General features: G+C 38.6%; 5 protein-coding genes across 10 annotated transcripts in view; 2 read left to right on the plus strand and 3 right to left on the minus strand.

Annotated features, from left to right (window-relative positions):
* The window catches only part of LOC105044389 (telomere repeat-binding protein 5), a 6,651-nt gene extending 3,508 nt beyond the window's left edge, over positions 1-3,143 (plus strand). For all 3 annotated transcript variants that reach the window (XM_073257130.1, XM_073257128.1, XM_073257129.1), the window contains 4 exons: positions 828-1,072; positions 1,534-1,839; positions 1,927-1,990; positions 2,424-3,143. In XM_073257130.1, the coding sequence (XP_073113231.1) occupies positions 828-1,072; positions 1,534-1,839; positions 1,927-1,990; positions 2,424-2,594 (786 nt within the window). In that variant the 3' untranslated portion in view covers positions 2,595-3,143. The remainder of the gene's footprint in view (positions 1-827; positions 1,073-1,533; positions 1,840-1,926; positions 1,991-2,423) is intronic.
* Positions 3,144-25,266: 22,123 nt separating this feature from the next.
* Positions 25,267-35,123, minus strand: LOC105044391 (uncharacterized). Of its 3 annotated transcripts, none has more exons than XM_073257132.1 (8): positions 34,871-35,123; positions 34,390-34,452; positions 34,221-34,307; positions 33,847-34,084; positions 30,625-30,698; positions 30,421-30,519; positions 26,432-26,497; positions 25,267-25,419 (listed from the first exon to the last, which is right to left on the minus strand). In XM_073257132.1, the coding sequence occupies exons 1-7, from the start codon at positions 35,069-35,071 to the stop codon at positions 26,435-26,437; spliced, it is 825 nt and encodes a 274-aa protein (XP_073113233.1). In that variant the 5' UTR covers positions 35,072-35,123; the 3' UTR covers positions 25,267-25,419; positions 26,432-26,434. The 3 variants fall into 3 exon arrangements, with proteins under 3 accessions (XP_073113233.1, XP_073113232.1, XP_010920572.1); XM_073257131.1 differs by lacking the exon at positions 25,267-25,419 and adding an exon at positions 25,501-25,824 and having other exon boundaries at positions 34,871-35,122; XM_010922270.3 differs by lacking the exons at positions 25,267-25,419; positions 26,432-26,497 and adding exons at positions 28,501-29,921; positions 29,995-30,074 and having other exon boundaries at positions 34,871-35,119.
* Positions 35,124-37,947: 2,824 nt separating this feature from the next.
* On the plus strand, positions 37,948-44,102 carry LOC105044393 (protein IWS1 homolog 1). 2 transcript variants are annotated; one of them, XM_010922272.4, is made up of 11 exons: positions 37,948-38,100; positions 38,206-38,713; positions 41,138-41,257; positions 41,613-41,833; positions 42,048-42,177; positions 42,355-42,417; positions 42,507-42,584; positions 42,771-42,862; positions 43,012-43,077; positions 43,182-43,335; positions 43,654-44,102. In XM_010922272.4, the coding sequence occupies exons 1-11, from the start codon at positions 38,081-38,083 to the stop codon at positions 43,750-43,752; spliced, it is 1,551 nt and encodes a 516-aa protein (XP_010920574.1). In that variant the 5' UTR covers positions 37,948-38,080; the 3' UTR covers positions 43,753-44,102. The 2 variants fall into 2 exon arrangements, with proteins under 2 accessions (XP_010920574.1, XP_010920575.1); XM_010922273.4 differs by lacking the exon at positions 42,355-42,417 and having other exon boundaries at positions 43,654-43,841.
* A 992-nt stretch (positions 44,103-45,094) lies between these two features.
* On the minus strand, positions 45,095-46,946 carry LOC105044546 (xyloglucan galactosyltransferase MUR3-like). Its single transcript, XM_010922479.3, has one exon. The coding sequence runs from the start codon at positions 46,643-46,645 to the stop codon at positions 45,167-45,169; it is 1,479 nt and encodes a 492-aa protein (XP_010920781.2). The 5' UTR covers positions 46,646-46,946; the 3' UTR covers positions 45,095-45,166.
* A 5,821-nt stretch (positions 46,947-52,767) lies between these two features.
* On the minus strand, positions 52,768-54,081 carry LOC105044547 (xyloglucan galactosyltransferase KATAMARI1 homolog). Its single transcript, XM_010922480.3, has one exon. It carries the CDS (start codon positions 53,983-53,985, stop codon positions 52,768-52,770), a length of 1,218 nt encoding a protein of 405 aa, XP_010920782.2. The 5' UTR covers positions 53,986-54,081.
* Between the last annotated feature and the right edge of the window lie 9,644 nt (positions 54,082-63,725).

Below are 63,725 nucleotides of genomic sequence, written 5' to 3' on the forward strand. Positions count from 1 at the left end.
CATTATTTTATCCGTTCCATTTAGTACCAGACTAAAGCCTTGGGACCTCATATTTTATATTTTTATTGTATCTAGTCAGTTTGTATTAATGCAATAGAAAGTGATAATTCGGTAATCTTATGATTGTGCCCAATATGTAATTGAAGGTCTTCAATTTAATTATCAGAACATTAAAGAAACAGAGTTTTTACTTTGTAGTACATAGTATTATTTGTAGGGACTGAAGACCGATACGTTGTGTTAGCTTTTCAATGCGACTGCTACGTGTAGCTTTGCCATATACTGGAGCAATAACCATTGGCACCGCCAACATGTGCTCATGGATAAGAAAATTTCGATATTTGAACTCGAACGATGTCCAATTTGGATGAGTTCCTCTAAAATTGGTATATGGATCTTGTTATATTTGGAATGAAATTCTCTGCGGTATTTAAAAGATATCGTATAATGTTGTTTATATATTGAGATGTTTATTAAAAAAAAAATTTATATGATGTTTATCTAAATTATTTAAATATTTTTAAATTTTATTTATTTTTTTTAGTATTTTATTATGTACGTGCGGCGTCTCCTCTTTTGATCATATTTTGATGGATTATGTATGTACGATCACTTATCTTTTGATGAATTACGCACCTGCGATTATTTATTTTTTAATTATTTTTTAATAGATATTTTTGAAATATGTACAGCACTCTACGATTTTTTTTTGGATACCGCAGAAGGTCCGTTTTCGTTATATTTACTAAATCAGATAGGCAGATATTTATTGCTCGACAGACGTGCTCTCTGAATCTATAGGGTTTACAGCTGTATTTTCTTTTCAGCGGACGGTTCTGGACGCTGTGACTGCTTTTCTTGGAGGTGGACTGCGTGTTGGTGTTCTTCTCCAAGGAAAGAAGGTTAGAGATGACAGCAAAACCCTGCGCCAGGCTAATATTGCTCGTGCTGAAAAGCTGGACAATTTGGGCTTCACATTGGAGCCAAATCCCAGACCAGCGACAGCACCCCTGACCAGCCCTGACGATCCCCATCTTCTTCACCCTGATGATGCTCCGGAACCTTTAGCAAGGTAAACAGATGAAACTTAACCACTGCTACTTAATATATAGTTTGATTGAAGTTACTTTGGATTTATCTTTTGCACCAGTATTAGCAACTCATTGTATAGATCATGAAAGTGCTTCAAGTATCCTCTGCATTTGCGAATGGGCTGTTGCCATATATTACCGGTTGGGTCTCCTTCCTCCTCTCAAGGAAAAAAATATGAGGGGTATCTGCATTTCTTGGAAAGGAGGAAATGTTGTATTATGTTTGGAAATCCTGGTTGTACCAATTGACTGCTATGCTTAAATTCAACCATGTTATGAATCAATCAATTCAATTGCGTCAGAAGTATGTTGCTTTGATCTTAGTAAGCTAATAAGGTTGTTTCATTCAGGCAACTGAAGTGCGTTACTCCATGTAATATCTATTTGAGGTTAGTTACCTGGTTATTTATCGAATGTCTGATACCATTTCCATTTTTCGTAGGATCGCACCTGAAAAACCTGCACCATATCAAGGGGCATCTGATGCCACCCCACAGCCTGTACTAACCTCTGCAGCAAACGGCCCTGAGAGTGATCGCGATTCTGTTCACTCACCCGCCGATGCGCCTTCTCTGGACAGAACCCGAGCTTTAGTTCCAGTGCCGCAAATGAATGTCGAGGCCTTGCCTGTGGTTCCGCTTCGCAAGTCGAGGCGCTCTGAGATGGTCCAACGCCGCATCAGGAGACCCTTCTCAGTCGCTGAGGTGGAAGCACTTGTCCAGGCCGTCGAAAAGCTCGGGACCGGAAGGTCCGTGCTCATCACTTCTCTTCCAACTAACCCGATAGTACACCATTGCCGGCCGTCCATTTTCTTACTCCATATCTCTTTTTCCAGATGGCGGGATGTCAAGCTTCGGGCCTTCGACGACGCAAAGCACCGGACTTACGTTGATCTTAAGGTATTGTCCGTTAAATCTCGTTGGTGTTTGTGTTTGGTAGAGTCCCGTCTTTTTCAAATTTTAAATTATGCCATATGGAAGCGTAGCCATCTTTGTCCAATTCCGGGAAAGCCTCCTCATCTTGATATGGTTGGTACTGTCCATACGCCATTGGTTTGTTTGCTTTTACTCGTTCAAGGTCAGAGGTTTATCCTTATCGGGACACTTACCCGTGTGCGACTTGTGGACCCTCTCAGCCTGGATCTTTTCAAGCTTTATTTAGAATTATTATTTTGTTAAACATCTTTTATTCCGATGGCCCGTTGTTTCTTCTTCTATAGTTGGAGGAAGCTTCTCGTCTCTTTGGTTATGCTCTACAATATTGCATAGGCTATTCAAAGAAGTTACCGTACTTGACCATGTGCTAAACGCGGTGAGATGTTTGTGGACGCAGGACAAGTGGAAGACGCTGGTGCACACCGCCAGGATTTCCCCTCAGCAGAGGAGGGGGGAGCCGGTCCCCCAGGAATTGTTGGACCGGGTTCTGTCAGCCCACGCGTATTGGTCTCAGCAGCAAGCCAAGCTCCAGGTCAAACCGCCGGCACAAACTTGCCTGCTATTCTAATTTGCATCCTACTACCCTTCTCAGAAGCTAGGGCGACATCTGATCCATGTGTAAAGACAAACCTCTCACCCACCCACCCAGCCGAAAAAAAGAAAAAAAAAAAAGACACAAAAGGTACAAAAAGTTTACAGATCTGTGTAATATTTACTCACCATTATTTTTTTAAGCCAGGGTTCCGCTCTTATGAATTATCAAAGGAAGGGACTTTCTTTGGCGGTTGTACATGATCGGTGATCCGGGAAAAAACAATGGAATAACCCAGCTGTGGCCCCTAACGGCACTCGCGTCTCTATGGACGCATTCCCATTCTGATTAAACCAAAAAAAAAAAAAATCTTCACCCACTCAATTTAGTTCATTGTTTTTTGGAGGCTGTTATTTGAAAAAGGTAAAGATAGCAAGGATTCATGAATTCTTTTCGGATGTTATAGGGTCTCATGGTTGTCAATCTTTTTAACGATGTAATTTTTTAATAAATATTGTACTTTTTGGAACACATTGTTCAATGTAGAGAAATGATCAATAGATCTATGTTATCCTTAAATATTAATTATATCTATTTAAGTGATTTAGCCTTTAGGCGACGAACATGTTACAAACGAAAATCATTCAAGGTTAACACTGCACAGTTAGTTCTAGTCGATTTTACACTTGCTCTTTACAAATGATCTTATGTTGGTTGGTTGGATCACTACTCGAAATGTGATTGGATTAGGAAGGATCCGGAAGTTCTGCAAAGCTTTCGATCAGAAGGTGAATCTCTCTAAATTTGTTGTGATCTTCAACTTCAAGACGTCAGTCTGAATTTGGCATGTGATCAGAGAGAGCCTGGATTGGAAAGCAAAGTGAGATCTTATGGTGCGTAGGTGTTTCCATTTTTGACCGTAGGAGTGCAAACTGTGGAGGAGTGAAGACGGTGATCTAAGAGCAATTTGAGGGATACCAGGCTTGTGCCTTTTATATGATGGGAACGATCATTTTGACAAGATTTATTCTTAGTTTCATACCAATTTATCTCCTTTCAAATTCGATTTTGCCCAAAATTATGGTGGGCAGATTGGAGCAGCTCTTTCGTAGCTTCTTATAGGACTTGAGATTGGGAGGTGGGGGTGGTATGTATTTGCTGGCATGCAAGGTGGTGTGTCAACCGCTGAGGGATGAGGGATTTGGTATTGACATGCAGTTAGATTTCTTCTAGACCTAGGAAGCACATAAAGTATGGTGATGAGGGTTAGATATGGAACTTGAATCATAGGTGAGAAGATTCGGATTGGTTGGGTGTGCATCCTTCGTTTGGAGGGAGACCTATGCGCATGCTCCGAAGGTCATTGCTTGGATGCGATGGCTGACAAGGGGTGGTCAATTTGTACAGCTCCTATGAGATTAGTGGATCAACGATCTTCCATTTAGCCGATGGCCGACATTCATTAGTCATGAGGTGATAGACACTATAATGGTGTGTGATCTCTTCGGCACTGATAACAGCGGATGGGATTCGATAGTGGTGGCTCATTTTTTTGGGAGATTGCTGGAAGAGAGGATATTGATCCTTTCAGTTCTGATCCATGATCATTTGAATGTCAGCGTTTAGAGACATTCTTAGTTTTCCATAGCAGTGACAACAAATCTCTATCGATTATATCGAAGATAGATTTGGAGGTTGGGGGTGCACCTGCAGGTGAGCTTCTTTTTTTGGAAGGTGGCTTGAGATCAGCTTTCGACAAGATTCATTTTGAAAGACTAAGGTGTGGAGATCCAATAGGTCTACCCATGCTGTGGATTGGAAGAAGAGACGGTGGAGCACATGTTATTTTTATGCCCGAGATCCAGACAAGATTGGTATCTCGTCAGACTGTACCAACATTTCATCCAAACTACTACTGTTCAGACGTTCTTGGAGTACCTTTGAAGGAGTGCAAAAGGAGCTATCCCTAATGTGGCAGTTTCCTATGCTACATACACAGTCTATTACATTTAGCTTGTCGGAAATGGCCTAATATTTGAGTCCAACAGAAGCTCAACAAAGTTTATCCTGAAGAGAGATCGCATTCTAGTTGCAGAGATGACTGACATGATCTCTTCTGAAGGAAAAATGAATAATTCAAAGCATGTATTTTTAAAATTTTATAGCGGAATGATAAAAGATTAAACATTTTAACCTTCTAAACATGCCTTAGATCATATCTAAACTACCATTAAGGATCTATGATATGAAAAATTTATACATAAAATCTGAAATAAAATAAAAAACTGCATCGATCACATCGATGTCCTGAATTTGATCTAACATTTAGATTATGTCGGTAAAGTTCAAAACTCATCACCTTTTCGCAGGTTGATGATCTCCACTGCTGGTAAGCATGGTATGAAGCTCTCGCTGATACCGAGTAGCTGCACAAACATCCGACCTCTACGGATGGTCCACACAAAGCCCTCGGATCGATCAGCCCTCCACGGGAGTGCTAGCTCGCATAGTCGGCTTCTGATGGCAGATCTGACTTGATCTCCTTCTTCGATCATCTCGGACATTTTCGATGTCGAAGATGGATCAGAGAAGGATGCTGGATGGTGGAGAAAAATCAGATGAAGACTCTCTTTTCTTTGATTTTTTCCTCACTCAAAAATCTAGAACAGTTCTAGATCTCTCACCCAAGAGGAGAACGGTCTCTTCTCTTATTCACGCCAAGAAGGAAACCCACCCAATCCTCATGTTCCAAAAAGGTATTTTCAACCCTCTTTTTCTTTGGTATCTCACGGTGAGAAGCTCTCTTTTTTTTTTATAGTTGTCGCATAAATCAGATAAAACAGGATAAAAGCTGGAGTTTGTTGTAATTCAAATACTTTTGAATTTCAATTCGACTCCAATTTTTTTTCATCCTTATCTAACTTAAAGAGGGACTTACCGGAGAAATTTGGACACGAAAATCAATTGGAAAGACTTCTTTTTCTCGTACACAATAGATCCCTTCAAAAGCAACCAATGTGTGGAAGGATATGGATAAGGTTTTAAGTTGAAATTCAAACTAATTTAGATTCAAATCAAAACCAATCAATTTCTATCCTTAATGGGTGATAAAAAAAAATTATTTTCTAATTTTCTCACGTACAAACTAATTTTGTGTGGTGAGAAAAAGCGTGAGACAATTTAGGTGGCGTAAGGGATAGAGTCCTATTCATTTGGGACTTTAGGGTTTAACCAATTGGATTTCTTTCAAACCCAATCCAATTAGACCCAAATAAAGTATGATGAACCTAATCTAATTAAGCTCCTATAATTTCAATTAAAATTGATCAAATCAATAAATTAATTGAGCTACAAACTCGATCAAATCAGGATCATTTCTCCCTTACCGATTAGGTCATCTCATCACCCAATCAGACTTGACTTGATTGAATCAAATTCAATCAGACTTGATCCAGACTTTAATGCTCAATCAAATTGAGCTAATTAGTGATCTAATCACTAATTAATCCTCCATTAATAATAGAGTCCAAATCTAGTGGGACTCTTCTCTAGAGCCCCCATCTAGTGGGACTCTTCACCAGAGTCTCCGTTGACTGAGACTCTTCAGATTAGCCATGTGATCGGAGAGGACTTCTAATGTGTGTGACCCCATAAATTCGAACCTATGCCGGTAGCACAGAAACTGATTCCTATACCAATTGAAGTAACCATCTAGCAATGGTACCCGACGTTCGGATGGACCGAATGTATGCAAAGCAACACTCAAGAACCTATTTGAATATAGTTACCTTATAATTCATCCCTTTGATCCAAATGCTTAAGGTGACCTAGGGTTTAACTGCCAACCCTGATATGGTCATCCATATTGTATTTCAATTTTCAAAATCCATCACATGGATTACCCCGACCAAGATTTTATTGAATTGAAATACACTGATACATTAACTCCTACTTATTTGGAGGGATCAATTTCATCTTGACTCACACACCGACTTCACAAGTACTTGACTATATCCAGAAACCTTTCATCGTTGAATTAGAAATTTCGGTAGTCCGGCACCAAAGCATAGTGAGTTGTTTGGAAGTGACCGTGGTGATCTCAGATCGAAAGGACACTTGTACTTATATCTATTCGGAGTGACTCTTGACAGCAGAGTACTCCAGAGTTGGTCACGTTCAGTGAAATATACTCCTATATTTCACCAGCATGCCATACCAACGTCTCCACACTCTTTGGTTAAGAGGACAATCAACCTATAGGCACACAACGACCTACACTTGATATGTCTATCGTCCTAATAATAGCATATCATTTGATCGCAAATTCATTTAAGGACTAAACGATATATCCTCCTATATCGAATCAAATAGTCCTAAGAACTTCATCACATAATAAGAGTTCAAAATGAGATATACATAGTGATGAAAAAAATTAAATAATATTTATGAATTCAACAATTCATATACAATTACAATGATAGGTACAACCGTCAACTGACTGACGATTGATTTTGGGATAATTTCCAATAATTCTCATTTGGACTAAAGTCAATCGGAGCAGTATCGTATATCATCTTTGATTTGTAGTCTTCGAACTCCTTGACGTCGAGGACTTTAGTAAATGGGTCAGTTAGATTTTCCTTTCCGTCGATTTTCTAAAGCTCGACGTCACTTCAATCTACGATCTCTCGGACTAGATGGTAACGGCACAGAATACGCTTGGTTCGCTGATGTGACTTCGATTCCTTCGCTTGAGCAATGGCACCAGTACTGTCACAGTACAACAAGACGAGGCTGTCAAAAGAGGATGCCACTCCAAGCTTGTTGATGAATTTTCGTAGCCACACAGCTTCCTTCGCAGCATCGGATGCCGTGATATATTCCACCTCACAAGTAGAGTCGGTCACAGTGTACTGCTTGAAACTTTACCAGTAGATTGCTTCACCATTCAGGATATAAATATATCCTGATATGCTCTTGCTGTCATTATAATCTGACTGAAAACTGAAGTCTGTAAATCTTATAAGTTTTAAATCAAATTCTCCATAGATAAGCCACTGATCCTTAGTATTTCTCAAATACTTAAGGATGACCTTTATGACCTTCCAGTGATTCTTATCTGGATCGGACTGGTATCTGCTCACTACTCCTAATAAGTATGCCACGTCCAATCGCGTACATGTCATGACATACATAATAGATCCCACTGCAGAAGTATATGAAATTTTACTCATACGCTCTCTCTTGAGGAGTTGTCGAACAATAACTCTTCAAGAGAGAAATTTCTTGGCCTATCGGAAGATAGCCTTTCTTAAAATTCTCCATACTGAACTTTTTCAGCACAGTATCAATGTATGTCGACTGAGATAATCCAAGCAACCTTTTAGATCTATCTCTATAGATCTTCATCCCAAGGATGAAGGATGCTTCTCCCAAGTCTTTCATAAAGAACTGTGATGACAACCAAATTTTTATTTTCTGTAATGCAGGGATATCATTTCCAATTAAGAGAATGTCATCGACATACAAAATAAGAAATACTATCACAAAGTTATTAACTTATTTGTATATGCAGGGTTCCTCTCCATTCTTAATGAAGCCATACGTTCTGATTATTTTATCAAAACGCATGTTCCAACTTCAAGATGCCTGCTTAAGTCCATAGATGGATCTTTCAAGTTTGCACACCTTAGACTCATCTGTGGATATGAAACATTCAAATTGTATCATATACACCTCTTCTTCTAGCTCTCCATTTAAAAAGACTGTTTTCATATCCATTTACCAGATTTCATAATCCAGATGTACTGCTATCGCAAGCATAATCCGAATAGACTTGAGCATTGCTACAGGAGAAAACGTCTCGTCATAGTCAATACCATAATACTGATGATAATCCTTGACAACTAGATGGGCTTTATAGGTCTCCACCTTTCTGTCTGTCCCCCTCTTCTTTTTGAAGATCCACTAACACCCTATGGGTTTATCCCTTCAGATGGGTCAACCAATGTCTATACATTGTTAATTTTCGTAGACTCCATTTCGAATTTCATGATTTCCAACCATTTATCGAAGTCAGACCTCTACATCGCATCCATATAGGTGATCGGATCCTCATTGTTCTCATCGAGTTCAACTGGATCCCCGTCTCGGATTAAGAAACCATAGTATCTATCCAGTTGATGCGGTACTCTACCGATCTCCTTAACGATGTTTCTACAATAAGTTTCAAATTTGATCTAATCAAGTCCAATTCTATGGATTTACTAGATTGTGTCGGTACTTTTACCGATCGAACTTCATCAAGTTCAATCTTTGAAGCATTAGTTCCTTCATCAAGAAACTCTTTTTCTACAAAGACAGCCCTATTGCTAATGAACACTTTCTGTTCGTCAACAAGATAAAAGTAATATCTCTTGATCTCTTTTGGGTAGCCTATAAATAGATATCTGTCAGACCTAGGTCCAAACTTGTCGATTTTCAAATATTTGATATAAACCGGACATCCCCAAACCCTCAGGTGAGAGAGTGCTGGCTTACGCTCTGTCCACATCTCATATGGTATTTTACTTACAGACTTACTTGAAATTTTATTTAAAATATAACAAGCTGACTCGAGTGCGTATCCCCAAAAAAAAATCGACAGACTTGCAAAGCCCATCATGGACCGAACCATATCTAACAGGGTTCGATTCCTTCTTTTCGATACGCCATTATATTGTGGTATTCTAGGAGGGATCCATTGTGAGAGAATCTCATTTTTTTCTAAGTATGTCAGAAACTCACTGGAGAGGTATTCTCTACTTCATTATGGAATCGTTTAAATATTTCAAACGATTCTGACTTATATGTCATTAAGTAGACATGCCCATACCTCGATAGGTCGTCTGTAAATGTAATGAAATAATAATATCCATCTCTGGCATTAGTGTTCATCGGTCTACATACATCAGTATGTATCAGACTTAGAACTTTACTGGCTCGCTCGCCTTTTTCAGTAAAAGATGATTTGATCATTTTTTCAAGAAGACAGGACTCACAGGTTGGGAGTGATTCACAATCACTGACTTCGAGGATTTCTTCTTGTGTCAACCTATTTATTTTGTTCTTGTTAACATGATTTAACCTACAATGCCAAAGGTAGATATCGAAGACATCACTAATTCTAGGATGTTTGTTGGACATGTACATTACACTAATAGGTTGTGATAATATATAAATATCATTGTTCAGTTGTCCATTCATCGTATTAACACCATTCATAATGATATTAAAATCATTTTTTTATTGAAATTTCATAACCATACATGACCAAAAGACCTACAGAAATAATATTCAATAAAAAGGAAGGACAAAAGTGACATTCACTTAGAATAATTATATTAGACTTGAATACAAGCTTAATAGTCCCTAATGCTAGAATTGAAACTGATCTTCCATCTCCAACATTAAAGAACCTTTCACCTTCTTCAAATCTCTTACTGACCTGCAGACCCTGCAACGAATTACAAATATTAAAAGAGCTTCCGGTATCTAATACCCAGATAGTAGAATCACAAATTGAGAAATTATAAGGTGTTATCATATAATTACCTTGTCCAGCAACAACTTGCTTCTTTCTCGATCTGTTCAGATTCAGGGAGGCAATGTATTGAGGATAATTTCTTTTTCAGTGCCCCTGCTTCTTGCAGTAGAAGCATCCCGTCTGACTCTGATCGAACTTGAGTTTCTTGATCTGACTGGGCTTGGGTGCCCCAGCACTTTGTACCCTTTTCTTGTTCTTCTTGTTCTTCTTTCATTTCTTAAAGGATCGACGTCCCGAAGAAGATCCTCCCACAACATTCACCAACTCCTTTTGGAGCTGGTGATCCTTCTCAAAGTTTTGCAGTAACTCCAGCAAACCATGGTAGTTAATTGCAGGCTTTATCATTCGAAAATGAGTAAGGAAAGGGAGGTAGGACTTGGGCAGAAAGTTCATAATAGCATCCTTCTCCAACTGCTCATGCAAAGGAAAGTCAAGCTTGCTTAGGTGCTCAATCATCTCGATTATGTACAATACATGATCAGTGACTGATGTTCCTTCCCTCATTCGAGCGTTGAAGATGGCACAACTAGTCTTGTGCCTCTCAACATCGTCGGGTGTGCCAAAAGACTTGTTCAACATTTGCAACATGTCTTGTGGCCGAGCATTCTCGAAACGACAGCTAAACTTATCATTCATCACCGCCAGCATAATACAACGAACCGTAGTTTAATCATTGAGCCATTTCTGATAAGTATCTCTGATCGAGCTACATGCATTTGGAGCTGGCTCCTCGGGTGCCGGATCAATTAACACATACAAAATTCATTCGTACTCCAAGATAATTTTGAGCTTTCGATACTAGCTATTAAAATTTGGACCCATCAATTTATCACTATCTAATAGTGATCGAAATGACAAAATGGTGGCTATAACTGCAAAAGAAAAATCAGAACCTAATTAGTATATGAATTAATTACCTAAAGATATAAATTTTAGTCTAAAAGTTCTCCCACTATTTTATTCGAATTGATAGCCTCTACCTTCAATTCGAAAAATTATACTAATTTCTTAGTGGGTACTAGAATCCACATGGACTGTATATGGACCCGAGTGTGGCTCGACCAATCTTTGTGTACCCATGGATAGATTCTTAATCAATTGTTTCACCAAACAATTTCTAGTATTCAATTTTGCTCCAGACACCTCTTCAGCAGGTGTGTGGCGCCTCCACTGAAAGTTCTGGTTAGGTCCAACCATTAACATGTCAGAATTTAGTGTATCTAACAAATGAGTGATCAAACTCGAATGTGGCTCGACCAACCTGACCATCATCAGAAAGACACAACTAAAACAACATATTATGAATGATAATTCCGACAGCCAGATGAGCACCAAGCGTGTGGCGCTTTCAATGATCATCTAAACCATTGAACTCATTATCACCCAACTTAATGGGAGGCTATGATCTAGTTATCGCAATAACTATTTCATTTTTAGAGACCTAATAATTTTAAAAGATTTAATTAGTTGAATTGATAGATAAAAAAAGACTTGACCAGTTAATCTTAATCATCCCATTGACTTCACCAAGTCAGATTAAAGAAGTTTAAGTAAAAGTTGATCCAACCAACCAGTCATAAATCATCTCACTGATTTCACCAAGTCATGAAGAGGACTCAAGACAAGTCGAACTAGGGGTACCTAAATCAGTCACACTGATTTCCTAATTAGCATAGGTCAACTCCAATCATTAAGTGATCTAATCAAAATATGATTCATCATGTTGGCCAGATAAGTGAGATCGATGGGAGGGATATGCCTTTAACTCGATATAGACTCAATCTATGCGAGTAGCTCCCAATTAATGACCACCAATCAAAGCTCCTATACTTTCCTTAAACACTAACTGATTAGTCATTTTCAATTTGATCAACTTATAGACTTGAATTCGACTACGGAGCTACGATCATAGTCCATATTGGTCTAATCAAAGATATGATTTGACCAACTATAACTATTGAAATTGATCAAGAGAAAAAATTGACCCAATCAGAATTAACTTTTAATTAGATTTGATCAATTACTTACATGGTCCATTATCAATGATTTCTAACCCTAGATCTAACCCAGTTAAATGGACTTAACTCGAGCTAACCCATTAACCCATAAGTTATGAAATTAATGTCTTAGATTTTTTATTCTCAAATCTAGATCGCTTAATTCTCAATTAAGTTTTAAACTGATATGGGTTCGGATTCGGTGTTTGAAAATAGTTTTCAATTTTATAAAATATTTTTACAATCAATCATCTAATGATCAAAACTTTAATTTCAAATCTAATATATATTATTTCAGATCTAAAATAAAAATTTTAAAATTTCTTTCATTGTTCATCATCATGAAAAAGATCGTGCAGCACCCCTATACGTCATAAGAGATCCCATCGAATGAGTAAATAGGATAGTGAAATCCTTATTTCTCCTATGACTGGACGGCTATGAAGATCTATCCAATCATATTACTATACTACTCAGATTTAAAATTAACTATTTAGATCTAATCTAAATAATTAAAATTAGATTATATGTAAAAAAATTTATCTCATAAGAAATCTGGTTCTGATACATCTGAAGGAAAAATGGATAGTTCAAAGCATGTATTTTTAGAATTTTACAGCAGAATAATAAAAGATTAAATATTTTAATCTCCTAAACATACCTTAGATCAGATCTAAACTATCATTAAGAATCTATGATATGAAAAATTTACATATAAAATCTGAAATAAAATAGAAAATTGCATCGATCACATCGATGTCCTGAATTTGATCTAACCTTTAGATTATGTCAGTAGAATTTAGAACTCATCATCTTTTCGCGGATTGATGATCTCCGTTGCTGGTAAGCATGATATGAAGCTCTCACTGATGCCGAGCAGCCGCACAAGCGTCCGACCTCTACGGATGGTCCACACGAAGTCCTTCGGACCAATCAACCCTCCGCAAGAGTGCTAGCTCGTGCAGTCGACTTCTGATGACAGATCTGACTTGATCTCCTTCAATCACCTCAAACTTTTTCGATGTTGAAGATAGATCAGAAAAAGATATTGGATGGTGGAGAAAAATTAGATGAAGACTCTCTTCTCTTTGATTTTTTTCTCACCTAAAAATCTAGAACAGTTCTAGGTCTCTCACCCAAAAGGAGAACGGTCTCCTCTTTTGTTCACGCCAAGGAGGAAGGAAACCTACCCAATCCTCACGTCCCAAAAAGATATTTTCGACCCTCTTTCTCTTTGGTATCTCACGGTGAAAAGCTTTTCTTTTTTTTTTTATAGTTGTCGCACAAACCAGATAAAATAGAATAAGGACTGGAGTTTGTTGCAATTCAAACTCTTTTGAATTTCAATTCGACTCGAACTTTTTCTCACCCTTATCTAACTTAAAGAGGCACTTACTAGAGAAAATTGGACACGAAAATCAATTGAAAAGATTTTTTTTTTCTCATACACAATAGATCCCTTCAAAAGCAGCCAATGTGTGGAAGGATATGGATAAAATTTTAAGTTGAAATTCAAACTAATTTAAATTCAAATCAAAACCAACCAATTTCTATCCTTAATGGACGACAAAAAAAGAATTATTTTCTGATTTTCTCACGTATAAACTAATTTTTTACGGTGAGAAAAGACGTGAGACAATTTAGGTGGCGTAAGGGATAGAGTCTTATTCATTTGGGACTCTATGGTTTAACCAATTAGATTTCTTTCAAACTCAATCCAATTAAATCCAAATAAAACATGATGAACCTAATCTAATTAGGCTCCTATAATCTCAATTAAATTTGATCAAATCAATAAATTAATTGAACTATAGACCCGATCAAATCAGGATCATTTCTCTCTTATCGATTAGGTCATCTCATAACCTAATCAAATTTGACTTGATTGAATCAAATTCAATCAGACTTGATCCAAACTTTAATGCTCAATCAGATTGAGCTAATTGATAATCTAATTACTAATTAATCCTCCATTAATGATAGAGTTCAAGTCTAGTAGGACTCTTTTCTAGAGCCCCCATCCAATGGGACTCTTCAGCAAAGTCTCTGTCCAATGAGACTCTTCACTAGAGTCTCCGTTGACTGGAAGCCATGTGATCGAAGAGGAACTTCTAATGTGTGTGACCCCATAGGTTCAAATCTAAATCGGTAGCACAGGAACTGATTCCTTTACCAATCAGAGTCACCATTTAGCAATGGTACCCGACGTTCAGATAGGTCGAATGTATGCAAAGCCACACTCAAGAATCTATTTGAATATAGTTATCGTATAATTCATCTCTTTGACCCAAATGCTTAAAGTGACATAAGGTTTAACTGCTAACCCTGATATGGTCATCTACATTGTATTTTAATTTTCAAAATCTATCACATGGATTACCCCGATCGAGATTTTACTGAATTGAAACACACTGATACATTAACTCCTATTTATTCGAAGGAATCAATTTCATCTTGACTCATACACCGACTTCACAAGTACTTGACTATGTCCAGAAATCTTTCATCACTGAATTAGAAATTCAGATAATCCGGCATTAAAGCATAGTGAGTTGCTTGCAAGTCACCATGATGATCTCAGGTTAGAGGAACACTTATACCTATATCCCTTCGGAGTGACTCTTGACAGCAGAGTACTTCGAAATTGGTCACGTTCAGTGAAATATACTCCTATATTTCACCTGTATGTCATACCAGCGTCTCCACGCTCCTTGGTTAAGAAGACAACCAACCTATATGACACACAATAACCTATACTTGATATGTCTATCGTCCTAGTAATAGCATATTATTTGATCGCAAACTCATTTAAGGACTAAATGATATATCCTCCTACATCGAATCAAATAATTCTAAAGATTTCATCACACAACAGGAGTTCAAAATGAGATATACACAGTGATGAAAAAATCAAATAATATTTATTAATTCAACAATTCATATATAATTACAATGATAAGCACAACCGTCAACAGACTGACGATTGACTTTGAGACACAATTCCCAACACTCCAAGCCCTCGAAGATCTAGGACTCCCATTCTGCTCGTGTAGTGATCTAACAGGTGTTTATCGCTTGAGAGCCCCCTCCTTCGACATATCTAAAGGTCAATTTTGATGGCAACACCAGGACAAACGGGGCGAGATGAGCTTTGTGATCCATAGACCTGACTCTAGGTTGATAGTTGCTGAGGGAAGCCATCTCTTCATACCTACGGTACCTGAGGTGAAACTCCATGTTACTGGGGTTGAGATTTTGCATGACAGGCGAATCTTAAGGGTTGATCATCTCATTATCAAAGGTGAATCGACTACGATGATGATTTGAATTCAAAACTGCATCTATAGAGATCACGCTCACCACCTTTTGAAGGATATATCTATGCTGTGGCCAGACATGTCTTCCAGGTAGCAAATACAGCAGTCGACTGAGTATTAATCTATGTTGTAAAGCATTAAAGAGAGTCTTTATGGATTGGAGAGACAATCTCGGATCTTTTTAGAAATATTTTGCTTTCTAATTTTTAAATTATATTTATATAAAAATTATTTGAATGCATAGTTTTTTAAACAAAAAAAACACTGCATAATCAGTCGCTTCACGTGCATGGAGTGGATCCAAACGATGCAACAAACAAGCAGATGTGATGACGCATTTCATCTCATGACATCAATTACGTGCCATAACCCTTACGCACCTTGATTGGACCAATCTTTGAGAAAAGAAACTGGATTGGACGTGCTTGAAGAGAAGCCATGTCAGTTAACCAAATTGTGATTTAGGAATCATGTTAAGGATATTTGCTTGTTGTTGCGGCCTGTCTCCGATGGGGTAGTCGGCCTAGAGCCGAGTAGATGCACCTGGTTACTATGCTGTAGGAAATCGAGAAGGGCACTCATCCACCAGAGAGAGGACATAGCAGAAATGATCAAGGGTGAGAGCGAGAGCTGGAGGCATACGCTGGCAATGATCTCCGCATGACATCGGGATGGCTGGATCTTGATAGAATGCTGAACCGTTGGGAAAAATGAGACTTGCAAGGCAAGTCCCGTTGGAGATGACTCCAGCGAGGATCCTCCGACATTCAAGTGAAGGATGGAATTCAATAGAAAGAGAAGCAGAATCTCAGTGTAGAATCAGTGTTGCATACCTAGATGGATCCCCGCTTACCTCTATTTATAAAGAAAGCAAAGTGGATGATGGGAGGACATGTGATCATGCCAATCATCTCCTGTTAGCCGCACGATGCTCCGTGGGCATCCTTAAATGGCTCTGACGGTGGTGTGCCTTCTGTTCGACACACACGTGACCGTGACGGTAGATGCTACCACGTATAGGGCATAATAAAAGACCCCATGGGTGCAATTAATGAATTCATAGCATCACATCATAACGTACAGCCAATCGATCAGGATATGGCGTCTAAGTGACGTTACTGGCATGGCCTATCAGGATGGCGTGGCAGCCATGTTTGGTGCTCAGCTAGTCGGTCGAGACCCTTGCCATGGGAGTCGGTAGAGTGGGCCTGTCGAGGAGTGGCATCCTATCATCAATTTGCGTAATCAGCTAAGCATCGAGTAAATAGTCAGCCATATGCTATTTGTCATTCATCATACACGGCATGTCAAACCTAGTCGGCTTGGGGCTGACTCGATTATGTCCGCTGCCCTTAGTCAGCTAGATGCTGTCGATAAAAATCGATGGAGAACAGATTGAACGACGCTCGCTGATCTAAATCGGATTGAGTCATAATAGCTTAGTCAGTACAGCTCCCTTAGTCTATTGAGAGATGGAGAAGCAAGTCAGTTGGTTGGGCGATGAGGATTTACCCCAACAACTACCCCCCAACTCTCAAGTCCGATTGTGTAGTTTTAATTGGGCAAAGAGAGTTAGATGTCGTACGGATCCGAGTCGCATTTTCTGTTGAATCCAAGCTGCTTTTCTTGTTGGCTTGTCATTTAATGACATTCCAAAAGATGCGTCCGATCGTTTTGTTGCTTCGTGAAATGAACGACCGTTTTATCACTTCCTAATACGTGTGGCGATGCTGTCACATCGCAGATCATGCGGCAATAAATGCCACGATGCTCGAGATGATTCTCCTTAATCATGGCAGAGGATCAGACGGTCGAGTAATTATGAGTTAGCATACTCAAGCCTTCCACATGTCGATTGTCAGTTGATTCGGTTCGTGATCATGCGGATCCGACTGACGTGGCGCGATCTCAGTGGTGGTGCGTCAAAAAGTCAAAAAAGTAGTCAATCGAGATTGCAGCCACGTGTTGAAATCTTCATGCAAGGCGTGGCTTTTTGCACCGATCATGGCATCGAGGAGGTCTATAAATAGAGGTCCCCCTGCCTTCAAGCCATCTTCTGATTCCAGAGCTCTTGGCTCTTCCTCCGGTCCCCTGATCCCTTGCCGTCCGGCAGCGAATCTGGGGTTTCTAGAGGTTAGGTTCTATCTCAGTCGGCCTTCATCGTCATCGATCCTTCATTCTTGTCGGATTTCTCATCATTATCCCCTCCTTGCAAGGTTTCTCCTTCACCCTTTCACTCTTTCCTTGGATTTCTGTTTTGCTTCTCTTCAACGACTGCTTCGGATAAAGAGTCCGAAGGCAAGAATGTGGTGGGGGACTACAGTTCTCAGACCCCGTCTGCTCGGAGGAAGACCAAGGATACTTCTAGGAATGATCTCGAAGATATTTCTTCTTGACAGGATTGTCTCGATCTTGAAAAATCAGATAATCAATCGGCTACTGAGAACCTTCGTGGGCCTCTCGTTGAGAGGTCCGAGTTGTCAGAGGCAGCCATCCACCGACTAAGGGATTATTATCATATCCCTGATCGGTATCGGATGATGGGGTCCGATAAAGAAAGTAGGATCGTCCGTCCTTCAAACGGGTATATTGCCGTCTATGAGGAGTTCCTTTGCTCGGGACTCTGATTTCTTCTTCATCTTTTCTTCCTAATGCCTTGGACTTATACGACATAATTCCTGTCCAGCTCACCCCCAATTTCTTTAAGATTTTATCTTCTTTTCTCATCCTTTGTCATTTTCTTCGATTCGAGCCCTGAATCTCTCTTTTTCGAACTCTTTTTATGTTGAAGAAAAATCGTCAAGAACGAGGATGGTGATTTTTCTGTCTCCAACCTAAACGTAAGACTTTCTTCTTCCATTCATGGATGGAACAATAAATTCTTCTATATAGCGGCCGACCACCTATGGGGCTTCGACTGGTGTTGGACCGCTCCCAGTCTGTCTCCGAACAGAAATGATGTGGTTTTGGCCAAAGATCGGGAGCAGTACGACAAACTGTTCGATATCCTGGTCCCTGTGCAGTGGGAGCTCCTGAAGGAATAGATATTGTACAATGCCAGGATAAGCCCAACCAGCCACCAGGTAATTTTCTTTAAAAATTCTTATGGTTTTCTTTCTTTCCAGACTTGCTTCGTTAACTAATCTGCCTTTATTGTTGCTTTGCAGGCATGAGAATTACGTCAGAATCCTTCCGATAAGCCATCAAAAGGAAGAAGAAGATGGCGTCCAGGCCTAGGAGTCTTTCTCAGCCACCAAAGAAGTCGAGAGAAGCATCTCCTCCTCGAGTGCTGAGTACAGAGCCTCCGTCACTGCCCCGGCCACCACTGGAGCGATCTTTATCACCATCTTCTGCAGTCAATGTCACGGTCGCCATCCCGAGACCCACAGCCGCCCTTGCAGATGATGAGGTCATCATCATCGAGGCTCCGCCAAGGCCAGCCGCTGTCGTTCAAGCCTCGCTGACCCAAGCCGGAGCTAGTGGAGATTGGGCTCCTAGTCTGGTGGGAGCCGATAAGGGTAAAGCCTCTGCCGATGAGGGCAAGGCCCCTATCGATGAGGGGAAGGCTCTCGCCTTCACAACTGACTACGGTCCGGGCACTTCTTTCAGAGAGGCCACCATCATCCTAGGGTTGCACATCAAGGCAACCAATCAAACGCTCTAGGATCGCTGGCTTGTCGAGGAGCTGGTGAAGATGGTGATGCTGTCCGCAGACTGAAAAATCAGGAAAGCCCGTCAAGTCATGGAGATTCTATCGGGCTCTTACACATCATTGCTATCAGTAAGTCTCTGTTTTACCTTTCTCTGATATATTCTCTGAATAGTGCTAGGTCGACTAAACGACTTAACCGATTTTTCCTTTTCGCAAATGATGCATGACGTGATAGTTTTGTATGAGGCATTGACTGACATCGCACGACTCAATATCCGCTTGAAGACAAGGCCCAAACTACACACGCTCGGGCTGAGGTTGCTGAAAAACTTCTCTGCACTGTCGAGAAGTGGGAGAGAAAAAGTTGAGAGAAGATCGCCCTACTGGAGGCCGAGTTGACATCATCGACGATCTAGCAGGAGAAAGACAAGGAGGAGCTCGGGAAGTTGAAGGCCGACTCTTAGAAAAAGAGAGAGAAATTTGAGAAACTGAAGATCAACTATCAAAAGAAAATGGAGTCGACAGAGAGCGCCCTCAATAAGAAAAAAGGTAGGCGGCAGGAAACCAAAGGGGCCACCAAGGAGTTGAAGTAAAGCTTATTGACGGTGGAGACTCAGACCCAAGAGGTAGACTCTCAGGCACTGATCGAGTTCTGCAAGTCGAAGAAGTATGAGAAGGAACTCGCCAACGCTGGCGTAGACACGTATCAGCTTGAATTTGAGGACTGTAAGAAGGCCATCGGCCGACTACAGTCTAAGCTGGACCTGAGCGAGATTCAGGCCGACAAGGAATCGAACAGTGATGAAAAGGTGGACACGAAAGAAGATCGTCCTCCAACCCCTTAGGTTCTCTACTTTTTGCCCTTATATTTTCCTTCATTTTGTAATGAATTCATTTTTTGTAATGAACTCCATTTTGGAATGGAATGATCTTTCTCGGATCCGACCTCTTCTCATGTTTACTTGTGTGCCTTCTTTTCCTTGCCCAATTTTCTTTCTGTATAAATGACTAAGTAATGTAGTCGACGAAACCAAGCAAAGCAATAGGGGGTGGCAAACTAAGTAAACTATAACCGAACGAATGGATCTTAAAAATTTTTCAAGTCATGCAGTCGGCTTCGCAGATAAACTTAGTCGGATTTGTAGATCACCCATCGTCGAGTCAGAACTTAGTCGATTTTGGATCAATTGATCCTTGGTCAATCGATAACGAGCCGACTAACCATCTTAATTCATTTTGGGCCTATTGGTCTTTGGTCAATTGGTGACAAGCCAACTAACCATAATGTTTTTGCTTGGATCTTATGTGCAAACCACAGCTTATACTCCTGTAGCCTTTGGGCCGTAACAGGCACGCTTGCGGTTGCCGGATCTTTTCGACTTCGTTAATCGATTGCAAATCGAATAACACTTCGTCAGGTATTAGCCGGTGAGGAAAGCTATTGTTTCGTAGATTTTCAAGTATTTAAGTTGCTTGATACAGAATTGTAGGAAAGAGAACCTTTCATTGATAAGGCATTCTCATTGATAGTACATCCATAGGTTTTCGGCATTTCGAGAAATTTTTGCGCTGTCCAAGTTTTCAATTTTATAGGCTCTCGACAGCAAAACTGCCGAAATCTTGTAGAGGTCTTCCCAATTCGAGGACAGCTTTTTTTGTTCGGATGGTCTGGAGACTTCAGCTCTTCTAAGAACCAGATCTTTCACTCTGAAAATCTTGAACCTCACTTAAGAGTTGTAATACCGAGCTATCCTTTGCTGATAGGAGGCCATCCTTAGTTGAGCCCTTCTCCAAGTTTTCTCGAGCAAGTCCAAATCAGTTTGTCGTTTGTCCGAATTAGTTGATTCATTGTAATCTCCATCTGAGTCGATGGTAGGTCAATTTCAACTGGGATCACGTCTTCCGTCCCAAATACCAGCTTGAAAGAAGTTTCTCCGATCGAGATCTGAGGAGTTCTTCGGTAGAACCATAAGATACTGTAGAGCTCGTCGGCCTAACACCCTTTGGCATGATCGATTCTTATTTTCAAGCCTTGTAAGATTGTCCTATTGGTTACCTCCGCCTCTCCATTGGACTGTAGATGTCCGACCGAAGTGAATTTGCAGATGATATGATATCTCACACAAAATTTTTCGAATTTGGTATTATCGAATTATCGATCGTTGTTGATGATGATTACTCGGGATAAACTAAATCGGCAGATGATGAATTTTCATAGGAAGTCAGTGGTCTTTCACTCCGTTATCTGTTCTAATGGTTCCGCCTCCACACATTTGGTGAAATAGTCGATGACGACGATAATAAACCTTCTCTATCCACTGACAGACAGTAACGGACCGAATTTATCGACTCTCCATTGATCGAATGACCATGACACCGAAATGATCGTGAGATAACTTGATGGGAGCCTCTAGACATTGGCAAACCCTTGACATTGGTCGTACTTCTGCACTAAGTCGACGGCATCCTTTTACATGGTTGGCCAATAATATCCTTTTCGGAGGATCTTGTATGATAATGACCTACCCCCAAGTGGTTGTTGTAAATGCCTTCGTGTGCCTCCTGAAGAGCATAGTCGGCTTCGAAAGGTCGGAGACACTTGAGCAGGGATAAGGATGCAGACCTTCTGTAGATTTGATCGTCAATGATCAGGTACCGAATCGCCAATCTCTTTAGTCGGCGTGCCTCAGCAGAATCAGTCAATAGAGTTCCGTCAGTTAAGTAGTTGATGAATAGGTCAATCCAGCTTGGTTCGTGGCCGACTTGATGAACTTCTTCCTTTGAGTCGACACTCGAACTCTCGAGATGCTCGATGAAGGCCCTTCCTAATTCTCCGCAGTCTAAGGTGGCGAGCTGAGATAGAAAATCAGTTTGGGCATTCTTCGAATAAAGGATGCGGGAAATCTCAAAATAGTCGAAATGTGTTTGTAGAGACTTGAGCTTTTGTAGATACCTGGATAAAATAAGATTCCGGACTGTATATTCTCCTCGAAATTGTCCGACGACCAATTGCGAGTCGGTGAACATCCTTAGGCATTTTACATCGAGATCCTTGATCACGTGCTGCTCACATTTATTAAATGCATCCATCCTAACCAAACCATACCTCCACATTACCAAGATCCCTCCCGACAGGCTCCTGGACTCCACTACATAGGTGCTCCACGCTATCGGGATCCATAATTTAGCTCGAGCAAGATCTATCAAAGAGAGCTGGGTCTCAAGCAGGACACACATCCAAACTATACTGTTGGATCAATCTCCTGAAGATCGATCGAAAAGAGGATTTTCTCACCCTTCAAGTGTCCTAGATCAAAATTCGCATCAAACATCTAATTGGGAAGAGAGTCCACACCAGGACCCCCCTCAATTTGAACACTTACCTCTGACCTAGCCATCACTAAGTCCATCGCAGACAAGCTCTCTCCCTCCTCTTGGATGGCCTACCGCAGTTGGACAACAACCTCCTCATGGACTTGGACGAGGCCTCCCTCCGCAGCATCCATATGCACTGGAACGTCTACCTTGAAAAGCATCAGGTTGTGCTCCAATAGAGGCCCTAGCCCCTGATCCGAATGCCCTTCCTCAGTAGGAACCTTAGGGTCAGACGCCCTCTCCTCTGGCTGGACCAAGGCCCTCTCCTCCTTCCCTCAGGTAGTGGCCAAGAAAACGAATATCCTAAGGCCTCCAATGCCAACTACCGCCTCCAAACAAGCCTCTGAGATGACCAATACCTTTCCTTTAGCCTTGCTTGACTTGATGGGGCCTTTCCTGGACTTGCTGGACCCGAACTCTACCCAATGGGCTTCATAGGAGCTCGCCTGCATCAAATTCTGGGGGTCGGGCTTGATTGAGCTAGGGCAGGCCCATGCACCCCCATTGGGCCCCAACTAGCCCTCACCCACAACACTACCCAGCGCCAGCGGTCTAAAGCGATTCGCTGGCCCAACCACACATGGGCTAAGGCCTAATTGGGCAACAGCATCATTCTCAACCCCCCCCCCCCCCGACCATTGGATCAGACTTGGAGTGCACAAGCGATTGCCACCATACAATCTTAAAGGGCTTGATCCAACCTCACCCCGAGTTTGCCTGCCTCGAGTCTATCTGAGTCACCTTCGGATCAGACGTAGCTGGCCGGATTGACTCGATCTTCTTCTTCCTCAAGTCATCCCTCTAACCCAGGCTGCCATCGGCGAGTCGCCACCATTTACAGTCCCAATCATAGACCGACCGATGCTACACCCAGTTCCTCCCCTTTGATCGGTGCACCCAACTCCAAGCATGAGCCCACTAAATCAGCACCTCCATCGATCGGGTACACCTCCATCGACCTATGCAACCATCCATAATAGAGGCAGAGGCCGTTAAGGCTTTCATACACAAAACATTACCAAAAAGGCCCCTCCACGCCCATGATCAAGGCTCCCGATCTCAATGGTTGAGAGAAGTCAACCTTAACGTAGACCCATGTGAACCCTATCCTCCTCTCGACCGTCCAGTCATCCACTAAGGAGAACTCACCAGCCAGGCCTAAGAGTCTCCACAACGCCATCTCGCCCCAAAATTCCATCAAAAGCTCCAACAATCGAACCCACACGAAGGCTGTGCTGATCGCCTCCTCCAATGGGAAGAAATCAGGATGTCAGGGCTCCAGTGCCACCACCTGCTCGGCCACCACCCATGGTCAGCAAAGGACTCGATCTCTCTCCACAACCTCCTTGAACTTGAAGAAGAAGAATCCCCTTTGGAGCCATGCCCCACTACCTCATCCTTCACCCCAACGTGCAGCCAGAACTCCCTCGTGACCGCCTCCACCACCACCTTCCACCCAAAGCACCTAGCCACCATAACCGAAGCCGCCTAGCTTATTGCTTCCTCCCTCATCTCTTTTGAAAATCGAACCACTTCAGGGAACCATTTGATGAGATCCATCACCTCCTTTAATGATGGCTCTGGTGAGATCCACATTAAGTGAATATCTATCATCCTTCTCCAACTCGAGTCCGACTTTGCTCCGATTTTAGATGCCCTCGGATGGTTCACAGGGATATAGGCCATTCACCTCCAGCAACCATGCATGCAACAATCAGCTAGATCACCGGCGATCAAGGGAAAATGGCCACAGCAGAAATCTCAAAGCATAATGGAAAGTTCAGAAACGGTCTCTATTCAAATGTTCATCCTTTTTTGAGCCAAAAGCACCCCAAGGATGTCACCAAAGACACTACCAAAACCACAGCCCGAAACTTATAAAAACAACAATAGAAATCTAGAATCGAGCACTCATATCAACATTCCATCATCCCAAGGTCTCCTAAATTCAAAAATTCTGCAGCCCATCCACCCAATAAGTGATAGTCCCACAACAAAATGCTGCAGCAACAATCACCTCATAATCATACATTAAGGGCAGAAAAAGGTTAGGGGAAGAAATTACGATACTCTACACTATTACAAATCAGAAACTACTAGTTCATCCGATATTGCATCACAAGGGCTTAAATTGGCTTTAAGAGACCACATATGAGAATTAATATAGCAAGTTTTATTACTTAAAAACATGCAAATCCATCTGGAAACTGCAGCAAGGACGTGTTTGCTTGATATCTAAAAACATGGAAGAGTTACCTACCAAACCTCCAACTCAGTTTGAGATCCCAGATAGTTCACACTTTAACTCAAAAATTAAGGATCATTTTGGAAGATGATAAGATTATATCTCATCTTTCTTAAAAGTTCAAGAGAACCACTAATGATGCTCCATAACAACTTTAATAACCGACTGGGAAAAAGGACGAGCCAACTGACGACTACCAACTTGTACCACCAGGTTTCAAGTGCTACCATGGCTGGAAGCCAGAAAAATATTGTGTCTATGTCAGCACAATGGTGCACACCATACCAATTGTACCATATCATATTGACCATACCACACAGAATTGGTAACATATCAATTCAGTTCCTGAAACCAATTTTGCAAATGTTGAAACTAAGCTTTGCTATACTTGTATAGCGAAAAGAAACTATATCTAAATGTTATGCACTCACTTGTCTTCAATTAGGAATCTTAAAGCTAAGGTTTGTTGCACAATTATGAGCATTACCTCGGTAGCTTACCCATACAATATGGATTTGTATGGTATGCCCTCACATCGACACATGGTATGCTGCTGAAGGTGAGATATTGTGTGTCAGTACAGTGTCATATAGGTCCCCAATATTGTAACAGTATCTCACCGATATGGTACAGCACGCCTAGCACCAAGCAGTGTGACTCATTATAGCAAACCATACCTAGAACAGCAAGCTGAGCAAACACCTATTGAAAATAAATTAAAAGGAAAAAAGACAAAGATCCCCAAAAATACAAATAAAGAAAATGATAATCTAAAAATAATGAACCAACAATATGAATATTAGGGTGCATTGTAGACATGTATATCAATTTATGTTGATCTCCCTACAGATCATGCTAATTCAAACATACCAACGATATATGCATCATTTATTCTCCATATCATTGCATATATTTGAACAGAATCAAACTCATGTTAGAAACAAAGGCTATTTTTGCCCTCTTTTCCTCCAGATGGTATGGAAAGGAGAGCAAGTCTGGACCGATGCACAAGCATGCCATTGATGTCTGAACTAGAAAGGATAAATAACAGTAGAGTCTGTTGTCTTGATCTTCAAAGACTTTCGCTACAGAATGCTGCATTTTCGAGAAAAGAGGGTAAAGACTATAAACTAAAAGATGAATAAAGATAACAGAAAATGACTGAGATAAAATAGACATGCTGATCATTGATTGACAAAGGGCCTGTTCTCATAATTACTGTTTGGCATTTAGTACAGCCTACATTTTAACCAATAGACAGCTATCTGTCACCGGTATTGACACCCATATTTTCAGCTACTAGTCTCATCCACTTTCTTATGACAGTTGCCACAATCAATTATAACCATTTCTCTCCACTTTCTACGTTTTAATCTTTCAATAACCACCTCACATTCTGCTCCGAGTCTTTATGTCCTTGATGAGGACATGATGTAAGTAGTCCTATCTAAACTTAACTCCAGTTAGTGGCCTCTTTGCTCATCCTATTAAATCTGCCTTGAATGCTTGGCTTACTTTTCATTACCGATGTTAGAGCCTCTCATTATTACGTGGTTCCTTTGGGCTTCCACTACAAGTCAGGAATTGGTGTAAACACTATGTTGCTAGAAACCAACATATATCACCTGACATAAAATTGCACACTTACAAAACTCAAAGAACGCTATTTGCAAAACAAATGATATTTAACTAACACATCTACCTGTTAGTGATTCTCCCAGATCAGCCTCCAATTCTTGGACATTATCTGTGAGCTTGCCAAGTTTTTCTGTATAAAAAATGGAAAATTCAAATGGAAACAAGAATTATGAAAAACATAATTGTACAATTACAACAGAATGACTCATCAAATAGTCATGTAAAACAAAGTTCCAAAAACAAGCCAAGTTAATTCATTATTTGTACTTACATAGGAAGAAAAAGATCTGTCCTTTCACTTATGTTGCCATTTGTTTAGTGTCTTATATTTTTTAACTAGTTAGAAGCACAAAACATGTTTGTGCAAGCGTACTCGGTGGATTATGTGTAATTAACTTCTTGCCAAAGCCTGAAGGCAAAAATAAAAATTGAATTGTGGGGTTCATATTGACGAATCATCCCCAAAGCCATCTAACATCAGAAAAAGAAAAGACGAAGATCTCAATTGATTCCCTAAGATACTAGCCTCAATGATATCGAGTCAACCAGCATAATTCCCAATTTCCCATGCAATGATATTGAACCATATCACATCTATTATCTTCACAGGACACATAAAATGCTCATGAATGATTCCTTGGTCTCTCTCCAAATAACTGGCAAATAAGGATAAGTTCCATATTTTAATAAGCAAACCTTTCAAATGATGTCAGTCCTCGGCCCTCTAAATTGAAAAAACCAAGGCACTAACGACCACATTAACCAATCCCAATGTTCCCAAGGAAAAATCACAATGATAGAGGACATGATAACAGGCCACAAAAGACATCATTGCACCGCCTTGCTGCTTGCACATTTATACTTTGACCTTTGCCAATCAGGCCTATGTCAACAACTGTCACAATATCGCCTGCACACAAGAGTAGATTCTATGAGGAACATCAGCACATTAGCAATCTAAACTCAAATTTGGCGGCCTAAGGGAGCCTAAGAGGGCAAAGTGTATGCAGTGAACAGGGAATTCCCTTTCTACATCAAAGCCCTGTTATTCCCCTTCCCCTTGACTCATAATAGACCCTTATGGGAGACAAAGGAGAAAAGGCAATAACCAATTTCATAATCAAGGCCTCTGGAAACTTTTGACAATGACACATATCATACCAAATATTTTGCAAAAAAACATGCCCATAAAACTAATCCAGAATTTCATTTCTCAGGCTTGATAACCATGTCAAAATCTGAATGAATCTTGAATTGCCCAAGTAAAACTAGGATACCTAAAATCTTCAACTTCAACACAACTCTACTTTTCAACTTACCTTACATCTCAGAATCAGTAAGCGATCATCATCACCTTAAACATATTTCATTTCATTGAACATAACTTGGTGGTATCACAAAATTTTAAACATGCTTGCATCTAAACCCAAAAGGACAGACTCAAAGTAGACTTCAAAGCTACTTCTCTGAGAACGAAAAATTCATCTACTGGACTATCCCAATTCCCAGATCCGATTATCATGACCACCAAGTGCTCTTTTCACAACGAAATTATAATCCCAAGAAAACAGCTAATGCGAGGCCAATAGAAATGATGGAAACTAGGGAGTATAGTCAGAGCATAATAAAATCCCCATGTTAAAAGAATGCTTTCTGAGTGCTCCTAGGTATCTAGACAACCATGGCCTAGCAGCATGACAACATCAAACAATGTAGACCCGTCCAGAACTCTCTCACCAAAGGAGAAAAGTTGCATAATAGCACCAATGGCATGAAGTATTCCTTCCTCATTATATCCCCGATCACTAATATTGCATACCTCACTCCATGTCAACACGAAGCTTCCCTAATCAAACTGAACCGAGAAAAGACATACATAAACGGACAGAAAAGGGGAAGAAGAGATCAAGCTAGTAGACAGTTCAATAATGGCTCAAGCAATCCTAAAAATAATTTAAAAATGCTTGTCTTGCTAACAAATCTGCAAAAAATGCAAAATAAAGAATAAAATCATGGGTGGTGAAGACCTCTTGATTACCAATATGGATAAAGGACCGACGGCGATAGAAACCCTAGAAATTTTCAAGAAACACCAAAGAACTGGATAAGAGAGAGGAGGGAAAGAGAACTAACCTCGATTTGCTAGGGTTTCGTGGGTCATGGATCGCATCGAGAGCAGGGGCTGGCGGAACGAGCGTGCCGAGAGGCTAGCTCTCCCCCAATGGATCCGGATATAATGTTCGCAGGCCAGCCGCAGCTTCTCCATTCAGCCGTGTATCAGCTCCTCCGCCCTCCTTTGCATCGCTCCGCCGCTTTTTGGGAGAGGGTTTCTCTCTAGCCGGAGAAGAGAAAAAGGAAAGCGTTTTTCGCTCTCCTTTTGAATTTGAGATTACCTACCCTCCAAAATCCTGGTCCAGGCCAAAACCCCGGTTTGCAGTCTATCGGACAGTTTAGAAATTTTCTGCCGACTTCACATGTGTTCGTGCGGAGATGCACATTATTCTTTAATATTTTTCTGATCTCTAGTTGAGACGTTTCAGCCGTCAACGCAGCGGACTTCATACATGTTAGCGAACTTCATACATGTTCCATAAGGATGGCAGTTTATTCCATCCCACCGGATACTGATCCAATCCAATTGTAATGGGGCGGGCTTTACTTCGTTTGTAGCAAATCCGAGACTTCATACACGTTAGTGAACTTCATACATGTTCCTTAAGTATGGTAGTTTATTCCATCCCACAGGATACTGATCCAATCCAATTCTAATGGGACGGGTTTTACTTCGTTTGAAGCAAATCCGAGATGAGTATGGACGATGGTAAAATTCACTATAAACTTGAGCCGAATATACACAGTAGATCCTGGGATAGGTTCAGTACAGGGCATTGTAATTTTTTAGCACCAATTTCCAGGCTGTGAAAGATTGCAAGCACGTTTGGAGTTGCAAGAGTAAAATCCAATAGCAAATATTTTAATATTATTGTTTGACCTTGTACAATCATGATAGAAACCAGGTTGACATGAATTGCACTTTCAAGATTAATCATACAACAATCTAGTGATACAAAAAGAATTTAACTTCCCCACGGAACAGTTCAAAATAAAAATTAGGAGTTCATGCTTCGAACACGGAGACGGTCAGCGAAGCTTAAACTTTATTGAACCCAAGAAACGGACCAGTATAATCATCAATCGCAGGCCTTACCAGCATCTTCCAGTAGTTATCCAACGAAAAGCAACCTTAATGAGTGCCTGAATTCCATGCACCACACACACACACACAAAAAGAAAAAGGAACAAAAACAAAAAACAAACGAAAAACACAAGAACAACTTCAACTTTATGTAGGTATTAAAGTTCTTTGGAAGAGTCTAAAACATTCCCTTCATAAAATGAGAGCTCGAGTCAGTATTGGAATTCTAACAAACATCTTTCCCACGAGACCTAATAGGCCCTCTTCAGTCTTCACGGACTGCAGCTTCATGAGAAATCGAAGCAGGAATCTGTGATGTATTTTCATGAAGCTTGCCAAGTCAAAGTAAAGAATGGATCTGTACATAGTTAAATATAAAGTTACATCCCAAGAACATTCCAGACGACAGCAATATTACAATCTATGCTCGCCTTCGATCTTTAGCAAAGGTCTGTGGGACCAGGTAAACACGACCATAAACCCAACGCCTGTCAGGTCTTGAGATGGATTGCTGTACGAAAAGGGCAAAACTAATGAAAAATTTGCCATGATAATCTCCCAATGGTTCTTGGAGGAGCAAAAAAGGAAAACGATCATAACCTATAATCCTTCAACATTTCTTTTCTTCCTTTCTTTGTTTTCATTTTCCCTTTTTCTTAGCGGTTTTTTGTTTGTGTGTGTCTGTGCGGGTGCACAGGCAACGTGCAGAGAGTATAGTTTGATCACAATTGAAACTAGCATTCAGGATAATAATACCTTCTGGATAACCACAACTTTGTGTGACAATATAATAGTGAAAACAAGTGTATATGCTTACGTTGCATGCGTTCTTACAGGCAAATAAAGGAAAAAATTACCTCCACCTTGGTGCGAAACTCCAAATCTGACTCACATACATGACATTCTGCACAGTGTGGTTGTTGTTTGGATTTTCCTGCCCTTACAAATGCAAAGACCTGCAAGATAATAATTTCTGATTATTTCCTAGCATGAATTTTCAGATCAATTATTAAATTTCAAATAACTATAAACTGCAGGGTCCATAGCCAACAGTAATCAACCTCCTCGCCGCAGTTTGGACATGAGCCTTTTAGTGCAACTAAGTCATTTCTCCATAGGCCTTGCAGAGCTTGGACTGAAATCAAAACTGATGTTAGCTAGTGGTACTTTAAATGCAAAAAATAGATGCAAATTAGAGTTATGAACAGTATATAAACAGACTTTATGAACTCTAAGCAAGTATACTGGCACATTGAAACACATTGACAGAGAAGAATGCATGCATATAGAACGACAAATTTATCAGAAAACAAGCCTAGCCAAGACCAATCCTCTAAATAGCTAGGGAGGTGTTCTTTCAAACACAACCAGATACCTTTATCATATCATACTGTACATCCAAGCTAGAAATCATGAGAATTATTTCGGGTTCCCATTACCTAGCAAATTGACTGTTTCTTAATTACAAGACTAGTATCATTGTGTGTGAAATGCAGATGAAATTGAATCAATAGAGGTGGTGACTGCTTTGTTGAAGTTTTCACTCTTGATGATCATTTAAAATAAATCCAGTCACTTGAAGTCATGTACCTGTTAATCAAACCAAGGAAAAAAAAAAATCATCTTCATTTTCATTATAAAGTGGCACGATTTGTTTAGAACTGAGTGAAAATATAGACATTTTCACGAATTTTCCATCATCAGCTTTTAAATGTCTATGGTAATTGAGTATTGATAGATCTAGGAAGGTAGGAATAAAGTATGCATGCATGTTCAAGTATCACAAAGTGAGGCATTTTAAGGGAGCAAAAAGGAAAGGGTGGCCTAGCACACGAGGTTCCCACCACTGTGGGGTCTAAGAAGAGAATGCATACAGTGCAGAGAGGCTGTTTTCATGTTTCGAACATGTGATCTCAATTTATCATTGCACCAAAGCTCAACCCTCCAAAGGAGCAAAAGAGAAACATATAATTTGAAAGACAATCTTGTTGATAGAGATGGTTCTGAAGACAACCAAAAAGAGACTATCTTGTGGGTTCTACCATATTCCAAAGAGGCAAGCTTATTAATGTGGACCGATCCACATATTGGCAAGAGATGCTTATGCACTATGCACCGACTGTAGGCATACCCCTTAAACCAACTAGACTCCAGGATTATAACTAAATCTCCAACTGAATTTTGATAGCAAACCACGAGCTAAAACTGATGACCTTGACATCATGTTGGTCAGAAGTGTAATCCTTGGCTGAATCTAACACTATTAGTGACAAGAGCTAAAGCTGAAACTAATAGAAGAACTTTTGGATTATGCTAGAACTCGTGGATAACTTCTACAGGATTTGGGGGTGGTGAGTTTCTTGTAACATGAAAGATTTTCATAAAATATTAGAATGATATGTTAGATAATGACTTAGAGCTTTAACAAGCAGGAATCTTGGTCATATATAAAGATACACAAAATGAAGCAGTAAATTGTTGGTGGGTGGGTAGGTGGGCGATGTTGGCACTTGTGGACATAGTAGGGCTACATTAATTGAGTGAGTGTCACTAGTGAAAGTAAAGGTGGGTCAGTTATCCAAAAATTCATAAGAGGAACCGGTGCAACAAATGTATTCTGTGAAAAGCTTTCACCACCATCATAGAGCAGCTTAAGTTACTTCATCATAGAATTTTTAAACATTTTTTAACCTGCTGTTTAGTTATTTAAGAGCAAGAATTCATATAATTTGCAATCATAGCAAGGGCCCTATTGTTGATTGTTGACAGATTTGGGGAATTAACATCATCATAAAATACCTCAGAAATATGTCAAAATGACCATGACAAACCTATGCCCAAACAATCTACCATATCACAATAGACCTCATATGTTTCCCAGGAATTCTATAGCCCTTTGGAACAAGATATTTATAGTAGGCATTATTTTTTTCCATGCTAATTTGGTAGTCATAGTAAGTTACTCAAAAACAATAATTGGTTGAAATGGAAGTAATTTAGACCCAAATTAATCATTCATCATCTGTACTTGCTGCTCCATACTTGGAAGCAGACTTCTCTTCAGCTTATCAAAAGGGAGTGTTCAGAAATAACATGTCAGCCTCCTTTTCAGGGATAGCCATAATCATTCATTCATCAGATGGTGCAACATCCTCTTAAGTAATTCGTGTTACCTCATAAATCAAATTCAAAGTTTTATTTTTTCTTTTTTCAATTTATGTTGATTTATTTGTTGTAAGAATTAGAATGCTTGGCCCCCTTTCAGGGAGAAATGTTCATTTCAGCTATTTAAGTCAAATGCTCTCATCAACTTTCTAATCTAATTGAGGTGAAGATCATAATCCAGATTTGTCTGGGGCTACCATAATTCTTAGAATAGGTGAGATATTCTCTGCTCTCCCTGGATTTAGGTCAGCCTTAGAAAGATATACTTTCATGAAGAACTTCTATACTCTGCTGAATTAATAGAGAAGCTGCTTAAAAAACTCTTATCTAGGCATATCTGCAGGTACAAAAAGTAAAGCATGGCACGGCCTACAGTTCTTAACATTCCCTAAGCCTGTCTAAAACACTCATATCCATAACCTTAACATCAAGAGTTGTCCCAACTATTTTGGTCTGCCAAAACCCATGAAATCACCAACACTGTGTGGCCCATGCGTTTTTAGTCAATTCCAAAGCATTCCTGCTTTTAAAAACTTCACAAAATTCCATGGAACTCCACAATTGCAGTGTGTTACTTAAGTTAGCAAAAAGTAGAGGCACTTCGCATGTCTAGAGGTTTTGACAAAATGATGCTTTAATCCAACTGATGACACTTTAACTTTCAACAATTTTGAGTTAAATATTATTAAGTAGCATTCACACAAAAAATAACAACAAATAGTTTGCCACCTGCCTATGAAGATTGCAGTAATCAATTACACATAACACTTCATACACCAACTTTGAACCATCCCAAAATTTTATGCTGAACTTTCTCAAGTTGAAGCTGATACCTCACTAGACCTGATTGGAATACAATCCATCATAATAGCGTCTGGATATTATATGCAATGCGCTGATGCATATGTTTCAAACTTCTCATTATAAAATAATGAATTCCCCATTCTTTGAAGAAAAAGGGGCATAAACAGGTTAACAGACATAGGCACCTACAAATTAGGCATATGCTAGTGTATATCAGAATTGCAGTAATTTGCCATTCAAAAGAATGCAATACTATTTATACACGATAGGGGACTGATTTTCGAATTTAGATTACCAGGCAGGATAAATCTTACCAGAAGCAGATGCAACGGGATAACCAATCAAATAACCCAGTCCCATGAAAAGAATGGCATTTAACATTGTTAGCGATTCGAATGATGATCTTCCATTGTATAGGAAATCTGTGGGGTCGGAAGCATCTTTTAGAGCCAGACTGATGGTATAGATGGTAGGCACAAGGAAGGCAGATGCCCCAAACACGAGTAGAAGGATCCATACACTTGCTAAGGCAAAAACCTGTGAAGGGTCTTCCTGCCCTACACCCAAGTCATATCAAAAACTCAATCAAGTAAAATGTCAGTGACTGGAAACAGTTCACATGCAGCCTAATCAGTATCCTCAAAAATCAAAAAAAATCAATTGAATATGTGCTCTAAAAGAAAGTTACCTCAGCATCTGCATATGTAGATTGTCGTCTGAGGCTGCACCGGGGATACTTCACAACAGATTTTGATCCATACAGCCGTAGCTTCAACTATTACAATAACATCCCATGATCACAGAATGAAATGCCAGTATAAATGGTACAATAGAGAACAGAAGTTGCTTGAACTTACCTCGACTTTATCAAACATGTCATCGATGATCAAGGGGTTACCACTGTAGTAGGAATCCCGAGCCTGAAAGGATTTTAAAAAACAGAGAGAGAGAGAGAATAAATATTAATAACAATGATCGACAGCAACTATGGTATTCTACTAGTTGGATATCCTTCGATTTGGATGGCAAATTTCTGGAGTGAATCGAGTAATAAATCAACATCCTTCTCCACTTATTCCTATTGTTCCAACCCTGGTCACCAGTTAGAAGTTAGACCTAAAACTAAATCATAAATCGAAATAAAGGGGGCATTCAGCTCCTTTTTCTTGATCAAAACCAAAAAAAAATTAAAAAACATGTAATACGTACCAACATATGTGAATACAATAATTCCCCGTAAAGATCAAGTCTAATAAAATTCTACCATGCAAACAGAACTGCAAATAATAGCCAGAAGAATTATATGAATTTAAATTTGCGTGGCTGGGGATATTTTACCTGCTGATAGAGGGCTTCGAGCATCTCCTTGCTGGCGGTCTCGATGGGGCCCACGAAGAGGCAGGACGGCCCCTCCGCGGCGAGGGTAGCCCCCGGAGCGGACGCCCTCCGATCGCTGAGAGCTCGGTGTTGCTGGAGCCTGTCCCGCGAGGAGAAAAACGGAGAGGGGCGGACATGAAGCACCGCGGCCGACGAGGGCATGGGGTGGTCGTGTCGAGTGGCCGGTTTAACTGGAGCCACACATGGAACTTGGGGGTTTTATAATGGCTTTGGTATCAGCCGTGTCCGGCGCCGATGACTTATGTGCGCAAACGAATCCATGGATGACGCGTGGCCATCCGTGCCCCTTAAATGAGAAATTATATCGTGCGAGGCGGGTATCTTCATACGGCACGTCTGATATATCGCGTGTAAGTTCGCCCCACGTCATGTCACGTTCCCTCTCGATGCTAGGTCCTAATTGCATGCCCATGAACCATGAAAATTATTCAAACAAATAAAAGGTAAAAGAAAATAATGTTTGACAACCCAAAAAAATAAAAAAAAGAAACAAAGAAGAAAAACTTATAATCAGGGCTTTTGTGCTTCCAACAACTTGTCATCCACTAGTATGCAATGGATCTCGTGGGATAAGGCTGATATTTTAATAGTTGTTATGCACGTACGAGATACTCTGCTATCCATTTTGCACCACCACCTATTTCATCGCTTGCTCATGACATCATGCGTTTTGTCCTCCGGTGCGACAGGTTACTTGTATGATATGCATGTGGCTGAAGATTCGCTCCATGCCACAGGTTACTTGCATGACATGCATGTGGCTGAAGATTTATTTTAAAACAAGTCGACCATTCTCATCAGAAAAAAATAAAATAAAATAAAAGAAGTGGACGATGTTTGATGGTGTGATGAAATTTTTAAACCAGACCTTGTAGGATATTTGAGGAGCATTTAGACGAGCACAAAACAAGATAACACAGTCAAAAAACAAACGTTGAGAAATGCACTGGAGCGGAGAAGTAGAACACGAACCAAACAAACTCATCAATCATTTTGGATTACATGCAAGATAACAAGACATGCATATCATCAAAGTAAATATTGAAACAATACTTATATGCACATACACTTGGGAACACAAATACATGCACATGTAAACTCTTGTCAGGTGCTAGTTCTGATAACACTTTTCGTAGAAGCAATGCAATTTTCCATAAATCTCACCCCATTTCTCACATATTTTGCAGTACTACATCCTTAAATTACTTGAAAATAAAATGCAAATTAAGGTTTTATTGGTACTCCAATTATCAGTACTACATATTTTGCACCATTTTATTTGCATATTAGTTTCCATACATGCAACTAAGTATAAACTTTTCCTTCGTCCAGCTAGTCATGGTCAAAGTGCTCATTCCCGTTCATTCAATCTTTTAATCTTTCCAAAACTTGGAGCCAATGTTGTATTATTATTATCTAATAATGCTTATTAATAGTGAATCAATAGGTGATAAGTAGAGCTTTTCTGAAGAATTAAAGGATGGATGGTGGGAATGACCAAATGAGTAATAGAGACAAATTTCAAGCTCACACCTTCATATATGGATGTATAAAAGATCTCAAATCAGATGAGAAGAAGTCCAGGGCGTGTAAAGCCACTATACAATTTTGGTAATCCTTAAAGGCATAGAAAATAGTTGAGGTAATCTTGCTGCAAAACTTCAATTGAAATTAGCTAAAAACCAAGCTAGAGATTGGCATGGAGATCAATTGGAGGCGAATTTTCACCATCTGCAATCAAAAATCTACTTATCGGAATTTATCCGATGGAGGATCCATACTTAAGTTAGTTGAAACTTTGGAAATAATTGAAAAAGAAGAAATTTGAATTTTAGAAAAAAAGTTATTTGAGGTTTCTTTCTCCTCTTTTTATATAGAGAAAAATCCATCATTATCAGGGTTTTCTAGACTCAGTTATGATGCCCAATAATAAGCTTGCAACGTGAGCACCTTTTAAGCAAATATTGTGAATACTTATTTTCTTTGCGGTGTAATTGCTATGGGCCATAAATATGTCTTTTGTAGCGACAATCTTAATCCATGTTTGAGCAGACGGTGAATGCATTTTGGAAAAAGATAGTTGAATGTTTCTAAATGTGTCTATCACCAGTAAGCTCTCGAGGTGACTGCTCAGTTGATATCCAAGATCGGAAAGTGAGTTGCCTTTGCAACAGGTAGGTAAATAGAAGGATTTATATTTGAGAAATGTAATGTAAGAAATTAGCAAGAACTCATGGTAGAAAGAGGGGTCTAATATGAAATCAAGATGGTGTTTGATACGTTACATAGATAATATTGCTATAGTAATGTGATTGCAGAGGAAATATGATTACCTGATAAAATTACAGAAAATCTTATATTGCAATGTTTGATATGTAAAGTAATATTATTGTAAAATTATAGAAAATCCTACATTGTGGTGTTTAGTATATAATTTAGATTACATGAAATATGAGCTAATTTTTTCAAAGTACCTCCATCTTTTCTTATTAATTATTGTTTATTTTCTAAAGGGACATTAATTTTGAGACCAATCATTTATCGTGACATTATTCATTATGTTTTCTTTTCTATTTTCATCAATTAAGACTATCCATAATTTATTTTGATTTATTTTGATGGAAAAATTTTGATCCTAAAATTATTTTATGGTAAGATTGCAGGATTGTAAAATTATATGTAATCACATAGCCACCTCCCTCTAGACAATCAGATTATTATTTTTTTGAGATAATATTATATTAAATATAACATAATATTATCTATAAAAATAATAAAATAAATAATATAATTTAATTATTTATTATAAAATTATATATAATTCTATCCGAATTATATGCTATTAAACGTTGAAAAAAATCTTATCAACTTATACCGAAAATGTCCCCTCATGGAGAATCCAAAGGTATGCAAAGTCGGCAAACTGTCGACTTTATACAGTTGTAGTCGGCACACGAAAAGAAACGAAGGCAATCCGAGTCTCCTACCCGGCACTTTCCTGCCTCTCCGCTCCAAACCAAGCCAATATATCCCCAAACCCGTCCACTATTACTCCGTCAGTAGGAGTCTCTCTCTCCATCGCTTGAGAGTTCTTCGTCTAGCGTCTTACCTCGGTCAGTATAACCGTCGTCTTCTTCCCGTCCCGCGGCCATGGGTTACGAAAACGATCCGTGAGCTCTTCGATCAATCCCTATCCCCCTTCTTTCTTTCTTTCTTTCTCTCTATTCGCACTTCTTCTCCTCGATTCCAAATTTAGGGTTCTTCCTTCTTTTTAGGTACATGGACGAAGACGGCGAGCCTCTGATGGACCCCGACATGCCTTCCGATCGGGAACCCTCGCCGGAGCCCGGATATCCGGTCGACGACTACGAGGAGGAAGACTGGCGGCGGGAGCGGTCGCCGACGCCGGTGCTGGACTCCGCGGTGGACGAGGACAAGGTCGGCAAGCCTAGGAAGAGGCTGGTGAAGAAGGGCGCCAAGGAGAGCTCCCAGGATCACAGCGGGAGCCCGCTGGCAGCGATCCCCGGGGAAGTTTTGGATGATTGGGAGGAGGAGGAGGACGAGGCGTCTTCCTCTAAGAAGAGGAAGGCCTCTTATCTGCTGAAGATGGGAAAGGAGGGGAGTGGGAAGAAGGAGAAGAGGAAGTCGTTGTCGTCAAAGATGGAACGATCGGCAGGTAAAGTGTCCAAGGCGGGATCGAGAGGCTATGGAGGGCCTAGGGATCAAGGCGGTGATCCGGAGATTAAAGAACTATGGGACACCATTGCCGGGGGAGATTCTGAGGTTTGAACGAACCTCTCTTGTTGTCAATTTCTATCTGCGCCATCCTCTTTCACTTGATTTGCTTGATTATAGAATTATGTGGTGGAAATCGGCTTATATTTTGAAGGTATTATGTGGTAGAAATCGACTAATTTTTGAAAGTCGAATTTCCGTCCCCATTCGTTTTCTGTCTGAGTTGTATGATTATCCGGAATTCATCTTATTTTAAGTTCTCCTGCTGATCAAATTTAAGTGCATCAAATTTTTTGTTAAAGAAAATTGTAGTAAAAGGAGGGGACTGAACTGCATCTGTGGAAATAATGTGCCCACCTGTATCAACGTTCTCATCAGAGCAATCTGTTTGCTCTGAAGCGTTAATTCTGAAGAAGCAGAGAATCACAAGCTACTCCCAATTCTGCTGCCATGAGGAATAGGAAGCATGGGAGGAGCATATTGACAGGTAACTTTGGTTAATGCTATCCAACCATCTTCCATACAGTTCAGAGCTGAGGATGGACAATATTGGGTACGTTAAGTTGCTGAAAATTAACTCATCGACCTTTGTTTGAAGGGTGGAAGTGCAGATTCTTTCCTTTGACCTTTGTCGATGGTGGAGTGCTGACCTATTGTTAGATTGGCATGCTTTTTGCTGAGTTTATATGATTTGTGTTGGGGTTGGGGGGTTTTTTTTGTATTGGAGGGGGTTCTTCAACAGTGGCCTGACATAGGCATGCAAGGTAGAGAATAGGGAGTGTGAAATAAAAAAGGGAACGGACAGGTTCGCAAGTGGGTGATCATCCATTTAGCATATTGAGTATTCAGTCCCTCAGAAAAATCTGCACAACATATACACATACAAAATGGACTGCTGGTGGGTTCAGCTACCCTAGGCTTTGCATGTATACTATAGATGTAGCATTTATATTTGGTGATTGGATCCTAGGTAAGGAATCTGATGAATGATAGGCCATGCTATATTTCCTTCTCAAGTGGGAGATTGCAAAATATATTGCTGAACATGTGATATTGTTTTTTAGGATTACATTGTATACTCATAGTGCAATTTCTGCCTTAGTTTGCTCACTCTTGACTTTGTTACTTTCATAATCATGCTACCAAGAATGCAACTGTGGCTTTACACATATTTCCCACTTGCTTTACTACTGTCTAAATTCAGTTTCGATTTAAACACATAGGGCGACTATTTGCATCTTTTGATCATGTCAGTACTATGTGCCATTTTGGGACTGTTAATTGGTTTGTTCACCCAACTAATGTTATAATTGACAATGTATTTCCTAGCCTATCCGAAGTAAGAAACCTAGAACAGAAGCCCTACTCCATATCGTGGACTTGATAAAGTTGCACATGATTCAAAATTATCTGAATCCTTTCCCCTGAATGCTTGGATGTTCCCATACAAATTCTCTGCTGCTGGTGATGTGATCATGTAGCCTATAGGTGAAACATTTCTTTCCTGAAGTACTTGATGTTTTGATATTGAGTGCGGTGATCTTCTAACAATGTCACAGGATGTGTAACCTCAGGATTGGATTTCTCATGTGAACATTGACATTTGTATGCTGCCCATGTTATAAGAAATTATATTTCTTATGTGGACACTTGTTAGGTGCCTGTCTTTTGGTTGGACCTTTTCTTTGGGAAATTCTGATTCAACATTTTGGTTTATAATTTGTGCCTCCCAGAGAAATGGTGTTTTTTCTTTCATAGCTCACCTTCTTCTTTCTTTTGTCTGTACTTTTCTCAAATTTGGAAGAGCTTTGGAGGGTTGCTTCTTGGTTGGATGAGTTTATACTTCGTAACCTACTGGACCCTTAAATTTCTTTCTATATTATACTCTTGCAAAACACAAAGTATGCCTTGATTGGCAATGTGGCTGTGCTAGTATAATTCCTCATCAGGTCGATAGCTGGTTCTGAAGCATTCTGAAATAGTTTATCATCCTTGATCCATCAAATCATCACGATATAGATGACATAGAGTTTATTTTTTAAGGTTTATGTATGTTAGCATTTGTTAAGTGTTATTTCTTGCTAAAAATCATGAAAATTAATTTTTATGGCATTTATTATGGAAATGGCATTTTTAATATAATTTCCTATCTATATATGTTTTCTCCATGTTAAATGTGGTTTCACCTTTAGATATTTGGAGACTTAGGTCTGCACATATACCAATCATTAATGCACATAACTAGATTGTTTTTCTTTCCTTTCCTGACTGGCTAGATATCTGGAGGTTGTGAATAATGTTTGGTTGATCATGATGGATGCAACTCTTAGTTTATTTGCTTGGAGATTTTGAAGAGCTGGATATTTTGAACAAATGGAGCTGTGCAATTCTAATTGAAGTCATATTAAATAATAGGACACTGCCTTAATGTTAAGCCATGTTAATTAAAATTCTTCTATGTCAATTGAATAGGATGACCAAGAGGGCATGAGAACCATGGATGATGATAACTTCATTGATGATAGTGGTGTTGATCCAGCTGATCGCCTTGGAAGTGACAACGAAGCTCGTTCTCCTGGGAATGCTCCTCAGGTTGGTAGTTTCTTCTCATTTCTGAAGTTACAGTTATGGTGTTAGTGTTGGTTAAGATATGTAACTGTCATCATGATTTTCAGGCTAGTTATCATGATTTTATTTGAGTTACATAACCACTTGCAATGGGTTTGCAACTGTTGTACCATAATGGAGCATTTAACCTAAAAGGGCAATAATATCTTCTAGACAATGGTTTATGATTGTATCTGTCTGAACTGTTTTGTGCTCTTTAGTATAGTATCCAAGTGTGCCTTTAGCTTTGCACAGGCTTAATGTTTTTGGTGTCTATGACTTGTTTTAGTTTGCTCGTTCAGTGTTAGAACAAGATGTCTTCATATTTTTGTTCATACAGGCAGAGGAGGGTGAGGAAGATGATGAAATTAATCAACTATTTAAAGGGGGCAAGAAAAAAAAGAAGAACGAGAAATCACCTGCTGAACTTGCTTTGATAGTTGAACATCTTATGGCTGAGCTTGAAGTCACAGCTGAGGAAGATGCTGAGCTAAACAGGCAAAATAAACCAGCCATTAATAAACTCAAGAAGCTCCCTTTGCTTATAGAGGTTCTTTCAAAGTAAGTTTGTCAGATCACCTGTATCATAACCATTAAGCCTTTTCCCAACTATTTGGGGATGGCTGGTCGGATCTCCTGTGCATTAGAATATTTTGTTTTGAATTATCTTATTTGGTTGTTAACTAATTGAATCAATGTTACATTTATATAGTAATTATCCTTATGCTATATTATTTGTATTTGTTGACTTCTTATTTGACAAACCTTTTTGCAGGAAAAAGCTTCAGCAAGAATTTTTAGATCATGGAGTGCTAACTCTTCTGAAGAATTGGCTTGAACCTCTGCCTGATGGAAGTTTGCCTAATATGAATATTCGAACTGCGATACTAAAGTTATTGACAGATGTGTGTACTACTTTTTGCTTTCTAAGTCACTAATCCTTTTTTTTTTTTTTTTGATCTGGATGCTCAATGAATTCCTTTATACTACGGATTGATGCATACTGTGGACATGCATTAAGAACTAACTTTTCCTTTGATACCATGTGCTCATTTTTTCATACAAGTTGTCTTATAATGCAGTTTCCCATCGATTTAGAGCAATATGACAGGAGAGAACAGCTCAAAAAGAGTGGGCTTGGGAAGGTTCAACTGACTATAATAGCCTGCTAACAAGTTATTTTGAAAATTTTAGCCTACAATAACCAATCTTAAGCTATCCTTCTTTCCTGCAGGTCATTATGTTTTTATCTAAATCTGATGAGGAGACTACATCCAACAGAAAACTAGCAAAAGAATTGGTTGATAAATGGGTAATATTATGAACCATGAATTTTGTAGAGGTGCCAGGTGGAATATATGTTCTAGAGTATATTTGCTTATATTTTTTTTTGGTATTTTACACTTTTATAAATCAATACATGATAGCTTCTGTGGAAGGTCTGATATGATCAGATATATGTCCTCATCATTGTCTTACTACAAATAAATTCTTTCAGAGTCGACCAATATTTAACAAGAGCACTAGATTTGAGGATATGAGGAGTTTTGATGATGGGAGAGTTCCCTATAGAAGGCAATCTATGAAGAAGTAACTGCTGCCTTTCCCACTCCTGTTAATTTAAAATTTTGACAGTTTTGATAATATCTATTTATGCTAAAAATTTGTGCTAGTATATCAAATGACCTGCATTCTTTCATTTATGAACTTGGTTGCTGCTTCTGGATTCTATCCTTCAGACCTGCAGCTAGAGCTGCTGGAGTGGAATCTAGAGACGATGATCTTGATTTGGCTGAGTTCTCACAGTAAGATTATATATCGACTCAAAGTTTCTTATGGTTGGTCTGAATATACAAGTGTTTATATTCTACTTTTGGAAAACTGAAGGGTTGAATTTTGGTATCTATAGGGATCGCAAGTCCGGACAAGCAGCTTCCAGGCAACATGCTTCTAGGCCAGAAGCATTGCCCTTGGATTTTGTTGTGCGTCCTCAATCCAAGATTGACCCAGAACAGGTCAGGGAAAGAGCTAAACAAGTCATGCACGATGAGCGTCGGATGAAGGTTGGTTCTTCATCTTCATTGAATTCAATCTTCATTGTCTGCTCAGTGAAATATCATATTTCTACTTGGCAGAAAACGTGATATGCTGATATATGAATCATTTTATGGAAATTTTGCAAAAACTTAGATGATGCTAAATGAACTTGGGTTGAAGACTAATTACATACATGGCTGAGGTAGAAGGAACTAAAATGACAACGGGAGATAGTATAGTGGAATGATCTGCTAATTGTTTGATATATTATGGCTGTAGTACTTAGGCTTTACTGGCTAAATTGTTGAACAGTTGATATTGTAGTTGTTCAATTGGAAATGCAGATGAACAAGAAATTGCAGCAGTTGAAAGCACCCAAAAAGAAGCAGCTGCAGGCATCAAAACTTAGCGTTGAGGGCCGTGGAATGGTCAAGTACTTGTAATCAGCCACAGGTGATTAAGCATGAGCAATAAATTGTCAACTATATCTGCAACAAATACCATACACTTGCCATGGCATATTCTCTCGGTAGCTTGTTACTTCCATGAATTGAATGTTATTGTTTTGATATTTTGTGGCACATATACGGTCACAGCTGCCCAGAGTCTGTTTCCACCAGATGGGGACAGTAACAGAGAATGGGATAAAAACTATCTTGGCATCCTCTAGTCGAGGAAGGAGATTGTCTTGGTGAGAGAAGTTGTTAATGTCGGATGAATTTGAGACAATTACTACAGCCTCATTGTATAAAGTAGCTGGCACTCCGATATATTAATCTTCAATGCTGCAGTACTTCTTGTGATCATTAGTTTTGGGCCATTTAAAGCCTTGGGCGTTGAGCACATTTCTCATGCTGCACTAGTGGGTGCCAAGCATTCAGGTGGGCTGGCTGGCGAGCAGGTTCTATTCCTGCAGGATCTTGCAGGAATATCCCAGCATGTCCGAACAGGTGTCGAGCAAGCTCGAGCTTGCCCGATCAGGTAGGTAGCTAGAGAGGTCAACACTAATGGCTCGGCCGCATCTCTAGACTTGGGCTCGTCGGGTGAGGGCAAAGCAATTGCCTGAGTAGCTTCTTGGAAGCATAGCTCTAAGGGCGTTCTCCATTTCGGGCTATGCACTAGGCCATACCACACCTCAGCACTACCCGGCCTTTGGTGGGTACTGCGGCAATGTCAGCCATGGGTGCCGAATATTGCCCTCTTCGCTTCCCATTGCTCACATAGGCATGAGGCTACGTGTTACATGCCTCGAAAAGGGATCATCTATGATGCGGTTTTTATACTGTAGAGTGCGATATTATCGTTGATAGTCGCTATATTATCCTCGGAGATACGCTGCTCTTTTTTAACTCTCTGATGTACCATATATCACACTAAAATGTATGTGGATATGTTTTGGGATAAATGGGATCCGTCTCTCAAAGATGGACGACATAGTGGCCATCTATGGTAATATAAAAATCTGGTGTAAAAGTTGCACTACATAAGATCTGAACACATGCCCCTCTGCGGTCTCTTGTTGTTTGAGTTGCTGATGCGAGTTGCTAGATACGATACACCTTTGAATTAATTTGTTGAAAGTTTCTGGGATATCAAACTATCTACCAAGCGTTTGGTTTTCTTTGCCCTGGACAATTCTAGGACAGTAGAAAATTGCAATCATGCAATACAAAGACTATTTTCAAACAAATCGATAGGAAAAAAATATATAATGGATGGAATTTATAGCAACGGATTATAATCAAAAAAAATTTATAGCAACGGGTCATCATCAAAAAAGAAAAAAGGGTTAACGACAGCTTATATTCTGAGCAATTTGTGCTGTATCCACTCTTCTGGGTACGTAGTTCCTGTGTATTAACGTTTCTTGTTAGAAAAGAAGTGATCCCATTCATGCTTATCTTCGCTCCCTACCAAAGAATACTTCCAGCTATTGCACTCTTCAAATGCCGACGAAACCCCCTCCAAATCCAACATCTCCCTTCTCAGCTTCTCCGCCCTCTCAATCACTCCCTCCACAGCCACGTCAAAGGCATCTTCCAGATTCTCCAACCTAGACCTAGGATCCGCGTATATTAACCTCGGGATCAGCCTAATAACTTCATCCCTCATAGCTCTCACCTTCTCTTCGCTGAACCTACTCAGCACCCGCTCTATGCTCACCTTCGCCTCCCTCACCTCATCCTCTGATATGAATACAGAGTAGCTGGTATAGTTCCGTGGGAGATGCCACAAGTATTGTACGTATGCCGACCCCGGGTGGAAAAATACCGGCACACATCCGGCGATCATCGAGTCGAACGCCGACCGCCTCGTGTATGAGTCTCCTGGGGGCTGCAAGCAGAACACAGAGCTCTGGAACGTCTTCATGACGCTGCTCGGCGAGTGGCACTTGCTCGCGTTCAAGTCACAGTCCATCAGCTTGCACCGGTGAGACCCACGACACTGACTGATTAGTTGGCTGCGGATCGAGGTGGTCTGGTTCGGGCGTTGGGCACCGGCGAAAGAGAATAACCAAGGCCTCTCCAGCTGCTTCATCCTGCCTTGCCATGCAAAAACCTCGCTATCTTTGGAAGGGTGGAAATAGGTGGGATACGGTATCGCAAAATCATTACTGTGCCAGGGACTGGATTCAATCACCAGCACGGTCATGTTCTTAGCCTCCGGAAGGACCAAGAACTTGCCACCCCAAGCATTTTTCTCCTCACTTGGCCTTCTGAAGTCCCATGTAATCCTCCCAGCCACAAGAAAGTGATCTTTTCCTTCCATGGGTGCCCATTCTGGCTGTGACTTGAGCCATCGGACAAGGTCCAGAGACAACGAGTCCCGAACCGATGCGTTGTAGCCCCAGAGGTATCGTGCAACATCGAGCCCGGCGTAAAACGGAACGAAGATGGCGGAGGCCCGGGAGGAGTTCGTTGTCAGGCACTTGTACCGCTTCATCCGGTTATGGAAGATAACGTCCAGCGCGAACTGATTGGTGGCGTACCACCCGGCGTCGGAGAAGATGCCCTCGGAGTTGGCTAGCAGGGGGCCGAGGCCGGCGTTGGAGGTGAAGAGGCACATGTCGGTCCATTGGCTGAGAGAGCGGCAGTCGCGAAGCAGGTCGGTGTTGAACCTGCTTGGCAGGTCATGGACGTAGATGTGCCGGCCGGAGCACCGGTCTCTTGGCAGTGGCTGCGTAAGTAGCGGACTTTGGGCACCGCTCGTGGCCATCGATACCGATACTTTGGAGGGACAGCCGTAGAACAAAATGAGACACAAGCCGAGGGCAGTCGGGATGATGTACCGGGACTGGAGGAATTTAACGTGAAGCTTGCTGTGAGATCGATCCATGCATGCGTTGAGAGAGGAAGGGAGGGAAGGATGGGGGCTCAGAATAGTCCAGTGCGATGGGAGATCATTTTGTGGCCTCCATGGCTTGAGGAGTTTTGGAAGAGAGAGGTTGAAAAAATGGGAAGCGTAAATACCAGGAAAATAAAAACACGGCGTTGGGTTCTATATCCTAGGGATGTGCTTCCAATTCCAAGTATATCCTAATCTACACTGGACGTTCAATGTACATAAACGGGTTTGCAATTCGTGGAAACTTATTATTTGTTTCTCTTTTGTTTTCGTTTCTTTTTTTGTGGTGAGAGGTTCCGATTCTCTTTTCTCAGAAACTTATAATTTGTTTTATCGGCAACGTTGTTAGATAACAAGCAGTAGATCATATAGTCATGTTGTGCATTAAGGGGCCAAATCTTTGATATGTGAAGATTCCAGTCGATAGACGCAAAAAAAAACCTTGGCTCGCCTACTGATCGTTTGTGGTTCTAACAGTCATCTCAGATTCCGTTGACGTTGCGATCGGAGAAGAAAGAATCAGTTTATTTCTTTTCTTTTTCTTTTTAACGTCTCTTCCCTTTATGTATGCATCTACTGTAAGACGGTTACAGCGTCGATTCCCTTGTGCCACCGCATGGTTTTTTGAACGTGAAGCTATCTCCGTTTCATCTTTCATCGCCAATAAGCTTCTTCTCGTTCAGATTTTTAGAAAATATTTGGTAAATATAGAGAAGCAATAAATCAGTGAAATAAATAACTGATTACATTATATTAGATCATCTTTAAATTTCCATATTTCAAGAAATTTCCTGAGTTGGACCAAATTTCTGAATCTGGAAGCAAAATTATATCCTGCACTATACTTACTGACATGATCATACACCATATCAATCGTTTTAGCTAGTTCTTATGGGCCATTCGACAAGATTTAGCATGCGATGAATGGAACATATAAGGACAGGGTGCACGGCCATCTGGTGCTTGTCTTGGAGGATATAATTTCTCATTCTAAAAGCGGCGATCTGGAAATAGAAGGATATGCAACCAAGGTGTGACCACTGGCCACTTTCCACAATTGATTGGAAGGTGGATGCAGTTTAATTATAGGTTTCCTTTTTGCCCTTTTTAACAAAGGAATGGTTTGATTACAGGTTCTCTTGAAGCATTGATTGCACAGCTACCGTACAATAGGAATGCAACTGGATTCAACGCTCCATGTGATGCACCTCGATAATTAGTTTTGTTTTGCTATAAAAAAAAAAAAAAAATTGGCGCTGCTCACATTAACCAATCATCTGAGCTCTACTTTTAAGTTTTTAAATTTTTCTACGGTCAGTTGCTTAAGCACGTGGGTAATGCTGCCAGGTGCGGCTAAGTTGACCAGGTGTCATTCCTCCAGTCTTCTCTTTCACACGCGTGCAGTAAATTTAAATTTATCTAATAAAATCATAAAAAATCAAAAAAATCAAAATAAATTATAGATAAAATTAATAATTATTTTGGTTCCAACGTCTTATTGGTAAAAGTACCAATATTCATGAAAAACATAAATTATTTAATAGAATAATTAAATATCTATAGTATCATAAATAAATGTTTGAATGGTTGCGGTAGGATGGACAAATGTTTGGTTCCGTTGAAACATCCAATCTTTTTCAATTTGATTTAATAGATTCAGATTTTTTTTAAAATTATATTTTTTGTTAAAAAAAATTATGTGACTGTTTCTAATATTAAAATATATCTATATTCCATCCGATGCTTTGCCCATGCTTCTCTATGCTATATACATCGTAATCTTTTACTTCTTCATACCAGTCTAGGCATATAATGGAATATATTTGATGTCTCTTTTCTACCAATCAAAATAGTGCTGCAAAATAAATCTCATACTTAAAAGTATTGTTACATATATTTTAAACATGTAGGCATTAACTAATGATAGAAATACCATCATCTTTGGAGCCTGCCAATAAAATTTACTCCCTTAAGCATCCATATTTATACTAAAAAAAAGATTCCAAAGTAAATTTCAAAATTACATCTCAAAACAATTTTTGCATTGAAGACCTAGCTCACCTATTATGATCCATTTCATTTGTGATATTAGAATTTGTTTAATAAATGAACTTCTAAACTGAGAATCTTCCCATTTGATTATTTTCATATTTCGATACTTAAATGCACAAACTACAAATATGATATTATGTTAAAACGTTTTATACACTCTGGCTCTAATTATAAAATTTGTTATATGAAATTATACCCATAAAAATATGATTTTATTTATGGTAGGCTAAGCCTAAGTCAAGTTCAATTCTTTGAGTAGTCAATCCGAGAGGAGCTAGGCTAAGATTAGGTCAAAATGATTTTTGCCACACATAAAATTGATAGGACAATAATGGGCTCCAGAATGGCCAAAGACACCATTCAAATTTAAATATTACAAAAAAATTGGACCCAGCTAGCCTATAAAATTTCACTTTATTATTCCTAAATTGAATTATAACACATAGGATAGATCATATATTGATAAAAAAAACTTTTTAGTGAGGTCCTATGGAAATCGGAGAATTTGACATATTTAATTCTTTCTTCTCACATTCTTCTTAGCAAATAAAGATCAATCTTCCTTAATTTAGTACTGAGAAATTTTTCTTTCTAAAATATTTCTTTTTTATGCTCGATGATTTCTAACATATTTAGATATTTGGCTTTCCCAAATATTTTTTTTTTTATTTTGGCAAATAAAGATCCCTCTTCCTTAATTTGGTAGGCAGAGATATTATTTCCTAAAATATCTCATTCCTATACACCGTGATTTAACATATTTTTTCCTTTTATGCTAAAAAGATTTTAAAATAAATTTCACAATTACATCTCAAAATATTGTTTACATTAAGAACCTACATTAAGAACCCTGCTTGTATGTTGTTCTATTTTCTTTGCAATATTAGAACTTGATTATAATAAACTGACTTTCAGATTTGGGACTCTTACCATTTGATAACTTTTATATTTTGACTCATACGCATGAACTAGAAATCTGATATTATATTAAAATATGTTATACATTGTGGCCTTAATTATAAAATTTATTATGTGAAATTATACAAAAAGAGGCATGATTTCATTTATAGTAAGTTAAGCCCGAGCCAAGCCTAATTCTTCAAGTGATCATCCTATGAGAAGCTAAGTTAAGATTATATTAGAATTGTTTTCACCGGACAAAAAATTGGTGGGAGATTATATATTGAAAAAAAAAGCTAGATGGATCCTATGAAAACTGGAGAATACGATAGATTTGATTTTTACTCCTCACACTTTGTGGATCCTATGGAAGATCCCTCTTTTTTAATTTTGCAGAGAGATTTCGCTTCCTAAAATATTACTTTCATGATGATTTCTACCATATATAGATATAAATACATAATTAGCTAAAATATTATTTTTTAGCAAATAAAGATCCCTCTCCCTTAACTTGGTTGGAAGAGATTTCGTTTCATAAAATATTTTTTTTCTATGCATGGTGATTTCTATCACACACACACATATAGAGTGTCCTAAATTTTTTTTCCTAAAATTTTTCTTTGATAATTTTTATTTTTAAAACAGTTATGGATATTTTATATGATTTTTTTTATAATGTTTTTTTGAATTTTAAGAGGATTCAATTTTTTCCTCTTTTCTATTTAATAAGTATAAATAGATCCATATTTTTAGCCAGACGGGCCACCGTAGAGTTAGAACATTGTGGGGATATTCTTCAAGGCATCATTACTGTAGATCTTGTACTCCTTAAAAAGAGAATTCAAGCCCTCTTTCTAGCATCAATATGTTGATGTAGGTTTTTAGTTTGGATCGAATTGATAGAAAAAGGGTGGCAATCAGTGGCAACGATGATCGAATCTGCAAAATAAATTTCTGATCGGAGTTGGTTCTGATAGAGACTCTTCGATGCTTAAGTCAAAAACTTTGCAGAACATATGATAATGAGTGCATGAGAGAAAAAAAGTTGTCTATCTTAGGGTCTTCGGATTATCTTATTTATAGCTCGAGGTAAGAGACGTAAGAGGGAAGAGTTATAGGCCATTCTGACTTCTTTGGATACGCGGTTTCAAGATTTTCGATTTGATTTTTTGGGATTTGTTAGTTATGGTTATCTTATCCAGTCCGTTACCAATTGCTCCCAGCGGTTGCGTGATTTGAAGAGAGTGTGTGAGAATTTTTTATCAACTTTTTTGGTTATGAAGGTCAAAATAGGAGTTACATAAAATATGGATCGATGGCTTACCATGCTTACCATTGGAGATAGGCGTTGACAATAGATGCACGGATTGATAGTCAATGTGAGGATTAGTGTCTGAAGTCTAGATCAATATCCGGCGAATGAAAGTTATTGACGATAAGGATCGACAAGCAGTGCATAAGTCGGTGACTAACGGATCAGCGTCAATACCTTGCACGAGATCAAGATTTGCTGATCTTCGATTTGGGCACTAGAGATTTCTTCCCATAACAGATATCATAGGTAGGAGTAAGAATTGGTCTGATACATAGAAAGTAGTGGTACGAAAGAATTCGTACGTGCATAATTGGTGGCTCAAAGCATAAACTTTCTTATTACAAACTCTATTGTCTTATCTTCCGATTACAACAACTATAATTCCACGGAGCATCATTGAAGTAAAAGTTAACTACTCATATGAAAAAAAAAAAAAAAAAAAAAAAAAGAGAACAACTCTAATGCACCGGGGCTCGTGATATTCTTGAAAATTTTGGAAATCAAATCTAGTAAATAATTGATCACTAAAATGATATATAGTCAGTTAATCAATAAAAATGAGTCAAGTAAACTAGTGATAAATGGAGAACTCCTTGTGAACGCCCACGGCCGGCCCTGGTGCGGGTCAAAGCGGGCGACCGCCCCAGGCCCCCAGGCCCCTTTTTTTTTTTTTTTTTTTTCCGTCTGCGTCTGTCTGGGAGTGAGAGGGTAAGAGAATGGGATAAGTGCCTCATGGAGATGTTGTGCCATGCACAAAAAATGTGAATCAGTAGATTAGATTCGATGATCCTTGCGAATCATATTTGTGACCCCTTGTGGCAAGCATCATAGGGTATCGAGGAATGTGAGTAAACCAGTTTCAAGAGATTGACAGAGAGGAGGGAAGCAGGGCCAGCACAGGGGCAGGTCGAATTGGGCGACTGCTCTAGGCCTTAGGCCCTGCATTAATATTCTAATGGGATGCAAAGTTGGTTTTCTACAATATTATAATAAAAAAATAATTAAATAGGTTAATAATAAGTTTTACACGTTGCTTAACGAATATATCTATATAAAATTATTATATGTGGATTAATTTTTTAATAATAATTAATATTTAAAATATGTTAATTTTTATTAGAGAAGGTCTCTTTTTTTCATTTAGCCCTAGGTCTAAAAAATATCAGGACCGGCCCTGTGAACGTCTAAGGCTATTTCTTAATATTTTTCTTCTTGTTAGCATGCGACATATTCTCTGCACCAAAAATATTACAAAAACGTATGAATTCTCACTCTTGGGAATGCCATTGACACAATTGACAGCCACTTCTATTCTAAGTACCATACGATGTCCATCTCATTTTTAGTATTGCCAAGGTCAAATGCGTTCACCTGGGTGACAAAATCCATAGCATCTTTTACTTTAAATAGGCCTAGCTTGGATGGTGGGCAAGGGGCAAAATAACGTAGGTGTTCTGCATGCCTTGTCCATGAAATATGCGCCAATTCAACTAAACTGGGAGATTGAACCCGACAATTCAATCAGAACGCGGATAATTAAGGATCAGCAGTTTCCTGGAGTCCCTGAAATTCCACTGATCTCCATGTTTTATCTCCCTTGATTAGCGAAAACACCAATAATCCATATTAGAAGAAAGTAATTGGGAGGAAAAAAAAAAAACAAGGAGGACATATATAGACTACATGTTCATGTCAAGTGATGGCTAAATGGAGGTTAAAACACTGATTCTAAACAAAAATTACAATATCCCTTGCTATCCCCAGTGAAAGCTGTAAACAAGCTAAATCCAAATAAAAACTATTTTGCTTTCAAGCTTGTCCCATATGATGTGCAAAGTCAGTTAATCTATGGAAGTCTCCAGAGTTCGGGCTTAAGAAAGGACTCGTCCCACTGATGCTCACCTTCTCTCCCCGCCAGAGCAATCTTCCAGCCATTATTGGACCCTTGAAATGGCGATGAAACTCCTTCCCTTATTTCCCTCCTTAGCTGCCCAATCCTCTCGATCACACCCTCCACAGCCACATCAAACGCATCCTTCAAACTTTCCAGACTCCTCGGATATCCGTATAGCAGCCTTGGAATCAACCTGATAACCTCCTCCCTCATAGACCTGATCTCTTCTTCACGGAACCTACTCAGCACTTCCTCTATGCTCGTATTCCCCTGCCTCACCTCCTCACCCGGTATGAGCACCGAATACCTGGTGTGGTTCCCCGGTAGATGCCACAAGTACTGCACGTAGGCCGACCCCGGGTGGAAGAACACTGGCACGCACCCGGCCAGCATCGCGTCGAACGTGGACCTTCTCGTTAATGTATCCCCTGGAGGCTGCAAGCAGAAGGCCGAGCTCTGGAACGCCCTCATGACGCCGCTCGTCGAGCGGCACTCGGCCAAGCCGAAATTGCACTCCAGCAAGTTGCACCGGCGAGACTGGCGGCACTGATCCATGACCCGGTCGCGGATCGCGGTGGCCTGGCCCCACCGCTGCGCACCTGCGAAAGAGAATAGCCAGGGCCTCTTCACCTTCCCCATTCTCTCTTGCCATGCCAACACCTGGCTAGCTTTTGAAGGGTGGAAATAGCTCGGGTAGGGGATCCCGATTTCATTGCTTCTCCACGGACTGGATTCGATTATCAGGACGGTCATGTTCCTAGCCTCCGGGAGGTTCAAGAACTTGTTGCCCCAATCACCCGGTTCATCGCTTCTCCTTATGAAGTCCCATTCGACCCTCCCAACCACGAGAAAGTGGTCTCTTCCCCCCATGGCTGCCCACTCGGGCCTCGACCTCAGCAGCCCGATGAGGTCCAGCGATACCGAGTCCCGAAGCGATAGGCTGCGGCTCGCTAAGTGGCGGTAGATTTCGAGGCCGGCGTAGAATGGAACGTAGATCGCGGAGGCTCGGGATGAGTCGGTTGTCAGGCACTCGTATTGCTTCATCCGATTATGGAAGATGGCTTCCACGGTGAACTGGTCGGTCTTGTGCCAGCCAGCATCGGAAGAGAGGCCGCCGTCGGAGTCGTCGAGCGGTGGGCCGAGGGCATCGTTGGAGAGGGCGAGGCACATGTCGTTCAAGAGGCTGAGATTCCGACAGTCACGCAAAATATCGGCGTTGAATCGGCTCGGAAGATCATGGACAAATATGTACCGGCCGGCGCACCGGTCGGTCGGTGCTGGCCCTGCGATAAAACGGTCGGTTATGGTGACGGAGAAAATATTGGATTGATGACAAATGAGGAGGACGAGCAATAAGGTGGCGGCGGTTGGGATCATGTACCAGAAGTGGCGGAGTTTTCCGGCATGCCGGCCGTGAAATTGATCCATGGCCATCAGGGAGCGGCAGCTCAAGCTCAGGGGAATATAAGCCCCCATTTTGCTCGCTTCATTGAACGCTAGCCTTCGTGTTTTGGCAAGCATTGAACGCTAGCCTTTGGATTTAAAATCCAAGAGGCGCTAGTAGCGATGAAATTAGTGTCCATCATTGCCTTGAAATTAAATAGTTCAACTGCGTGGCGGCGTGGATGGTATCTCATATAGCTGATTATACAGAATCTATGTTATGAGATTTCATAAAGGAACTTTCCTTGCCCATAGTTTAATATTGTTTCCCGATTCTCATGAATATACTCATACATGCATGGTTTTTTTATCTGTTTTTACCCAAAAAAAACAAGAGGCACACTGCAAACCTGTGGACTGGAATTCCATAAATATTTTGGAAAAGTGATTGGGGCCGCCCGAGCAACATATCTTACATGAGTTGCTCAAGATCCAATCCCAATTTGAATTGGGGAGTGCTCGTCTCCAAAACACGACCATCCGTCCTTGGTGTGACGACCAGGATTGGATGAGACTTATCACTAATGATGGGCTCCATCCCATCATGATTATCATTGCCAATCATGACGGTCATGATTGTGAGATAGACCTTCTCTCTCAGTCCAGGTTGAGATAGAAAAGGATGTGAATCCTTAGCACCAATCCCCCTTGTCACATGGCAAAAATCATCCACGAGCACATTTAACTGGTTTGACGAGAATAGAAACTTGTAATTTTTCCATTTAGGAAATCAAACCAATTAATAATTCAATGAATCAAGCCAATTAATAATTAATTGGTTTGACGACAATATATGGAAACTACCTGGTCTAAGTTGAATATTTTTCTTCAATTAAAATTTGCTTGATTAAACGTTATTAAATATGCACATACGCAAGGAAACAACAAAAATGTGAACTGAATAATGGCCTTGCTCGTCTTAAAAGCTGTACATATTTTAGGCGACCGAAAAGAAGGGATGCATCAAGTCTCGTGGATGAGAAGCATTAATACCTGAGCATCGAGAAAGTTCCTTTCCTTTTTCTGGTAAACCACCACAGGCCTGTTGAACGAGATCTTTTCTTGAAAAATTAAAAAAAAAATTTATCTAAGAAATAAAATATAGTGCGAGAGTGTGAATCCAAGGTACAGTCGTATCTGATATTAATGCTGATTACCTGTTCAATCTACCTGATTGATAAAGAATTGGGATCCACTCTCCGAATGTATCGACGAGCATATGTACACCAACGTCCGTTTGGCTTCAGCCAATAAATAAGATATAAATTCTCATACAATTTTATCGAAAATTTTTTATGTGCTCAACAACATATTTTAAAAATTAAAAAAAATTAAAATATATATTATAAAGAACATCACTACATCAAGACACGACGTTACATTTAAAATACCAAATAATTATCATAAAAAAAACTTACAACATAAAGATAAACACCAAATGTATTGAAGATTCAGTCAATGCACGCTGCTGCAAGAGGGATCAAAAAATATTTATAACCTACATAATTTATTATGAAAAATAAAAATTAACTTGCATATATCTTTAATTTATGCAACTTAGTGCATAGTACTTACATCGTCATCGATTAAATTTCTGAAAAGAATGTCATGAACCTGCAGTCGATTGATGAGGCTGATGCCATCAGTCCAAACAAATGACCTATATAGAGAAATTAATGTCAGAACCAAAGACTATTAGTTTGAAAGACAAGCAAAGCAACTGCACCGTGGATCAGATGGCATTGGAAAATGAATCAGACAACAATGTCTTGATTCTATCTTCTAATGCATCCCTTCTAACTATACTCTTTATAAAATGCATGGTCCTAACCATACTTTGGGAAGCCTTCTTCATATCAATGGCTATCCATTCAAGGATAGCCCCAAAATAAAAGCGACATCCTCAGCACGAAAGATAAATGTTTGCCTTCCCAAATGGAATCCTCTCCTGCTCTCGTCCCAGCAACGGAGTAGTTGGTCTACAACCGTCCACTTCTGTGTGATGACTAGGATGTTGAGCATATAGTAGAAGGATGTTCGCTGTATCAACATAATATGGGCATCTGTCAACTACTCCCAGATGTCCTTGATGAAGTCCACATATCTTTTTAAATAGCAAATCAATCGAGGGAGAGCTCTCCTTTGCTTTTCCGAAACTTTAGAGCTCTTCTCCCAGCTTTTGGATGAGCTATCTGCAAGAAACAATAGAGATGAGTTATAAGTTAGTCACTGACTATAATAATTTGAGAAGAGCGTATTACTATGGGTGTTTCTTTCAACAACTTAAGAACTTTAATATAGTTTTATTTTTTACTGGCACAGGCCAAGAGGTGTGAGTTGGTTTGAGGAGGTTAGGGAAAACCCATTTCTATCATCCATCTACTTGATTTCTGTAACTGAAGACCAACCAATTGGTTCTTATAGTAGATGAAGTGATCCTAAAACAAAAAGAATAACAGACGATTAAAATCATATACATGAATTACAATCCAAATGCAAAAGTAAGGCAGGGAGCACCATGTACACACACTAATTCCAAAATAAAATTTTTATTATGTACTTCAAGATTTTGAGACCTAATAAGCTCTTCTAGTATTCATTCTTATCAAGCCCTAACAAAGCAAACCCTAACAATCCACTTGCACTCAAATCAAATCATGAAACCCTAAAAACATGTGACCAAAGTAAAAGAACACAGGTAAACACCAGACCAGCAGCAACATGATCAAACACCACTTCAATACTGAAAGCCCAACAGTCCTCCAACAAGAAAGAACTAGAATGCTCAATTAATTAAATTCATCGACACTATCAACAGTCAAAATCCAAGATCAAAAACAAACAGAACAATCATCAATCAACATAGAAAGACCCCATTTTTATTTTAATTCAAACATCTTCATCACCACATTCACCTAAAAATCCAAATTTTCTCCGACTCTTTCCGTAAAGGCTAAAATTCTTGTCGAAAAAATCAAGAATGGAGAAAAGAATGAAGACGGGCGTACAGATGAAACCCAAAAATAGAGAAAGAGATGGAATGCACTAACTGTGGGGGACGATCGCCGACAGCAACGGTGGGGAGAGGGCGATTTCGATGATGGAGTTGGTGGTGTTGGGGTGGCCGTGGTGGTCGGGAGAAGAGCTGGTTGGGGGTGGTGGCGATGCTGGTTGGGGCTCACAGCGGGTGGACATGCACCCCCACTAGCCCTTCCTCTCTGCTTTGGGATATGCACCCATCGAAGGGATGAACATGCAATCGGATTTTGGTTGGGATCCGATCAATCGGAGCCTTGTCAATCTCTCTCTCTTTATATATATATATATATACACTGACTATTTTAAAATATTATCACTAAAAATATATATTTTAGTGATAAACCATTAAATCATTATTAGTGCATTGATCAATATCAATTTTGATGTAATAAATTGTGATAACATACTTTTTTGTCACAAAAAATATAGGCTTTTAATAACCACTCTATATCTATATGTCATTAAAAAAATATATACCTATAGAGACTATATCGAAATATCATCACTATAAATATAAGCTTTAGTGATGCATCATAAAATCATCTCTAGTGAGATGATTAACATCAATCAACTTTGATATTAAAACTGTGACAACATTACACATGATCATCAAAATTAGAGATCTTTAGTGACCACTCTTTATGCATATCATTAACGGTATATAACTATAAGGATCATTTTTAAATTATCATCATTAAAGTCATATGTTGTAGTGACAAACTATAATATGGTTGTTAATAAGTTGATCAAAATCAATTTTAGCATCATTTTTTTTTCATCTAAAAAATCTATATTTAGTGATGTTTTTTATGTGATAAAATGAAAAATATTCATAAAAGATCTATATTTTATGATAATATCATATTTTATTGTTAAAGTATTTGACTAAAACAATTTGTTGTGACCAATTTCAATGTTCGTTGCTAAATATAGGAAATTTAGTGAGTAAAACTTCCTTTTATCATAAAAAGTTCATTAATAAAAATCTAAATTTTTATAGTATTAAGATCATTTTCTATATATTTTTAAAAATTTTACTCGTATATATTTGGATAATATGATTTTTTTTGTCTGGATATTCAATGGTCAAATTAAGCAACCATAAAAGAGTTGAATTGAACATTAACATTTGTCCAACAGCTGACTAATATCATTAAATGTTAATTTAACATTAACATTAAATGTTTATATTCTTTTAACATTGAGTTTAACTAACAATTTAATATGATTGAATCTCTATTTTAATATTAAATGGCATGAATTTTAACATGTGAGATCGATTGAATATCGAATAATTTAATGCTACTTTTAATAATTTGAGCATTATATGTTATGCAAATTAACATTTGTAACATAACAACTATATTATTTTACATGCTAAATCATTAAAAGTTAAACTTATAGAAATCATAAATTCTATAGCATGGAAATTATAAATATAAAAATAAGATTTACATTGATGAACAAAAAATAATTTATATTTGTATATTTTTATATAAAATATTATAAGAAGAATATGTTATTAATAAATATTAATATTAAATAATAGTATTTAATATAAATAAATTAATAGATATTAAATTTATATTAAACTACATTATTAAATAATGATAAAAATAAAAAAATATTTATCTAATAAAAATAAAAAAAAATCTTGGCCACTAATATAATGTCGTAAATATTTTTTTAATAAATTTAAAAATATTAAAATTTTATATTAAATTATTAGTGATAAAAATAATTTTATCATAAATAATTTTCATCAATAATTATTGTATTTATGATGAAACTTTTATGTCGCTAATATTTTTTTATAAATTTGAATTTCATAAAAAAATTTAATTAAATTAATAGCGATGAAAGTATTTTATTGTAAATAATTTTTTTAATTATTTTTTATTAGTGATATAATAATTTATCATAAATTATTTTTTTTATGATAAAAATTTTTCATCGTGAATAGTTTTCAAAATTTTTTTTTTTTAATGACAAAAATTTTTGATGGGTAATATTGATTATTGGCAATGAAAAAAAATTATGATGAAATATCAGTGACAATAATTTCATTGCTAATAACTATTACTGAAAAAAATCTAGTATTAGCGACTATTTTTTTGCATCGCTAATACTCTGTTCTGTTGTAGTGTGGATGAGAACCGGAGCCTACAAAGAGAGAAAAAAAAGATGAGAGCTGGTTGTTGGGGAAGTGCCGATGGTGAACGTAACACGATGTGGTCGGCTAGGATTTTGAAGGGAAAAGAGAGGGAGAGAGATGGGCTTTGAAGAGAAGAGAGGGAGAGAGATGAGAAGACAGGGAGAGAAAGGGAGAAGAGAGAGGAGGAGGGATGCACGTCCTCTTACATCGCATCCCATTTAAAGCAACGTAGGCCTCTATTTTTTTTTCTCTTAAACCATGCTATTTCAGCAGACGGTAGCAGACGCCCCCGTTAACCCTTCCTCTCTGCTTTGGGATGCATGCCCATCGAAGGGGTGAATATGCGGTCGGATTTTGACTAAGATCTGATTAAACAGAATCCAATCAATCTCTCTCTCTCTCTCTCTCTATATATATATATATATATACTGACCATTTTAAAATATCATCATTAAAGAAATATATTTTAGTGATAAACCATTAAATCATCATTAGTGCATTGATCAATATCAAATTTTGGTGTAATAAATTGTGATAACATACTTTTTTGTCACTAAAAATGTAGGCTTTTAATAACCACTCTACATGTATATATCATTAAAAGAATATATACTTATAGTGACCACATCGAAATATCATCACTATAAATATAAGCTTTATTGTTGCATTATAAAATCGTCACTGGTGAGATGATTAACATCGACTTTGACATTAAAACTATGACAATATTACACATCATTATTGAAGTTAGAGATCTTTAGTGGCCACTCTTTAAGCATATTATTAACAGTATATAACTATAAGGATCACTTTTAAATTATCATCATTAAAGTCATATGTTGTAGTGACAAACTATAACATGATCATTAATAAGTTGATCAAAATCAATTTTAGCATCAAAATTATTTTTTTATCTAAAAAATCTATATTTAGTGATGTTTTTTATGTGATAAAATGAAAAATATTCATAAAAAATCTATATTTTATGATAATATCATATTTTATTGTTAAAGTATCGAACTGAAATGATTTGTTGTGATCAATTTCAATGTTCGTTGCTAAATATAGGAAATTTAGTGGCTAAAACTTCCATTTGTCATAAAAAGTTCATCAATAAAAATTTAAATTCTTACAGTATTAAGATCATTTTTTATATATTTTTAAAAATTTTATTCATATATATTTGGATAATATGATTTTTTTGCCTGAATATTCAATAGTCAAAGTAAGTAACCATAAATATTATGAATTGAACATCGACATTTGTCCAACAGCCTACCAATATCATTAAATGTTAATTTAACATTAACATTAAATATTTATATTCTTTTAATATTGAGTTTAACTAACAGTTTAATATGATTGAATCTCTATTTTAACATTAAATGGCATGAATTTTAACATGTGAGATCAATCGAATATCGAATAATTCAATGCTACTTTTAATAATTTAAGCATTATATGTTATGCAAATTAACATTTGTAGCATAACAACTGTATTATTTTGCATGTTAAATCATTAAAAATTAAACTTATAGAAATCATAAATTCTATAGCATGGAAATTATAAATATAAAAATAAGATTTACATTGATGAACAAAAAATAATTTATATTTATAGATTTTTATATAAAATATTATAATAAGAATAGGTTATTAATAAATATTAATATTAAATAATATTATTTAATATAAATAAATTAATAGATATTAAATTTATATTAAACTACATTATTAAATAATGATAAAAATAAAAAAAAATCTTTATCTAACTTTTATATTAAATGTTAATACAAGATTTTTATATTAATACTAATTTCAATTAGTAGTGAAAATTGATATTTATTAGATAATGATACTCTATTAAATATTTAACATTTTATAAATCTAAATATTAAACAAATATTTATGTACAAATATTTATTAATAATAATCTGTTCTACTTGTAAACTTGGTGAAAGAATAACTACATATGTATTATTTAACTTCTACATCCATAGCATGGCAACTATCATTATAAAATAAAAATTTATTTTTATGAACTAAAAAATTTGAAGATCTAATATTTATGAGCATTCACATCATACGAGTGGAAAAGTTCTCTCCTATATTAACACTACAACAAATCCTCTTTGTAACGACCAATTTTTGCGAGCAAACTAGTTATAGTGGTAAAAATTACGACCAAATAAGGATACGCTCAGAATTAGTATCAATTACGAGCAAATTGGTTGCTATTTTTTTCATGTAGCGACAAATATTGCTTGGTCGCAATAGATAACACTATTGTGAATAATTTATTGGTTGTTATTGAGAGCTATAACTATGAAATTTATTTGATCACAATAGTTAATCCTATTATGAGGAACTACTGGTCGCAATTTCGAACTATAGCTACAAAAATTGTTGGTTATGATAGACTAGTCTATTGCAAGGAATTTATGATCGCTATTTCAATTTTAGCTACAAAACTTATTTGGTCGCAACAAATAAGACTATTGCGATGAAGTTCTTGGTTGTTATTTCTAATTGTAGCTACGAAATTTTTTTGTCGCAAAAAAGAGGACTATTACAAAAATTTATTGTCTATTTTCAATTATAATTACAAAAGTTATTTAGTCGCACTACTACTAGCTTAAATCCACAACTATCCAAGATAAAGGTGGGAATTAAAACACCATCATATAAAGAACTTAAGGCATGTTGCATCAGGATCCGATACCAATAGTGCAGCAGGAAGAAAGAAAAAAAAATAAAAATATAATATAAATACGTGGATCGTTAAGTCGACTCCATGAGGTGTGTAAGCTTCACTATGAGAGAATAAAATAAAATCAATACAAGAAAATTCACCACTCAACCCTTGTACAAGATCTCCCACTAAAAAGTTTCAAATCTTTAAACATTCTCTGAATCTCTATTGAAGCTTTTTACACCTCTAAGACATCATCACTTTCCAATGCAACTGACGGCTATCAATCGGAGTTATATAGACTCTAGAAACTCAAAACACTTTAATTAGGAAACAGAGTACTCCCAATCAAGCTAGAATCATCTGTGGCCGTTCATCATGACCGCTCGCACCAGAGCCATCCAATCATGCAAAACAGTCTCTAATCATGCTTGATCAAACTCAAATCAATCTCAGCCATTCGATCAGATCGGCTACGATCTGGACTGTTGGATCGTGTAAAAAACATCTGAACCATGCGTGGATCGCATGTTTTCGATCCAGCAGTCCATGGACCGCCCAGCCCTATGCGTCCACGATGGACTGTGCGAGCATGGGTAGCTCCGTGCACCCGCACTGGGCCCGCCCAGTGTGGGCCAACCCGCAAGTGCACCCTGTGGCCCGCCCATGCGCGCACCTGTGCCGGGCCCGGATGCCACCGCCGGCCTCCTCGGCTCCCATCGGCTGCCGCTTCATGCATTGTGCTGTCCATTCCGATCTTGTTTCGTCGTATTTTCGTTTAGACTCCGATTGGGTTATTTTTGGGCTCGTTGGATTCATTTTTCATCCTGAACCTGCTGTGGTTTAATATGGACTGAATCTCGAAATGTCAAATCTCAATAAGGTACAGGATACGAAAGCCACCAGATCAATTTTTCTTCGCATACCCTCTGTCGAGTCTCTACCACATGTACATTGAAAATAAGGTTGCAAATGGGTCGGATTGACCGTGATCCAATCGATCGATCGATCTGCATAGACCCGACCTGAACTATTTTGAAGGATCCATGGATCCGGTTGTAAAATTGGATCCGTTCCACTTTTCGGATCGGATCTAAATTTATTAAATTTTGACCCAACCCGATCTGACCTGATCCCGATCCGTGAAGTTTTTAGGTGATTTGGATCTTGAAATAAATGATCAGATCCAACCCAACTCGATCCCAACCCATCTTTTATCTTTCTTTGTTCCTATATACATGAATATTAATTTTGATCGAGCCTACTTTAATATCTAATATTCTTAAAAGATATTCTATTGATTTTTAGATCTTTATCTTTTAAAATTTTACTAAAATATTTTAAATTCGGATTAATCAAATCAGGAGCAATATTGAGAAAATGTGATTAGACTTTTTGGAGTTCTTGAGTGAAGAGTATGGGATATGGGGGTTCTAATATATAGTCTCATATATCAAGATCAAAATTTATAGTACAAATAAAGTTTATTTATAGATCTTCTACTTATTAATCTTGTTATTTATAACTTAGATCTGAATCGACTCAAATCCAGATCCGAATTGAATCCATATTTCATAGATC

The sequence above is a fragment of the Elaeis guineensis genome, chromosome 5, assembly GCF_000442705.2.
Source record: "Elaeis guineensis isolate ETL-2024a chromosome 5, EG11, whole genome shotgun sequence".
Lineage (NCBI taxonomy): Eukaryota > Viridiplantae > Streptophyta > Magnoliopsida > Arecales > Arecaceae > Elaeis > Elaeis guineensis.

Coding starts and splice junctions, on each gene's coding strand:
- LOC105044391 (XM_010922270.3), bottom strand. CDS start 35,071: ATGCCCTCGTCGGCCGCGGTGCTTCATGTCCGCCCCTCTCCGTTTTTC. Junction 34,453..34,870: donor TCGAAGCCCTCTATCAGCAG/GTAAAATATCCC, acceptor AAATCCTTTCAG/GCTCGGGATTCCTACTACAG. Junction 30,520..30,624: donor GTCCAAACTGCGGCGAGGAG/GTTGATTACTGT, acceptor ATTATCTTGCAG/GTCTTTGCATTTGTAAGGGC.
- LOC105044393 (XM_010922272.4), top strand. CDS start 38,081: ATGGGTTACGAAAACGATCC. Junction 38,714..41,137: donor TTGCCGGGGGAGATTCTGAG/GTTTGAACGAAC, acceptor TCAATTGAATAG/GATGACCAAGAGGGCATGAG. Junction 43,336..43,653: donor ACGATGAGCGTCGGATGAAG/GTTGGTTCTTCA, acceptor TTGGAAATGCAG/ATGAACAAGAAATTGCAGCA.
- LOC105044546 (XM_010922479.3), bottom strand. CDS start 46,645: ATGGATCGATCTCACAGCAAGCTTCACGTTAAATTCCTCCAGTCCCGG.
- LOC105044547 (XM_010922480.3), bottom strand. CDS start 53,985: ATGTGCCTCGCCCTCTCCAACGATGCCCTCGGCCCACCGCTCGACGAC.